We start from the raw sequence: 72089 nt of genomic DNA on the forward strand, positions 1-72089 counted from the left end.
CTGAAACAGTTTATGGACTAAAACCGAAAGATCTATATGCCTTTGGAAATACTAACTAGTATATATTTCAGATAAGAATCTTGGAATGTGAGTGATGACAGGATGCATGGTGTGTGTTCTTCACAATAGTTTTTGAGTGATAAAGACGTACATTTTATCATGAGAATCATTAGTTAAAGATTAACCAACGTAAAAAATGTCAGAAATTGCAGAACCTCATTTATATTCAATGTGAGGTTAGGTGAATCTGAAAGCTGATAGACCAACAACCAAAGTCAAAGCTGATGGCAAATCAGAAATCGAAGCCACTAGCACAGCCAAAGTTTCTACAAAATTCAGGCTTTGCTTCTCTTAGATGATCGACTTGCTTCAATTAAATATGATTGATATGTTGTTCGATTTGTTACTTGTCTTGATCTTGAAAATTCTGTGTCTCAGTGAACAAATCAAATTCTCATGTTAGAATTCTCCATCACAAACCATAAAGAAGACTCCTTTCTGATCTAAGGAAACCGGAACAGGTCTACTATGGAAAATGTAGGTAGAAAGAAAGAAAAATCCAACATGCATTTGACTAGTTCAAGGTCAGACATGCTCAGGCATGTGCAAAGAAGTAGAAATCCTGACATTGAAATTTTCAGGCATGCTAAGAAGACTTTCGAGCCCAACTGCACAGTATATATTGCCATGCTGCTGCCATGAAATATCATGAACAGTTCCGTATACTAATAACTCTTTCAAACAAGGATCAGAAAAACTTACCATGAAGTTGAACCTTGTTCGTGCCTGCCGCACCCTCCTGATTGCAGTTGCCATCCTCCTTTGTCAGTTCTACTCATCTGAAGCTCACAGAGGTGAGGTTTCTTTCTCCACTAAGGTCACCTCAAATGTTACTCTTCTAGCTCCAAAATGATCCTGACACAAGAAAAGGAGTTCTATGAGATTGACAGAAGTGAGGATTAGGATCAAATGGAGGAGGGATGGGAATCATGCTCTCAGACCAGGAAAGTATCGACCAACTTATTAACAGAGCTTTTTCTTGTGCTTGCAGGATTGTTAGTACATGAATTAAGAGCACCATACCGATCTCCACCGCCGCCACCAATTCGGAGACCACCAATCATACCGTACTACAGTTCTACCCGTAAGTTTCGCTAGATTTCATATCATGATTCATGGCCTTATAATATACCATATTTAGAGTGGATGTGGGATTCATGGCCTTCACTAGCTAAATTAGTTGCCATCTCGATCCTAATTTAGTGGCTCCTCAATTATAAGTAGGATATTGTTGTTTACAGGACGATCAGTATATGAAGAAAGAGCACCATACAAATCTCCACCGCCACCACCTCTTCTGGCACAACCAAGTAAACCCTAAAATTAATGGAGGTAAGCTTCTTCTCTATGAGATAGTCTTGAGATAATGACTCATCACCATCTAATACGCTAATTAAAAACGTGAAGGTGCAACTCAATCCCAAGTCCTAATTACTAGCAAAGTAAGTAGACACCTCATTCATACTATCGCCTTCAATAATTTTTTTGGTTTCGTTCTCACCTTCAACGGAAGTTTTAGGTTGACAATTTAAACCCTTAGTCATAATTTGATGAAAGCAAATATGATCATAAGATCTTACTGTTAATAACAAGAAGTGCATAAGGATACTTGATAATGCTATCGAATATCGAAACTTCTACCAATTAAGATAGTCTTCAATACCGATTCGGATAGTTCGATCCGAAGCATTAAAAAAAAAATATTCAAGAACCTTCTTTGCCCCCGAAACAATTCGGATAGTTCGATAGATATGCTTCCTCTTCTTCTTCCTCTTGAAACATCAGTACACACCGATGTATTATACATCGTGTGTTGGGACACAAGTCCAACATGCAAAGCAGTGTTCATTGCTAAAATATGCATAAGAATAATTGATAATGCTATCAAACATCAAAACTTCTACCAATTAAAATTGCTGGTATCTTCACTTGATTTTTAAAAAACATATGAATGAGTGATAAAGGCAACAGTCAAGAATTATGCTCTTTGTACCCATAAATCTTCCTAAAATCTTTTTTTTTTCTTTTCTGATGGCTTTACCCTTAATCCATATACGTCAAAGTTTAGGGTGTTCCTATGATGATATCCTTCAATCAATCTTTACTTCTAGAGTCATCTGAAACTATTCTTGGTAGTTTTGCTAGACACAAGCGTTGTGACAAATCAGATTAGAAAACAAAAAACACTTGGAAGAACAGAAACTGAAACCAAATAGTTTACAACATAAGGAAATTAATGATTCAACTTTAGTTACCCTAATTCTCACTGCAAAGTTTTGATCCACTATGATCACTGTAACACTTGGTACACAACAAATTGCATTTGATCAGCCAACTAACAGGCAAGACAATTGCTCTTAAAATTTATAACGGTGGTGCAATAGTCCATACAATCTCTATTTTTGTGCATCTGCTTCATTCAACTTTCTTTTCCTTTTCTTTCAGCAACAGGATGAATCACATTCAGCAAAGAACCTCCCAGATTACAGGGTAAGATAAAATGGCATGATATGAGGAGTCAAGCATACAGACGGGAAAGAAAAGATCCATCCATTACCAACAAATGCTATTAAAGAGAACTCTGTTTCTTTTCCTGATAAATTGTAATCAGTTAACCATGTTGCAATAAAGTTACACATTCCTATAACTTTTGAGAGGATGATTTTTAAAATATCAGACAACATAATTTACCTAATCCACATTCAATGAGGCTAGCTTTGTTGATTAAGAAATCATGCATCAAGGCCTTGAATATTTTAGGATCTATTGATCCTGCAAGATGATTTCCAAGTCAGAGACACAACAGCAAAAATTGGTCCAGACATAAGATATAGAGAGATGATTTCTAGTCATAAGATCGACTCAACTGTTAAGGATGAATGGCATCAGTCCATGGAACTCTCTATAAGTGCCTGAACATGAAAGAGTCATGGTTTGCACAAACTCACGCACAAGAAAGAAGCATGTAAGTTCATCTCAAGAGAAATGGGTACCCAAGGTTTTAGTGACCTAGCAAAATTTGATGACTAAATGCTTCAGCAAGTTATACACCCTTGTCGTGAAACTAGTTACTGGAAACAATAAATTTCAATATATTTGCGGTTCAACTGTTCAAATGCACTGCAATGCAGTTTACTAAAAGCCAATATGGAAAAACAGTTTCTCGATGTGAAAAAGTACCAGGGCATTAGAACTGGATGAACAACACAGAACAGCAAAACAGTATGGGAATATCTTAAAATATCAACTACTACATATCCTAAATAAGGATCCTGGTGTAAGAAGAAGAGGCTCACACACAATAATCTTTAAACCAAATGCGAAATCGATAATCCAAAGTATGAGAATACTAGTCATGGTTACAACATTTGACATGATCTACAGATGGAAAACAGATTCCCTGTCCAAAAAGTTACCTTTGATCTTCTTTGTATTCTTCTGAGAGCTTGTATTAATTATCCTAAATACGGATTAAGGCCAAGTAAGCAGACATCAGAGCAAAACAAGTTCAGAATATAGTCAGCTTATACACAAAGTACTTCATTCTAATCACATATATGACTTTGATACTAAAACAAACTAATCCTTATCCAACAAAAGAGTTAATTGCAAGTCTAAATGCAAGAAGACTATATGTAGATTAGCATGTATAGCTTCCAGTCAATTTAAGATCAACCAGCCACATCACCACTTGCAGATACCATCTTTCATGGCACTTACATATATATCCTGTTTGGAAACAGTATTCCCTCCAAATTTGATATTACATATCCCTCCAAAAGTTTAGATTTTTATATATATCCCTCCAAAAACTCAAAATCTTTTATTTCTGTCATCCCCGATAACATCAACCCAATAAACTCAAGTTAATTACTACTAATCATTGTTATCACTAAATTTGAATAATTCTGATTACCTAAAATGCCCTTTGTTACTCTAGTTCAATTAGATGATTCCTTATATTCACTAACATTTTTTAATGAGATATTAATGTCAATTTGAGTTTCAACCTTCATTATACTAATGCTCAACTGACAGATTAACTACAATGACATACATACAAGTTTTCGAGCTTTGCTTAAGTTAAGATAAGGAACCATGACAACCACCAACCTTGGAGAAAGATATATGTATGCAATTTTCTCTAAAAAAATTTAGGGATGCATAATGAAATAAATTAAGGAACTTCCATGATAAAGCTAAAGAAAATGAACTGTACAGTAGAATACACCAAAAGACCTGCAATCACCATCCTCTCAGTACATCCAGGGCTAAACCACATACACAATACAGCCATTACCAACTAAATGGAAAACCAAGACTTGCATGGCTGCAACTATCAGCAACAAGAGACTCGAAGAATAATAGCTTACAGAACTAGAGCATGGAGCACGGAAGCATCTCCCAGATGACCATATGAAATGAGAAGCACAACCAGAGAACATAAGCAATTTTGGTCCACTATATAATCTACAAAACTTCTATTCGATCTCCAGCCATCAATCATCAAGTTGTGTTTTGCATAGGCCTGGCATCACATAATCAAAGGCAATCATGAAGCACATGAGCTCGTAAAATGATGCCGGGTATTATCCCCATTGCCTAAACGAAATAATCCTGTCGAACCACAGCAACAAATTCCCCAGACAACAAATCATCGTCCTTGAGCTTTCCCAGATCACCATTTCCTTGGATGTGCCAATATATTTTAGGAGAGAGTGGTGCATATAAATCTGCAAGGTTGCATAACAAACTTATATGATGATAATGAACTAAGAAAAAAATGTATTATGATTATACAGATTTCCGTCATCCCAATCAGCATACAAATAAATGAGCATATATAACAAAAACTACAAAAGCTCAATGTTTCTCTTTATGCAGGGAAAATGTTTGTGACCAGTTATACTGGGAAAGCTTGTGGTTCTCATATCTCAACAATGTTTAGCACCAGAATCATGAGTATATCAAAAACACAGATAATTATACATGACATAAAGAATATGATATATGTAAATGAAGAAAACAAAGAAAGTACAAGTCAGATGGGCTTCTCTCGCTGTCACAATGCTTAACTCATTTGATCAATTGGATTATAGTGATAACCTCCCCAAAGTTTCAGAATATCCACTTATGGCAAATATCCAAGTTATTGAAAATACTAATAGATAGAATTCAACAATCACCTAGAACATTTTTATGTTATATTTAACAGGAAGTACTGTGAATATAAAGACTCCCAAAAATGAGACAGAAACTTCACATATAATTGAGTATAATATATATCCTGATATTCCATTCAAGTTTGAATCCTACGACTGTTTACTTCCCATGAAATTAACAGTGAAAAGAAAATTTTCTCACAGGCTGAAGTCACAATCATTGACGCCTATAGTGATCTTAGATGGCTTTGATTTACCTGAAGAGGAAGGTGGATCTGGTTCTCTTGTAGAATGTAACACTGTAGTCCCAGAAATTACTGTAATAAGCCCACAAATCTCTGATGCAATATTACTAGCACTCTGCCCAGACCAATCCTGTGCATGTACAAAGAAATTACCTCTAGACAAATATCAACATAAGAATAGAAAACTGAACATTGTTAATCATTTCTGTATTCAGTACCTTGAACATAATGGCACTTGCTAATATTGTAAGAATTGTGAACATGGCATAGTAGACGGGAGAAACAACTGCAGTATTGAAAGTATCCAATGCCTGGAGAGGGAAAAAAAATAAAAACAGACAATAAGTAACATTCAGGGTCTTGAATTTGTTTTGGAAAGCCATTAAGTCAGGTAAGAGATAAAATAAAAAAAATTCTTGGTTAGCTCTTCATTAACCTTAAAATCATTAATCCATGTGTAGCTAATTTGGATACAGAATGATAGGTTAAACTTAGCAAACTGGCATACATGTAATCGTGAAACATGATAAGAAAGTGATTTTCAATGTGCAGTAACCGAATAATTTGTCTCCAACAATGATTTTAATGATAAGACCTGTCACCAAAATAATGATCTATTACTTCTGCTTCCAAACATTCTTTGTAATTTTAGAAGATTAACTATTTGGCACAAGCATTTCAAAAATGCCAACCTGCCAGGAGACGAGTCATTGACCATATCTTGCCCTGGACAGCAAAATCCGGGTCATTGGGAATCTTTATAGGAGCCAACAGCCCTACCTAACAAAGAAAGCGAGCGATATTCATGCTAAACGTTCTCCCCAAGCAAATGAACAGGCAGGCTTTCTATTATGGTTTGGCCAAGGCTAAGAATGGGCCAGGCACTTTCATAAACAATAGAAGATTATTAGCAAAGTTTACTAGTATATTTTATTGTATTATCAGCATAGCAATACTATATATAATTACAAAGTCTAAATAAGTATATTTCAGATAAAATTTTGGGGGGAAATAGTAGCCCTATAAAAGAAGGATCTTGAAAGGCTTTAAGCATGCTTAAATATTATTTCTATTTTTTTCAACAACAAAGTTAGATCAGTATAGTCTCATAGCACTTGGCAGGCTTTTCCTCTATCTCGAATCAGAGAGGCGCTTATTAATGGCAATACTCTAACAATTAGCCTGATGCAGTTTAGGAATGGGCATTGTACGCCTCTGTGCACATGAAGTTGGCTATTTTATTAGAACTTTCAGTAATACAACCCTACAAACCATCCAAATAGCTTCTATTATTCTACAGGTCAAACCACACTGCTTATATACAGTAGCAGATTATGCCACCCACAAAGGTTGAACCAAAATCTTGGCCCACCTAAATCGACTGGAACACAATTTTCTGATGCAAACTTAGCATGTTACAAGCCACAGTAATAAATCATTTAACTGGAAGTTTGAACCAACAACAGTTAATCTCCTTGCACTTCCATAAGAAGATAACAATCTAGCAAGTCAGCATACAACTAAAGTGTACTTCTCAGTGGAAAAGAAGTAATTGGAGATAGATAGTAAGCGGCACAATCCTTAAATAAAAGAGAAGACTTTGTTGCAATTTGATGATTATAAGTTCTTTGTCCCTAATAAAAGAGAAGAGAAGACCAGATCTCTATTGATGCAGAACTAATTAGTTTATCCTTTATTTAAATAAATTTAATTAGTTTAGTGATAATTTGCATATGTAATAAGTTGTCATATATCAGTATCTACTCAATGACAAGGAAAAAGGAAGCAAATGAAGAAAAGATGGAAGACATTAAATTTGTTTTTTTTTTAAGATCACAAATCTTGATTGAAGATTCATCTCTACAAAGATGAAAATCTATCAATCAAGAATACCATCAAGAGAGGAAGATTATTGCTCAAATCAAATTAGAAATATTACCTTCTTCAAAGGAAAAAGAATATCATACATCTGATTTGATGTGATTGTAATTTTTTTTATTTCTGTAATTTTCTTTTTATTCTTGTACTTGAGGCTATAAAAAGGGGCAAGAACATTGACATGCATGAATGAGAAATGGATTAATGAATTAAGTTCTTTCCCACCTTGTGTGTGGATGGTGCGAGGTCACAATTATGTTTTTGATGGTATGATCCCACCGTCTACATGCGAGACGTGTAGAGGTGCGAGGCCTTCATCGTAAGAGTTAGCTCCTAGAGCCAGAGCGAGTCTGGTAGTTATTCAAGTTTTTTCTATTATATTTCAATTATTATATTTCTCTTCTTTCTTTCTATTCTCCATTTTTGCTCATCCTACATCATTTATATTCCTCAAAGGCCATATCTAGAGAATGTTCATATAAAATCACACATCATAAACTTTATTTAACCCGATTGCTACAAGAGCCAGAGAAAAGATCATAACCACAATACTGAACAAATCTACATAAAGTTATTCTGAAGCTCAACTTCACATTTGTCATTTAAATGGAACTGACACTGATCTTCCTATTTCTGGAGACAAATCCCACTTCTCTATTTCTGCATCTCCTAGATTAGCTAGGTTTTATTTATGAAATGTGCCAATTACAGCTATCCCAGTTGCATGCAGCTTCCACTAACAAATACTGTAAGGAAACAAAATAAAATTTTCAATCAAATATACTTGTACAATTGTATTTAAAAGACAAACCTTTACTTGTTAAAAGCTATGTTATCAATTTCACAAAAGCTAGTCTTGAAGCCATTGCTGAAGCTATGTTATCAACATCACAAACAATAAACTATAGTGAACAAATATAATATTCCAGGAACCATGAGCATGAAAGACTCATGTAATAGATCAAAGAATTAAACATACAAGTATGCTGTATCAAGAAGCCCAAAAAGGAATTCTCACATAGTTGAAGATAACTATAAATACCAGAAAGAGGAAAAGATAGAAACCTACCTTGATTGCACACTATTGTTATTTATTTCGTTAGCAAACACAAAACATGTTCAACAATTATGGGAATTGGGATGCAACAAGTTTTCTAACATTAATTATTCAGAACCCAAGCAAAACTCATATTAAACAACTGTAGCTTTGAACTCCTAGAAACCTACCTTGATCACACGCTATTGTGATTTACGTCATCGGCAAACCAAACATGTTCAAAGATCATGGCAACTGAGATGCAACAAAGTTTCTAAAGTAAGTTATAAAGCAAAACTCATATAAAACTAGTATAGTTTTAAACTCTAAGAAAAAAACATCACATGATTGCAAAAGAACCAATATGCTATAACACACACACACACATAAAATGGTAACTAATATGTTAGAAAAATAATTATGCATCTAATTGTGAATATTGCAGGATAGTGTGAAGTTGTAGCATCTCTCTGGGATATCCAGAAACAGGCAGCACCATAAGACACCTATGGAACTGCACTGCAGTTCAAGTTTGCTCAAGTCACGAACCTTGTTCAAGTAGTTCAATTGAATTATGATGCAGGATATTGCCACCATCACAAATACCCATGTCTGGAAGTAACCAGCTTGATTGATGCCCTCCAATGTAAGCTTGATTGCAATTCCTACGGCCTTAATACTCATCACCTGAACAGTTGATAAATATAAGAGATATCAAGAGCAGATAATTAAGGGAAACAAACACACCATCATCACAACATCATTACCGTCAAAGATCCAATTGCAGAGCATATGCCCAAGTACACCAATATGTTTGTCTGCCCAAACCGTGGAGAACAATGCAACATAAGCACCAGAGATACTGCAACTGCTGAAGCCGCATACAAAAGAAAGGCTGACAAACGCACATCAAGCAATAAATAACACGCATCAGAAACAAGATGATCAAGCAAGTTGATTAACTGAACAAAATCATGAATGAAAATGAATACGCCTCAAAAGCACTAGATGAACTCAAGAATAAGCCATCATAGAATACCTGGCTGTGTCGCTAGATCCCATATCTGTTCAACAGAGCTCGGGGTCCTCTCCTCTGGCGCATGGAGCACTATAACTGTTGAACCCACCATGCAAAGCACACAGCCCAACACACCCATCCTCTGCAATCTCTCTTTGAGAATAAAATGGGCCAAAATGGCACTGCATTCACCATTTCGCAGGATTAAAACCAGTTAAGAAGACAAAATTTTTACTATTATATAAAATCTGCATCCAGCGAACTTTCAGGTGCACACCTCTTACCTAACAATGATACTCAAAGCACCCAGCGGAGTGACAAGAACAGCTGGGGCAAACATGTAGGCCACAAAATTCGCAATTTCACCAACAATCACTGCAACAAATTCAACTTTCCTTCAGGATTCAAAAGACAAAAGAAATAGGAAATGAATCGACCAAAAAGGGGCTTACTTGTGACCATCCCGATCCACCACAGAGGCTCCAGTAAATATCCGTACCCACCTATGCCTGGAGAACCAAACAAAGCAAGCTATTCTCTTTGAACACAATTTGAGATTAGGGCTAGGGCAAGGAGGAGAGAAGGGGAGGGCGAAGGGGTGACGTACCGGCGCGGGAGCCGCAGGCGCCGGCGCGCTTGAGGCCCTTTTTCTTGATGATGAAGCTGGCTCCGATGAAGGCGCTGGAGGCGACAGCGAGGAGGAAGCCCTTGAGGTTGTCGGCGAAGAGGTGGGCGGACCGCGCGTCGGCCGGAGCTTGCTCCATCGGTCGGGCGGCGTCCTGCCGCTGCTCATCTACCAGCCCGCGGGCCTCATTCGAAGGCCTCGTGAAAGGCGAGAGGGAGGGAGGATGGAGGGGCGAAGAATAAGAATAAACATATACAATAAAGGAAAGTGCGAAGCTTTGTCTACAAATGGGACGGGCGGAGGTGAGAGAAGGTAAAACACATCATATTTCTCCTCAGAAATAGGATGATAGCAGTAAAAATAACAAAAAAGAACAATTTTTAATGCGGATTGGCCCTGAAACGAGGCCCCAATAACCAGTTATAACGAGCCACAGCCTCTTTGAACAACGGCTTCACCCGAAGACTGGGACCGAACTGTGTCTTCGTCTTCCTCCACCGCCACATATTAATTGCAGTATGTTTCAAACAGATACCTCTCGATTACAAGCGACCTAAAAAATGTTGGATCGGGTTGGCAACAAGCAATTATACGATACAAAACTCCAAAAGCCATCGACTTGTCTAAGGTCAGGAGCTTACTAGTCAAATTAACAAACAGCTTACGGGACGAGCTGGTGGTCCATAGTCCACGAAAGGAGGGCGCGGGCAGCGCGTCCCACGCTGTTGGGGACGGCGGGCAGGTGCAAGTTGTGTTCAGATCCCAAGCAGAAACGGATTGGAACGGGGGATGAAAAGGGCAAACCAACAGGAAGCAGGAGGGGCTGCGTCGCTCTCCGACTTTTAAATTGGCTGTCGGGGCATGGCAGGCATCTCGACACGCAGCAGCTTCGCATCTCTCTATCTGCTTCGCAAATCGGAACCGTTCGATGGATGCTTTGACGCGTCTGGTCTTGTCAGAACAAGAAGAATACGAATTGAAGTGTGCCTTCTCAGGCAGCAAGAACAATCCACGACCCATCTTTGACCCTTCATTCCATCTGGAACTATGCTTCCGCGGAACGAAAACGAAAGTTGATTGTGTTTTGCGCTTTCACCGATCCGTCTTCTCCCGAGCTGGATCATATTTCGAAAAGGTTGATCTTTGGGAAATAGATATCACAATGACGTTGTGCGGTTTAGGTAAGATTAATTCGTGAATACGATCGTACTAACATTAGTGCATCGGATCGCATGAGAATTCTAAGGTTAAACGTGTGTGATAAGAATTATACTGAAAAAGATGCATTGGGAAATTGGGGGAAAAAAAAAAGAAAAAGTGCTTTCTTAGTGTAGAAGAAAAGAGTGGATCTCTTACCATTTCTTCTAGTTTGTGACCATGTAATTTGTTTCAAATGATTCCTTTCATCATTTAATTGTGAGGCCCACATGAGCGAATGGGTTAGCCACTTGTTCCTCTCTATCCTATTCATTTAAAATAAAATAAATTTTTTTATTAGTTATAAAATAAGTTTTAAAAATAGGATGATTAAAAAAAAAAAAAAAATTCTAATTAGCATCTCATTTTTTATTTATTCTCGTAGAGCATTCTTATTTTTTAAAGGATAAAATTATATATGGCCTTTGCTACGCTACACTCACACGCTCTCATCATTGTCATCATTTTTGCTCATGCGCTCTTGCTTTTATCGTTATCCGTGAGAGTATATGATTGAGGACGACAACAAGACTGCACTAGTAATATATGGCAAAAGATGTTACCTGCAAATATATAGAAAAAAATACTAATTGAGGAAAAAAATAGAAACTTTTTTAAAGAATTTTTTTAAAATATCCACCACAAATTTGCATTGCAATTTCGAAATAATCCAATTTGAAATCACAACTGACTTCAAATCATATATATATATATATATATATATATATATATATATATATATATATATATATATATATGGTATTATTTAAAGACATGTTGCATGTGTAATTACTGTGGCAAATGTGTATAAAAGATGAGATTTGAAGAGTTATATGACAATTTTCTACGGGCAATCGAACTTGATCGGGTTACACAATGTACTAATTAGGGGTATCATATCAACATAATACAATAATAATAACAATAAAGTCTAAAGTTTTAACTATTTGGAATCAATCACATGCATAGATCCATATTTATGAGATTTAATATAGTTTTATATTGATTGTTAGTGTAAAGGTTATCTGTAAACCTAAAAATAAGTAATGGATTAGATGCGGTTGGATCAGAGCTCAATCCAATGTCGCATGGACGCCTTGAGGATGACCGGAAGTAACAGATGAGGCACAGAAGTCTTCGTTCCCAAGACGATGTCTCATCCTCCGAGCTTCGCCATGGCCACCACATCACAAACAAAGCCATCATCCACTTGCAGGTCAAAATAGCGCGTACGAACAAGAAGAGTCCAAGACAGTATATTCTCCGGAGTGGGCTGCCCTGCCCTCTCCATCACATGGTGGAGCCGGCGGCCGAACAAGATATCGGAAAGCCCCCCATATCCACTTCGCGCCGCCTCCACCTCTCCTTTCTGTGGAGGCCAAACGGCGGTCCAGATTGGGCTGTGTGGGTGGGTGGTCACAAAACCCCTAATCTATCTTCCTTTATTCTTTTTCCTTCCAAACCCCTCCTTTTTATTTTCTTTATGGATAATGATGACAATAATAATAATAATAATAATAATATGACGAATTTTTCATAAAAATATTTTTTTCTTTTTTTTTCCTCAAGAGAATGGCCCCCTATTCGATTTTTCTCCATTTAACAGAAATAATCATGTGGCAATTTTTTTCATTTAAATCCTCTTTTGAATATGATCTACAAATTATGAAGCATTTTAATACTATTAAAAAAATAGATATTATCTCGGTTAAGACATCTAGCAATAATATACTTTTAAAGTAGCATTTAAATCATCTCATGTTTAATACATTTGTGAAAATTATATACCATATTTAATGTAATATTTTTTTATTTTTTGAAATTAAGATGTTCTACTATACACTAAAAAAATATAGATTCTCTTAAGAGAAAAAGAATTATTTTATGAATTCAATATATAATATTAAACAATAATAATACAGCCTTTTTATTTTCTTTATTAATACACAATGAAAAATGATTATAAGGCAAATTTTTTAATTTTTTCTTTAAAGCGTCCCTTATTTTAAATATCTTATAGAATGCCTCTATTTTTTTATTTATAAAAATATCTGTAAAATTAGAGGTATTTTGACATCATTAAAAGAATGGGACACTCCGTGAGAATTTAAAAAAATCGAGGGTTATAATAAAAATTAGTCAATAGTGATAAATAATGATAAAAATAATGATAATTTGACCATGGCAAGTAATGCCACCACTTAAAGCAGATGCAGCCTCCACACTCCATGTTTGGTGGGCACAGATTCTTGGAAAGATTTATTTAGGTTTTGTTTTGACTAACTCGGCAACGCCTCCGGCCGGAGGCGGTGTAGGCCGCTGACCCAAAACGGAAATAAAATTTTGCAGGTTTGTTTCCCTTTCTTAACTTCATGACTACAATTCTTTCCAAATTTAGAATAATCAAACGGTTTCTTTGGGGAATGCCTTGGAATTATATTCTCATAACACCTGAAAGATATGTTAACCTCCATTCTGGATCTCATGTTGTATATTGTGGCTATGGATTCGTAAGGTGCGGCTTTTAATGCTCTCGAGATATAGGAGATACCGTTGTGTGGATTCGATACATCGGTTCGTACACGCATCCCTAAAATGCACTCTTGATAGATTACTCGTCAATTTTACCTATTCGAGTCGGATGTTATCGGAATCTATAAAACCCCTGACCGTATCTTTCGTCGTCAACCACGCGCGCGGGTTTCGAGCGCCTCTCTGCTTTTGCCTTGCCTTCCCTCCTCTAATGGCTGCTGCCACATACCGCGCCACCGCTCGCCATCCATCCTCCTCCCCTGTGTCCTCTCTCTGCCCCTCCAAAGCCTCCCCCTCCTCCCTCCCGTTTCCCCTTAGACCATGCCCCAATCAGCCCCTCCTCCGCTCCCACCTCCGCCTGTCCTCTTCCGCATCCGTCGCTGCTGCTTCCTCCTTCGCCGACCTGCCTTACCCTTCGTCTGACGATGTTTTCGCCTTTGACGACAAGCCCCGCGAGGAGTGCGGCGTATTCGCCATCGTCGGCGACCCAGAGGCGGCCCAGATGTGCTACCTGGGCCTGCACGCCCTCCAGCACCGCGGCCAGGAGGGCGCTGGAATCGTCTCCTCTGACGGCGCGTCGCTCCACTCCTGCACCGGCCTTGGCCTCGTCTCCGAGGTCTTCTCCCACACCTCCAAGCTCGAGCCCCTCGTCGGTTCCGCAGCCATCGGCCACAACCGCTACTCCACCGCCGGCGCAACCTCCGCCCTTGCCAACGTCCAGCCCTTCGTCGCCAGCTACCGCTTTGGCCAGCTCGCCGTCGCCCACAACGGAAACCTCGTCAACTACCACTCGCTTCGTTACGAGCTCGAGTCCAGAGGGTCCATCTTCAGCACCACCTCCGACACCGAGGTCATCCTCCACCTCATCGCCACCTCCACCACCCGCCCCCTCCTAGCCCGCATCATCGAGGCCTGCGAGTCCCTCGAGGGCGCCTACTCCCTCGTCTTGCTCACCGCGGACAAGCTCTTCGCCGTCCGCGACCCCCATGGCTTCCGCCCCCTCGTCATGGGTCGCCGCCCCAACGGCGCCATCGTCTTCGCCTCCGAAACCTGCGCCCTGGACCTTATCAGCGCCGAGTACGTGCGGGAGGTGAACCCCGGGGAGGTGGTCGTCGTCGACGGCCACGACATGTCCATCATCACCTCCTGCCTCTTGCCCAAGAAACCCCGCAAAGGTTGCGTCTTTGAGCATGTCTACTTCGCCCTCCCCAACTCCGTCGTCTTTGGTCACCCGGTCCACGCTTCGCGCTACAACTTCGGTGCAGCGCTTGCCCGCGAGTCCCCTGCACCAGGCGCCGACATCGTGATTCCGGTCCCGGACTCCGGATTCTTCGCTGCGCTTGGCTTCGCCGAGGCCTCCGGCTTGCCCTTCCGGCAGGGCCTTATTCGCTCCCACTACGTAGGCCGCTCCTTCATCGAGCCAAATCAGGAAGAGCGCAACCTCGCCGTCAAGCTCAAGCTCGCACCGGTCTATGGCATCCTCGAAGGCAAGAGCGTCGTCGTCATCGACGACTCAATTGTGCGGGGAACCACCTCGTCCAAGATCGTCCAACTCATCAAGAACACCGGAAAAGCTCGGGAGGTCCATATGAGGATCGCCAGCCCACCCATCATCAGCTCCTGCTACTATGGCGTCGACACACCGAGGGCCGAGGAGCTGATCTCCAATCGTTTGGACGTCGAGGGTGTGAGACGAGCAATAGGGAGTGATTCCCTCGCCTTTCTCTCGCTCGAGAGCTTAAGGGTAGCATTTGGGAAGGAAGGCCACATGTTCTGCGATGCGTGCTTCACTCGCAGATATCCAGTGCTTCCAAGGGAGCACGAGGCTACGAACGTGGCAGAAGAGTGAGGCTTTCCGCTTCTCTGTTGAGATACCGATTCTATCCGAAGTCATACATCCAAGAAGCTCAAAAGATTTTGATTTACTTACATTTTCTTTTGGTTTTAGTTTTCTTCTTCTACTCTTTCTATCTGTTCAATTCGAATATGATATATTGGCATTATAGTTCGAAGGGAATGGAACAATTCTTTAATGCTACTTTCAAATCATCAAAGTAATTTAGTGGATTGAAGAGGAATGCTACTAGTCAAACAATTCTTTCCTCTGTTTTCTTTAATGCTTTACATGTGAGATCAGCTGAGTTTTGACTTGGTTTCAACACTGCAACTTTCTTTTAGGGGTTTGCTATGTTTGCTGAAGCTTAGTTATTCTGTTGATGACATTAGGCTTCCCAATTGTTATGCAGAACAAGGTGGATTACAGGATGTCAAATACTTGACAAGGTCTGCTTGTGTTGCAGTCTAGCTGGCCAACTACTCTGTTCATTTTTAAGATCATATACTGTAGGTTGTGTCTTCCACAATGGAACCTTATGGTGTTTTAGAACTCGTATATGAGTCGGTCCATATCTTTTATCATTTTAAATGCATGGTGTTTTAGAACTTGTTTTCAGGCTTTGATTCTGATTCTATATTACCAATTTTCATCCAAGATATATGGCGAGCGTGACATTCAAGTGCTTTGTTTTCGTCTTTTGTGGAATGGAGTGTGCAGGATTTGTAGTCGTAATCTAATGGGGAAATGGTTGGCGTTATTAATTGGAAGTGGCGTTAATGGAGAAAAGCATCTCTTTTCTGATGAATTTATTTGAAACTTTTGCTTGTAGGAGTCTTCGTTAATATTTAAAAATGTCAAAACCCTATCTAATCTATCAACTCGAATTTTTTATGAAATGGAAGTGGCGTAAAACTAAGAGGTGTTGTTGCTGATTAGGGCTCTCTTCATGCCATATGCTATATACAAGGGAGTAAGACTCCCTTCTGGTTTCTTGTATGGGTCTAAGTAAAGAACATGAGATGATATTAGCAAAAAGTGTGTTTTTAAAGGGTTTTCGGAGGTGTGTTGATTTGTATGTACACAAAAGATTTTTGTGTTAGGAGGTATTGTGATTAAGCAACAATATGGGTCATCTCAAGGGAAATATTTAATTTGTTGATAGAACTTAGTATATAGTTTGGAACTGATCAATAAGATGAGTCAATTGCGTTCTTTTTTTTTTTTTGGAATGTATACATCAGATCGACACTGTAATATGCAATTTCAGGTATGAATTATGAAATGAATTCTACACCAACCTGCTCGAACATGTCAACTGCCTCTATTGATTATATCCATTTTTCTAACTTTTCGGATGTATGCTTGTCAACTTTAACAATATCTTGACCGAAATCAATGCAATTTTTTCCTATTTTACTTTGAAAAATTATTTAAACTTGTTTGCTTATAAATGTCAAATAGAAATCAAGCTGGACCTACTTATAGAGCTAATTTATATGGGCTGGGAATCACATTTTGAGTTCTGTAGAGCTGATATTAACACAATGTGTATCTACTCCGCTGAACTTCAAGAATGAGGTTAATTAATAAAAAGAAACCTAATATGATAGAGGAGAAATAATTGATAATACAACAGTTTTATGATATCTCATCAAGTAGTTGGAGAGATGGGAGATCATAATGGTCAACATCCAAAAATCGATCCGAACTCTTCATCTCGGCCAAGTGCTTTTGCAGCTGCTCCGTCAGCCTCGGATGGCAGTCTTCGAAATGTAGATTCCTGAGGGACGTCGGCAGCCCCTTCTCAGGTAGCGCCTGAATCTCCGGACATCCAATTATTGCTAGAATCCGGAGGGAGGGAAGGGCATGCAACTCTCTCGGTAGCGATTGTAGATTCAAGCAATTGAAGAATTCTAGCCATCCGAGAGCTGTGAGGCTTCCCAACAACTGCTCCTCCTCATCAGACATCGTCTCTCGAGGAAAGTTTGAGATTGTGAGAATACGAACGGATGGAAGTGTCCTTCTTAAGAGCGATAGTTTGAACAGGGCTGTGTCGTCGATGCATAATTCAGTTACCGACGAACCCTCCACTTGCTCATTCCCTTCGTTCAGCAACAACTCGTCTTTTGATCTCAGCTCACCACATTTCCAAAATTTCAGATATCGAAGTCGTTTCAGGTGAAGCAGCAACGTCGCTGGCAGAGACTCTATGCACCGGCAGTCGCCTATTTCCAATCGAGTGAGTGAGGTCAGGTTGTGCAGGCAGCCCGGTAGCAATTTTCCCAGATTCCCACAGTCAGACAGCACTAGTTCCTTGATTGTGGGTGGAAGGAGGATGTCATTGTCCCCATCTCGCGTCATGCTCAAGAGCTTCGGGCAACTGCGGATTGACAACTTCTTAAGGGAGGTGAGTTCTTTAAACTCCTTCACCGGCAGCAACACGAGTTCCGCGCATTCCAATATCGCAATGTCACCGATATTTGGGAAGTTGTGCGATAGCAACCCTTCTTCCAGATTTCTTAGATTTGGACATTTATATATTACCAATGATGAAAGAGAAGCAGTTATACAACCGCCGCCTCCATGGATTCCTTCCCATAACCCTGGCAGTTCTGTCAATCCGACATCATCTATTTCTAATGTTTCAAGTGGAGGAGGGAGGGGAGGCAACCTCTTAAGCCTCGGGCATCTTTCAATTTCAAGTTTTCTCAAGCAGGGAAACAGCTGTCGGCCATCAGCCCAAGACCACTCTTCCCATTCTCGCATGTTCCTGAACGTGAGCTCCTCCAAGCTAGGAAAACACTTGCTTTCGTCTCTAGAACCGAAGAATCCATCGCCCACCTTCTTCACTGTTGGCATTCCCTCGATGCGAAGAACCTTGAGATACGGCAGTCGTCCAAGACAAGGGAGTCTCTCACATTCTGGGATGTCCATCAGCTCGACCCTTTCAAGACTAAATTCTGTAAAACATGCAGTCATACTGTTGCTACTTCCGTCGATTCCTTCCCATAACCCTGGCAGTTCTGTCAATCCGACTTCATGTAAATTTAATGTTTGAAGTGGAGGAGGGAGGGGAGGCATCCTCTTAAGCCTCGGGCATCGTACAATTTTAAGTTCTCGCAAGCAGGGAAACAGCTGTCGGCCATCAGCCCAAGACCACTCTTCCCATTCTAGCATGTTCCTGAACGTGAGCTCCTCCAAGCTAGGAAAACACTTGCCTTGGTCTCTAGAACCAAAGAATCCATCGCCCACCTTCTTCACTGTTGGCATTCCCTCGATGCGAAGAACCTTGAGACTCGGCAATTGTCCAAGACAAGGGAGTCCATATTCTGGAACAGTCATACTGCTACTTCCATCGATTTCTTCCCATAATCTTGGAACTTCTATCGACTCGACTCGACATAATGACAGTGATTCAAGTGAAGGAGGGAGGGGAGGCAACCTCTTAAGCCTCTGGCACTGTACAATTTCAAATTTTCGCAAGCAGGGAAACAGCTGTCGGTCATCAGCCCAAGACCACTCTTCCCATTCTGGCATGTTCCTGAACGTGAGCTCCTCCAAGCTAGGAAAACACTTGCTTTCGTCTCTAGAACTAAAGAATCCATCGCCCACCTTCTTCACTGTTGGCATTCCCTCGATGCGAAGAACCTTGAGACTCGGCAATTGTCCAAGACAAGGGAGTCCATATTCTGGAACAGTCATACTGCTACTTCCATCGATTTCTTCCCATAATCTTGGAACTTCTATCGACTCGACTCGACATAATGACAGTGATTCAAGTGAAGGAGGGAGGGGAGGCAACCTCTTAAGCCTCTGGCACTGTACAATTTCAAATTTTCGCAAGCAGGGAAACAGCTGTCGGTCATCAGCCCAAGACCACTCTTCCCATTCTAGCATGTTCCTGAACGTGAGCTCCTCCAAGCTAGGAAAACACTTGCTTTCGTCTCTAGAACCGAAGAATCCATCGCCCACCTTCTTCACTGTTGGCATTCCCTCGATGCGAAGAACCTTGAGACTCGGCAATTGTCCAAGATAAGGGAGTTCCTCACAATCTGGGATGTCCACCAGCTTGATCTCTTCAAGACTATATATTTTCAATTCTGAAACGATCATACTGCTGCTACTTCCATCGATTTCTTCCCACAATCTTGGAACTTCTGTCAACCCGACTTGACATAATGACAGTGATTTAAGTGAAGGAGGGAGGGGAGGCATCCTCTTACCTCGGGCATTTTTCAATTTGAAGTTTTTGTTGGGCTGATGGCCCATATTCAGCCCATGTGGGCTTTATCAGCCCACAGCCCACACCCTCTCTTAACCTAACCCTAATTAAGATTAGGGGGGTGTGGTGGCTGCGTTTTAGAGACAGATTAAGACTATAAAAAGGCAGCAACGAGGCAGATCTTTGAAGCCACGGGATTCCAAAGAGAAGAAGGAGATCAAGGCAGAAAAGGAAGAGAAAGAAAGGGAAGAAGACAAGGACAACGCAGAGAGACTGTTCACAATCATCTAGCAGTGTTCTCATCTCAGGTTAGATCAAATCTACAGTAGACTCTTGCTGTGATTACTTGGGGAGGTATTAGATATTGTGGGCAGTGACGTGATCCTTGTATCCCAGTTATTCTCTTGTGGTTGTTGCTAGGGTTTTGGACAAGAGATTGAGATTTGTATATTCATTATTCTCATAGTGGATTATCTCTAGTTTGCCCCGTGGTTTTTACCCTTCACATTGAAGGGGTTTTCCACGTATATCTTGGTGTTCTGTTTGATTGTGTTCCATTTTATTCCGCTGCGTATTTTGGTCTTCTAGTATTTGTTCCTATACAAAGGTTATTCCTCTTTTTATCCCCATCAACTGGTATTAGAGCGGGGTTTTGGTGATTTAATTTTTGTATTTGAACATGGAGGCCAGTAATATTTCTCGCATGATTAGTTTGAATGGAAATAATTGGATGATATGGAAACCAAGAATGGAAGATCTCAGTATTGCAAAGATTTGTATGGACCTTTGCAGGGGGATAGTGCAAAACCTACAACTATGACAGATGATGAGTGGAAGAGGTTAGATCGAAAAACAATTGGGTTTATTAGACAGTGGCTTGATGATAGTGTATTTCACCATGTTTCTACTGAAATTTCTGCATATTCTCTTTGGAAAAAATTGGAAAGTCTCTATGAAAGAAAAACAGCTGGCAACAAAGCTTTTTTGATCAGAAAACTTGTGAACCTAAAATATAGAGAAGGTGCTTCTATTGCTGAGCATTTGAATGAAATGCAGAGTATTACTAACCAGTTATCCTCTATGAAAATGTCTCTTGATAATGAGTTGCAGGCATTGTTACTTCTCAGTTCATTACCAGAAAGTTGGGAGACACTGGTGGTTTCCCTCAGTAATTCTGCGCCAGATGGTATTGTCACTATGAGTCAAGTAACAAGCAGTTTGTTGAATGAGGAGTTGAGAAGAAAGAGTTCAGCAACATCTCAGAATGATTCACAGTCACTTATCTCAGAGAACAGAGGAAGGTCAAAGTCCAGAAGCAGTTCACGTATGGGTAGGAGCAAGTCAAGATCAAGAAAAGATATTGTTTGCTATAACTGTGGTGAGAAAGGACATTACAAGAACCAATGTAAGCAACCTAAGAAGAACAAGAAAAATGGAAAAGAAGTGGAGTCTACAGAATCAAAGGATAATACTACAGCTACAGTGCAAGGTGGTGATTATTTGATTTTGTCTCCTTCTGATGATATTTTTTCTTGTGTGTGTCAGGATCTTGAGTGGGTGATTGACACAGGTGCTTCTTATCATGCTACACCTCAGAGGGAGTTTTTTGCTACATATAGGTCTGGAAACTTTGGTGTTGTCAAGATGGGCAACTATGGCACAGCAGACATCATTGGCATGGGTGATATCCATTTAAAGACTAACCTTGGCTGCAAGTTGGTACTTAAGGATGTGAGACATGTGGTTGACTTGAGGCTGAATTTAATTTCAGTTGGAAGACTAGATGATGAAGACTATGAAAGCATATTTCACAGAGGGCAATGGAAACTCAGTAAGGGTTCTCTTGTTATAGCTAATGGAAAGAAATGTCATACTTTGTACAGGTTGCAGGCTAAAGCTTATGGTGAGCAGTTAAATGCTACAGAGAAAGACTTCAGTATGGAGTTGTGGCATAGGCGATTGGGACACATGAGCGAGAAGGGGCTGCAAACTCTTTCCAAGAGAGAGGTATTACCAGATCTCAGAGGTATACATCTGAACCCTTGTATTGATTGTTTAGCTGGTAAACAACATAGAGTTTCATTTGCTAGTGCTGCTTTGTCTAGAAAAATGCATGCCTTAGACCGTGTTTATACAGATGTATGTGGTCCTTTGAGGACAAAAACTCCTGGCGGATCTATTGATGTTCTTGGTATAAGTGGTGCACTTTATTTTGTCACTTTTATAGATGATTTTTCTAGGAAAGTTTGGGCCTATGCTTTGAAGACCAAAGATCAGGTTATTAATGTCTTTAAAGAGTTTCATGCCAGGGTTGAAAGGGAGACAGAAAGGAAATTGAAATGCATAAGATCAGATAATGGTGGTGAGTATATAGGATTGTTTAATAACTATTGCAGGTCACATGGAATCCAACATGAGATGACAGTTCCTGGTACACCTCAGCATAATGCAATTGCAGAGAGGATGAACCGCACCATCATGGAAAAGATCAGATGTATGCTTTCACAGGCCAAGCTACCCAAAAGGTTTTGGGATGAGGCTTTGAGGACTGCAGTTGATGTGATCAACTTATCACCATGTACAGCCCTAGATGGTGATGTTGCAGAGCATGTATGGTCAGGGAAAGATGTTTCCTACAGGCATTTGAAAGTGTTTGGTTGTCGTGCATTTGCACATGTTCCAGATAATGAGAGGTCCAAGCTGGATGGTAAGTCTAAAGAATGTATTTTTCTTGGTTACTCACATGATCAGTTTGGTTACAGGCTTTGGGATCCAGAAAAGCAGAAGGTGTTCAGGAGCAGAGATGTGATCTTCTTTGAGGATCAAACCTTTGAGGATTTGAAGAAGAAGGCACCAGCCAAGACTTCTGCAGAAGGATTAGCAGATTGTGACCCAGTTACTCCTCCAGTATATCAGGGTGATGGGGGAGATATGCAGGAAGATGGTGTAGAACCTGATATTGATCTATCTGTAGGACGTGTTGAGCAAGAAGAAGTAGGAGAGCAAGTTCCCGCAGAACCTCAGTTGAGAAGATCTTCTAGACAACGTCAACCTTCCAGAAGATACTCTACAGATGAGTATGTGATGCTTACTGATGCAGGTGAACCAGAGAGTTACCAGGAAGCAGTTGAGAGTGAGCAGAAAGAGAAGTGGTTAGCTGCTATGCAGGAAGAGATGGATGCTCTTCAGAAGAACCACACTTATGATTTGGTGCTGCTACCAAATGGAATGAAGGCCTTGAAGAACAAGTGGGTTTTTAGGTTGAAAACTCAAGAATATTGTTCTCAACCAAAGTACAAAGCTAGATTGGTTGTGAAAGGCTTTGGTCAAAAGAAAGGTATTGACTTTGAAGAGATATTTTCTCCTGTTGTTAAAATGTCTTCTATTCGTGTTGCTCTTGGTATTGCTGCTAGCCAGGACTTGGAGGTTGAGCAGTTAGATGTGAAGATAGCTTTCCTTCATGGTGATTTGGAGGAGGAAATTTATATGGAGCAACCAGAAGGCTTCAAAGTCAAAGGTAAAGATAATTTTGTCTGCAAGTTGAAGAAGAGCTTGTATGGGCTAAAGCAAGCTCCAAGACAGTGGTACAGAAAGTTTGATTCATTTATGACAGAAAATGGATACAAAAGAATGACTTCAGATCATTGTGTGTACATCAAATGGTTTGGTGAGGATTTTATTATTCTCTTACTTTATGTTGATGACATGCTTATTCTTGGGAAAGATATGTCTAAAATTGACAGGTTGAAGAAGGAAATGAGTGAGTCTTTTGCAATGAAGGACATGGGGCTAGCAAAGCAAATACTAGGCATGCAGATTTCTCGTGACAGGAAAAACAAGAAGATTTGGTTGTCACTGGAGAAATACATCGAGAAGGTATTGGAAAGATTCAGTATGAGCAATGCTAAGCCAGTTGGTTCTCCTCTTGCAGGTCACTTCAAGTTGTGCTCAGAACAGAGTCCGTCAAGTGATGAGGAGAAGGAGAAAATGCAAAAGGTTCCTTATGCTTCAGCAGTTGGAAGTTTAATGTATGCAATGGTATGTACGAGGCCAGACATCGCATATGCAGTGGGTGTTACTAGCAGATTTCTTGCAAATCCAGGCAAAGAGCACTGGGCAGCGGTGAAGTGGATTTTTAGATATCTCAGAGGGAGCTCTAAGGTTTGTTTAAGCTTTGGAGGTGGACCACCTGTGTTGACAGGTTACACAGATGCAGATATGGCCAGAGATATAGATACGAGGAAGTCTACTTCAGGTTATGTACTTACTTTTGCAGGGGGAGCTGTGTCATGGCAATCCAGGTTACAAAGGTGTATTGCTCTCTCCACCACAGAAGCAGAATATATTGCTGCTACAGAGGTATGCAAAGAAATGTTATGGATGAAAGAATTCTTACAAGAATTAGGACTGAAACAGGAAAATTATGTGGTGCATTGTGACAGCCAGAGTGCCATCCATTTGTGTAAGAACCCAATGTTTCATTCCAAGTCAAAGCATATAGATGTCAGATACCACTGGAGTCGAAATGTATTTGAAGAGAAGCAGTTGCAGCTTCAGAAAATTCATACAGATGACAACGGAGCAGACATGTTAACGAAGACCTTACCAAAAGAAAGACAGGAGATATGCCGACAGTTGGTCGGCATGGCTTCACATTGAGGAGTCATGGGACAGCCTTCCTTATGGGCTGAAGGGGGAGGTTGTTGGGCTGATGGCCCATATTCAGCCCATGTGGGCTTTATCAGCCCACAGCCCACACCCTCTCTTAACCTAACCCTAATTAAGATTAGGGGGGTGTGGTGGCTGCGTTTTAGAGGCAGATTAAGGCTATAAAAAGGCAGCAACGAGGCAGATCTTTGAAGCCACGGGATTCCAAAGAGAAGAAGGAGATCAAGGCAGAAAAGGAAGAGAAAGAAAGGGAAGAAGACAAGGACAACGCAGAGAGACTGTTCACAATCATCTAGCAGTGTTCTCATCTCAGGTTAGATCAAATCTACAGTAGACTCTTGCTGTGATTACTTGGGGAGGTATTAGATATTGTGGGCAGTGACGTGATCCTTGTATCCCAGTTATTCTCTTGTGGTTGTTGCTAGGGTTTTGGGCAAGAGATTGAGATTTGTATATTCATTATTCTCATAGTGGATTATCTCTAGTTTGCCCCGTGGTTTTTACCCTTCACATTGAAGGGGTTTTCCACGTATATCTTGGTGTTCTGTTTGATTGTGTTTCCATTTTATTCCGCTGCGTATTTTGGTCTTCTAGTATTTGTTCCTATACAAAGGTTATTCCTCTTTTTATCCCCATCAGTTTTCGCAAGCAGGGAAACAGCTCTCGACCATCTGCCCAAGACCACTCTTCCCATTTTGGCATGCCGTTGAACCTGAGCTCCTCCAAGCAAGGAAAACACTTGCCTTGATCTCTATAACCAAAGAACCCGTGGCCCACCTTCGTCATTGTTGACATTTGATCGATGCGAAGAACCTTAAGACACGGCAATTGTCCAAGACTCGGGAGTTCCTCCAATGCCACCATGTTCTCCAGCACTAGCACTTCCAGATTAGGCAAGAACTTGCTCTCTGTACTTAATCCATGACTTATTTGTTTCACTGCAGGCATTCCCTTCACGTAAAGTTTCTTGAGATTCGGTAGCTGTCCAATACATGAAATATCCTCCCATGCTTTGCAATTTTTCAAACCAAGAGTTATCAGTGTACCCTCTGATCGTCAAACGTTTGAGAGCCTGATGTGGTTGGAGACCTTCCAGTACCTCCTTCGACATAATTAATTCATTGCCGTCATCCGATGTCCATTCTAAGACTAGTTCATCAAGGTACTGTTTGTTGTTCAGATTAGCCATGCCTGCTTTTTGTTTACTCTCAACGTTCTCGAGGTTGGTAATTCGAAGTTGTCCATGAAGTTGTTTCAGACCGCCTAATTGGGCAACCTCGTGTCCCTAATCCTTGAGTACTTTAAATGAACACAGTCCTTGAAGAGAAGTCAGCTTCCCAACATCATTTATCTCGGAAATTATTTTGTCTTCTTCATTAAGATGCATCAAGTTGATCAACTTGCTCATGCCGTGCGGTAAACTCTGCAGGTCGCATTCAGACAGATCCAGTACTCGCAAATTATAAAGATCACATAATGACTCCGGCAGCCACTTAATGTAACGGTTGTAGGATATGTCAAGGTAGCGGAGGTGTATCAAGCCACCAATTTTCTCAGGCAACTCCCGCAAGCCACAGTTCTGCAATATCAACACTCGAATGTTTTTTAATTTTTCAAACTGAATGAACAAAGGGCTCTCGACTCGAAAGTCAAACCAAAAACTTTTGGAATTGATCTCGAGGGTCCGCAATTTATCATAACAGGAGAGCTCCATTAACTTAGTTCCATCGGTTAATGTTGCTGATAGATGACGAGTCGTATTAGGGATCTCTTTCGACTCATCATCATCGATCCTGCAAAACTCTCCCTTTGAAATAAACTGAGCAAGATCGTGTATCAAATCATGCATCACATATGTCGATCCCCAAGGAGCTTCCTGAAAGAAAGACCTGTTCACTAACTCATGGAAGTAGTCACTTCCTACAGCCTCCAACGTCATATTGTCTTTCATATTGTCTTGATCAACGTAGCCTTCTGCCATCCAAAGTTGGACCAAGTGCTCTCCATCAAACCGATTATCTTTGGGGAAAAGGGAACAAAAAACAAAGCACCGCTTAAGGTGTGGGGGAAGACATTGATAGCTCAATTGTAGGACTGGCAGGACACCATTTTCGTCATGCTGTAGTTGCCATATTTCACTCCCTGCGATGTTTCTCCAGTGCTTCTCATTCATCTGCGCTTTCAACAACCCGCCTACCGTCCTTGCCGCAAGTGGCAACCCCTTCAACCTGCCAGCGATCTTCTTTGCTATGGCTTCTAGCTGTGGAAATTCACCGGCGTCTTCGGAACCAAATGCACATTTTTTGAAAAATTCCCAATAGCTGGCTTCATCCAGACCTCCTAGAGGGATCGGTTTGCCAACCATTTCTGCAATCTTTTTAGAGCGAGTTGTAACCAAAATCTTGCTTCCTTGTTCTCCGTACCTCAATGATGCACAAAATCTTTCCCATTTCAGGCCGTCCTCGTTCCACACATCGTCGAGGACAAGCAGGAACCTTTTTGAGGTCAGCTTCTTCTTAACAACCACTTGAAGTGTATCAAGGTTGCTGAGATCACACTTTTCCTCGGTTATGGATTCTACGATGTCTTTGGTAAGCCTCTCCACGTTGAAGTTATCCGATACACAGAGCCAGACCTTAGGATGAAAATAGTCCTTCACCCTCTCGTGGTTGTAGGCTTGCTGAGCAAGAGTAGTCTTTCCGACCCCTCCGATCCCAACAATAGTTACGGTAGAGATGCTACTGTTGCTGGATCCGGATCCATCGGCAGATTTCATCAACTGTTCCAGAAGGTGATTCAGCTGTTCGTCTCGTCCGAATACTAGAGTTTCTATCGGAAAGGAAGTGGTGGTTCGAGGCACTACTGACGTTATCATCTGTTTCCCTTCAGCATCTAATGTATTAATGAGAACCTCGATGCAAGTATTGATTTCATCTAACTTTTTCCGATTTTCCCTCACTCTATTTACATAATCTTCTCTACCGACGAAGCGACTGGTAAATTTAGGAACCGAAATTCTCATCTTTTTCCAACGAGAGAGACCGGGAGCAGAAGATGATTGGTTACTTGCCTCATCACCCTGAGCTCCTTGTTGCTCGATCGGTTTCTTCAGAACCCAGAACTGGATCTCGTCAAGCAAGTCCTCAGTGTCATAAGCAGTGTCCTTCAGTTCCATCACCAATTCCTTCAATTGCTTTTTCGTGTCTTCATCTTTAATCCACATGTTCTCGACTCCGCCGATGATGTTCTTAGTCTTGGTAAGAGTAGTCTTCAGCTTGAGGAGGTCAGTTCCGTCTCCGGGATTAGCTCCGACTCCGAACACCTCCGAAACACTTTCGATCACATAGTCGGTGATCTTACCTATCAAGCTCCCGATGAAAGCCTCTCCGAGCGATCCCAAGCCTGGTAGTATCCACGACGACATCGCAGTGCAGGGCTGATCCTTCTTTCTCCAAGCACAAAGGTTAGAGGATTCTCAGAGTAGAAGGATATTTGCAGCTACAACGACTTCTCCTCAAGAAGCAGCCCTCAAAAGTGCGGTTGGCAGCATCAAGTATTGGAGGCTGCACGTGCTACGCACCAAACTTCTTCACTAGTCTGATCTAAGCCAATTCTCCACCACTTGGCTTTCTGGGAGTGTTTGTTTATTCCACCGGCTGTAGTTGGCCTTTCGACGATGCGAAAGCCAATCCCACCAATTTAGCCATCTCACCATCGAGAATCAGATGCCTGATATGATAACAACTTTTGTCTCCTCGTGAAATCTGATGAGAGTTTTTTCCGGTCGTCGACAGAAGAATTAGTTTTATTTTCTGAAATGAAACTCAACTTTAGGACAAGAAACACATAAATAAATAAATTTCTTAGATGGAAAGTATTTTTTTTATTTAAAAGTATGCAAATACTATGCTATATGAAAGAATTAAATTCTTAGCCAAATGTATTTGACAAGATTGTTTGAATTGAAAGAAAAAATTTTAATTGAATTAGTTCTGTGACTCCAATTTTTTTCGGTGTCATCTATGTGCTTAGTCCTTTGGACATTATCTCACAACATAAAATGATATTAATATTTTATAATTTAATTTTAGATAATTAATTTTATCATGCATTGCTTTTAAGCTTCAACGATAAACTTCAATGTCTTGGAATAGGAATATTCGATTTTGTCGATTTCTTGAATGATATCCTCTTACTCTTAGTTGTGTTCGTCTACTTGCTATTGTGTTTTCGTGCTTTACTTATTTCTTGAATGATTTTGTCGATTTACTTGTTTTGGCATTTTAATTTCTTTTAATGCTTCTAATTATATCTCATCATTAACTCTTTAATCACACGTCCAAGTTTGCACACGCACTTACGGGTAAAGAGAATGTAAATATTCTGTAATTATTTTCGACGCTAATAAGATAAACATATTTTCTGAAGTCAATTGTTATGTGCCTGTGATTTTTTTTTTTTATAGTAAATCGTTCTTTTGTTACGCAGGTGAAACATTTGTTATGTGCTAAAAAAAGAAAGATGTGCTACGAGATATATATAGAAAAACTAATCTTTGTGTCACTTAAATGCAAAGTATGGTGGCGGCATAGAAGAGTGTGTAGCATCAAATTCTATTAATATAGTAAGTGGCACATGACAAAGTAGAATTATTATACATTGCATAATTGTTCCCAAAGCTTGAGAATCCTGATGAGTCAGACCAAAAACTCAAAATATTACTGATGTGAGATGTCTACTAGTAGTCCTTTGGATTGTGATCAGATGCCGACGATGGAAGCATACTCGTGCTGTCGAGCAACTCGAGGAAACATGATTAGTTTTCCTATAATTAAAATAACTCACCACGATTCGCCCGGATGCACTCTCGTCTGTTTCTACTATTGAAGTTGATGCAGAATATTGCGGTCATGTGGAAACATGACGTGGACCCTTGTGTTCACCATGATCAAAGCCCACGTGACTCAACGAGTCATGATCACCTAATATTATTAAAGTTATTTCAATATTTTGTACATTATGATTTAGTTTCAAATTTCTATAGATTACTAATATCATAAAAAATTATCATATCCCAAATAGACGGAGATGTTATATATATATATATATATATATATATATATATATAAGTTTGCATACAAACCGCATACTTTAAAGGAGCATAAATTATGACCAAATAGAGTGGGAAATAAGAGAATATAATGCAAGGTAGTCTAGACCTAGGTAAGTCAAGATTTAGTTGAATTAGGTTAGATTCAATCATCCTTGGGTACTAGCTAGATCAGTGTTTTCTTTATTGGTAATTCCTGTGCTTCTTGGGGGAATTGGTTTATATACATTTTTATGTAGTAAAACATTTTGAAATACCTTTTTTTTTTTACTTAGATTCACGTAAGGGTTTTTTATTATTAAGAAACATATCTAGTCTAGTTGAATTAATTTGAAAATCAAAGTTGATAGGATTCAAATGAGAGAAGAAGTAGAACAAGAAACACATAAATTTATTAGATGAAAAGTCTTTTCTTTTGTTTTATCTAAAAGTATGCAAATATTATGCTATATGGAAAAATTAAAACCCTAGTCAAATGTATTTAAAAAGATCGTTTGAGCCTTAACATCCTGTTTCTTAGCTTATTAAAGGATAAGCTTTAATTGAATTAGTTCATCTTATGTGACTTGAATCTTACAAATGGTATTTAGTACCATTATGTGCTGCATTATCCTAGAAGATAAGATGATATTAACGTTTTATAATTTAATTTTGGATAATTAATTTTATTATGCATTGATTTCAAGTTTAACAACAAACTTTAATGTCTTGGTAAAGGAATGTTCAGTTTTCTTGATTTCTTGGATGATCTCCTCTTACTCTTTGTTGTGTTCCTCTACCTTGTCATTGTATGATGTGCCTTATTTCTTCGACGCCATAGAGGTGTTTGAACTAGTCATCTATGGATGGCCATAAGAAGTAGAAGTTTCTACCCAAACTTTTTTTAATTTAGGATCAAAAACTGAAACTTGTTCTGGCATTTTAATTTCTTTGAGTGCTTCTAATTATTTAGCATCATTAACTCTTTTAAGTTTGATTACACGTTCCACACGCACTTACACGGGTAAAGAGAATGCAAATATCCTGCAATTATTCTCGACACCAATAAGTTAAACACATCTTGTAAACATATTTTCTGAAATCAATTGTTATGTTAATGTGATTTTTTTCTTTTAGTAAACAGTTCTTTTATCATACAAGCAAAATATTTGTTATGTACTAAAAAAGATAGAAGTGATGGGCTACGAGATATGTATAGGAAAACTTTGTGCAACCTAAATGCAAAGTATGGTGGAATAGAAGAGTGTGTTGAACCAGATTCCATTAATGTATTAACTGGCATATGACAAAGTAGAATTATACCTTGCATAATTGTTCCTAAAGCTTGAGCATCATGAAGAGTGAGAGCAAAAGCTTGAGCTCGTTTTCGTAGTTATCCTCCGAGCTATTGCTGATGCTGAGATCTCTACGGGTAGTCCTTTAGACTGTGTGATCAGGATGCTGACAAAGAAACCACACTCGTCTTGTCAAGCAACTCTAGGAAACGTGATTAGTTTTCCTATAATTAAAATATCTCACCACCCGGACGCACCCATCTTTTTCTACTATTGATGTTGTGGTGGTGATTGTGGATGATGACGAGCCTTCTTTGGAGGTTCCCTACCATGAAAAATAGATCTCTTCTTTTATGATATGTTGATCAATGCTAGCGTAAGTCGATAACTAAAGGATGGCCACTCGTTTTGCACTGAAGAGGTGTCGGCTTTCGGTTCTTTAGCTTCCAAATATTCTCAAAATGCCCATGCCATGTTGTCGTTCCTCTACAAGCCTGGGGTAACCACAGTGCATAATATTGTGGTCACGTGGAAACATGACGTGGACCCTCATGTTCACCATTGAAATTCTTTAGTCTTCTGCTTTTAAGCTGCATCAAGTTGATCAACTTGCACATGCCATGCGGAAAACTCTGTAATTTATGGCCCCACAGATTCAGTATACAAATTGTATAGACCACATAATGATAACTCCGACAACCCATGATTTAGACAAAACTCATTTGATAGCTATCAAAAGAAAAAGATGCACTCATCTTTTTCTACTATTGATGTTGTGGTGGTGAAAAGTAAATCTCTTCTTTTATGATCTGTTGACCAATGCTAGCGCAAATCGATAACTAAAGGATGGCCACTTGTTTTGCAATAAAGAGGCATAGGCTTTCGGTTCTTTAGCATCCAAATATTCTCAAAATGTCCACGCCATGTTGTCGTTCCTCTACAAGCTTGGGGTAAGCACGATGCAGAATATTGTGGTCATGTGGAAACATGACGTGGACCATCGTGTTTACCATGGAAATTCTTTAGTCTTCTGCTTTAAGCTGGATCAAGTTGATCAACTTGCTCATGCCATGTGGGAAACTCTATAGTTTACGGTCCCGCTGATTCAGTACTCGCAAATTATAAAGACCACATAATGACTTCGACAGTCTCCAAATCTAATTTGACGATTGTACGATACGTCAAGGTAGCGAAGGTGTATCAAGTCACCAATTGTCTCAGGCAACTCCCGCAAGTCACAGCTCCGTAATATCAACACTCGAATACTTTTTAATCTTTCAAACAGGACAATAGGTAACAAAAAAACCCTTCACTCTAAACCCATAACAATTTTTTTTATCGAGAGTCTGTAATTTGAGAACTCCATTAACTTAAAAGAGACTCTATCATCATCGATTCTGCAAAGCTCCCCCTATAAAATAAACTAAGCAAGATCGTGTATATGGTCATCCGAAGCCCATCTCAAAGGAGCTTGATGAAAGAAAGACCTGTTCACTAACTCAAGGAAATAATCGCTTCTTATCATCCGAAGTCGGATCAAGTCCCGTTCATCTAACCGACTATCTTTGGAGAACAGGGAAACAAAATACAAAGCACCATTAAGGTGTGCAGAAAGACATTGATAGCTCAGGTGTCCGACTAAGAGAACACCCTCTTCGTTTTGCGATAGTTATCAGATTTCACTCTATGTGATGCTTGTCCAGTGCTTCTCATTCACCAGCACCTTCAATAACATGTGAAAGAAAGGGAAGATGATATGCAAGTATAATCTTCTCTCAAATATTAATAATAAGGTAATAATCAAATTAAATAAAAAAATTAAACTTCTAAAAAAACACTTACATATCTTGAATAATTCTTAGAGTTGACTTGAATGCTTGAGGCTTAAATTAATTGATCTAAAAATACCACCTATTTATAGATGTAAAATATAAGAGTCAATAACTTTATCTAATCTTATTTAAAAAAAAGATATCAATTAAAAAAATTTAAATATATTTTTACTTTTTTAAAAAAATTAAGAATTTTTGATTGCTACAAATCTATCTAATCTTATTTAAAAAGATAAAATATTAATTTATAATCTTTCAAAATATATTTTAACTTCTTAATACTACCCGTTAAAGTATATTTTGGAAGATAACTCTAGGCTTTGATTCTGATTCTATATCATCATTTTTCATCAAAGATAGATAGCGAGAGACACATTAAGTTCTTTATTTTCGTCTTTTGTGGAATGGAGTGTAAGATTTCAAGTTGTAATCTAATGGGGAAATAGTTGACGTTATTAATTGGTTAATTAATATGGTTATCGAGCTCATTCTTTTATATACAAGAAAAAGCATCTCTTTTCTGTTGAATTTATTGAAACTATTGCATTTAGGAATTGTTGATATTTCAAAATGTCAAAACCCTATTTAATCTGTCAACTCAATTTTTTTATAAAATGGAAGTGGCGTAAAACTAAAGAGGTGTTCGCTGCTGATTTGGGCTCTCTTCATGCCATATGCTATATGCAAGAGAGAAAGGCTCCCTTCTGGTTTCTTGTATGGGTTTAAGTAAAGAACATGAGATGATATTAGCAAAAAGTGTGTTTTTGAAGGGTCTTCTGAGTTGTCTTGATTGGTACGTACATAAAAAAAAACTTGTGTTATGAGGTATTGTGATTAGACAACAATATGGGTCATCTCAAGGGCAATATTTAATTTGTTGATAGAACTTAGTATATAGTTTGGAACTGAACAATAAGATGAGTCAATTGCTTTTTTTTTTTTTGGAATATATACATTAGATCGACATTGTAATATGCAATTTCGTCTATGAAATGGATTCTACACCAACCTGCTCAAACATGTCAACTGTCTCTATTAATTAGATTCATTTCTCTAAATTTTCGGGTGTAGGCCCGTCAACTTTAACATTACCTTGATCAAAATCAATGCAAAATTTTTCTCTTTTGCCTTGAAAATTATTTAAACTTGGTTGCTTATAAATGTCAAATAGAAATCAAGCTGGACCTAATTATAGAGCTAATTTATATGAGCTGGGAATCACATTTTGAGTTTTCTAGATCTGATAGTAACACAGTGTGTATCTACTCCACTGAACTTTAAGAACGAGTTAATTAATAATAGCATTAAGGAGAAAGAGCCCTGAATCACTGTCCACCAAAATCTTTTGCGATTGTCGAAATGATATTTTTATCTCATTGATGTATCTTGCTGTATTACAGAAGTCATGAAGGAAAGATATATCTACTTGATATTTGTTTATCATGGATACTATTAAATAAATCACAATAAAGGTTTACAGTGGCAGTGTTGTAGGAAATTTAGTTAATCGTTGTGCTCCAATGTGAACTCAAGCATACAAGAGAAGAGAAGTATTCACAAAGATACCGGTCTCAGTTTGTGAAACAAATGTGAAGTTCATAGATCACTCCTATAGCTAACAGATGGGGAAGTGTTGATTTCTGAACCTGACAATTTCAAGATTGATTTTATATTATGTTCATTGACATGATATATTATGTTCATTGAAAAGTTCTATGATACAGTGCTATAGTATCAACTTCATAATCAATTACATGCTTAGAGATAGCTTAAAATCATGTTGCGTGTTCTGAAATGTACCACATTAATAAAGATTTTGATTCTTAAGAATAAAAGACAAATTCTCATGAGGGCCTACTTAAGTTTTATGACAATAATTCTATAATTAGAATAATAATGGTTTCCCTAATTAAAGCATTTATTGGACAAAAGATAGACATGAAAACTTAAAATTGACGAACATACCATACCAAAATATCTAACTTTCAACAATTTCTACTTCCTGTCTTAAAAATAAAATAAAAATCTAAAATGTTATATATGAACTTGAACATGAGTTCTATCACTTGTTGTGCATGATACATTAATCAATCGAATGTCTCGAAAACATAATTTTATATATTATTGTAAAATAATTTTATTTATAAAAAAAATAATTTGACAATCAAAATGGAAAGCTATAACGCCCTAGCTAGGAGAAAGCTTGCAGCGGTCCAACCTCACAAAGTTATAAATTTTCCTACAGAAATATAAGATAAAAAAAATATAAACAAATAATTTTCATATAACATTTATTACATATTTCAATATATAATCAATCCACTCACAATACATACAGAAAATTCAATAACTCCTTAAAAGTTCATAACATTCAACTCCAAATAGCACATATAAAAAGTAATCTAAATGTACAATACTGTTAAACGTACAATCCTCTTAAAGAGTCCTTCAAACGATATCCAGAGCTACTCCTTTTATCTGAAAATTAAAAAATATATATATGAGCAAAGAAAACATTGTAACTCTTATACAGACAAAATTTATCATAATTTAAGTATTTTTTAAAACATAAGAATCTTTTAAACATTCAATGCAAGCGTTCTAAAATATACATAAATATCAATTTTTTATACACATAATTTACAAAACTTAAACTTTATATGTATTTTAAATGCTAAATAGAATGCTTATCATACTTTTTCGTAAAAGCAACATATATTTACATATATTTTCATAATAAAAGCGTAATACAACTAAAATCACATATCAGATTCATTAAAAAATCATTATAGTATAAAGAATTACCATTAACTAGCCATAAAAAAACATAAATATAGTGAAATAAATTATACCTTTGACAATTAAACACTTACTAAGCCTTGTATTTAGTTTTATGTTCTTGGATAAAAAAATCTAGCTATCATCCGAGTGGTCTCACAGACTAGGAAGGAAAACCATCCGGAAACAACGAAAACCCAATGGTTGGATGTGATGTACCTTCACGTATCTCCAATGGATCAACAGCCAAAAATCAACCCGAGCTCTTCATCTCGGCCAAGTGCTTTTCCAGCTGCTCCCTCAGCATCCGATGGCAGTCACTGAAAATTAGATTCCTGAGGGACGTCGGCAGCCCCTTCTAAAGTGGCGCCTGAATCTTCGGACATCTAATTATTGTTAAAAGCCGGAGGGAGGAAAGGGCATGCAACTCTCTCGGTAGCGATTGTAGATTCTCGCAATTGAAGAATTCTAGGCATCTGAGAGCTGTGAGGCTTCGCAACAACTGCTCCTCATCACCAGACATCGTCGCTCGAGGAAAGTTTGAGATTGTGAGAGCACGGACGGATGGAAGTGTCCTTCTTAAGAGGGATAGTTTGAACAGGGCTGTGTCGTCGATGCATAATTTAGGAACCGTCAAACCCGCCACTTGCTTGTTCCCTTCATTCAGCAACAGCTCGGGACATAGTTTGATCGTCAATTCTCGGAGGGATTCGAGAACTCGCAACCCGTCTACTGATCTCAACTCACCACATTTCCAAATGCTCAGAGATTCAAGTCGTTTCAGGTGAAGCAGAGACGTTGCTGGAAGAGACTCTATGTATCGGCAGTCGCCTATTTCCAATCGAGTGAGTGAGGTCAAGTTATGCAGGCAGCCCGGTAGCAATTTTCCCAGATTCCCAGTCAGACAGCAGTAGTTCCTTGATTGAGGGTGGGAGGAGGATGTTATTGTCCCCATCTCGCGTCAGGCTCAAGAGCTTCGGGCAACTGCGGATTGACAATTTCGCAAGGGAGGTGAGTTCTTTAAACTCCTTCACCGGCAGCCGCACGAGTTCCGCACATTCCAATATGGCAATATCACCGATATTTGGGAAGCTGTGCGATAGCAACCCTTCTTCCAGATTTCTTAGATTCCGACATCGACTTATTTCCAATGATGAACGAGAAGCTGTTATACAACTGCCGCCTCCATGGATTCCTTCCCCTAACCCAGCAACTTCTGTCAATCCGACTTCATCTAATCTTAATGTTTCAAGCGGAGCGATGGGAGGCATCCTCTTAAGCCTTGGGCACTGTACAATTTCAAGTTCTCGCAAGCAGGGAAACAGCTGTCGGGCCATCAGCCCAAGACGACTCTTCCCATTGTGGCTTGTCGTTAAACGAGCTCTTCCGTATTAGGAAAACAGTCTCTAGTGATAGAAAGAGATAAGAAAAGTAATAACTGTAGAAGCTTGATTGTATTCGTATGTCCCTCTTCTATTTATATACGGAGATAAGATTTTCCTCAACGGATTAGAGGATGATGTCAATCTTAAAGTAATATAAAAAGGTAGCGAGTGAGGGCTAAATAATCAACCGAATGGACATGAGAAACTCATAGTTGACGGCGGACAACTTGATCTCGCATAAAATGGAAGTCGATAGCAATATGTTTCATGCGGGAGTGGAACACCGGATTAGCGCACAGATAGGTAGCTCCGATATTGGCACAATATATTGTAGGAGTAGAGTTGATGTTGAGTTCTTTGAGCAGATTTGCGACCCAATTGAGTTCTGCAGTGGTAATGGCGATGACACGGTATTCAGCTTCAGTTGTAGACCGTGCGACTATCTTTTAATTCTTAGAACTCCAACTTATTGGATTAGCGCTAAGGAAGATAATATACCCCGATGTGGATGTTCAATCATCAAAACTGCCTGCCCAATCAGCATCGGTAAAGGCATGAAGCTGAAGTGAAGAGTATTTATGAAGAAAGATACCATGATTGAGAGTCCCCTTAAGATATCGTAGGACTCGTTTGACCGCAGACCAATGCATAGTAGACGACCTCTACATAAACTGTGATAATTTGTTAACTGCAAATGAGATGTCTGGATGAGTGAGAGCTAAGTACTGGGAACCAACGACTTATCGGTATTGAATGGGTTTCGTAGCAGGACTTCCATTAGATAATTTGAGAGAGCCACTAGTAGATAGAAGAGTTGTAACCACATTTATGTCCTGCATGTTTGTTTTGGATAATAAATCTTGAATGTATTTTCTTTGTGACAGAAAGAGACCAGAAGATGTGAATGTAGCCTCTATACCCAGAAAGTAGTTCAGGGGTCCTAGATCTTTGAGCGAGAATCGATCTACCAACTGTTTGATGAATGCTTAGATTTCTACAGGGTTATTGCATGTGACAATAATGTCATCCACATAAACCAGAATATATATTGTGTTGCTATGGTGGTGTCTAAAAAATAACGAGGAATCAGATTTGGAGTTGAGAAAGTCAACTAAAGTCAGAAAAGAGCTAAGTTTAGTGTACCAAGCTCTTGAAGCCTGACGAAATCCATAAATAGCTTTTCGAAGTTTACAGACATGCCTTGGAAACTGAGGATGAGTGAAACTAGGAGGTTGTTGCATAAAATATCTTCAGTTAGAGTCCCTTGTAAAAATGCATTATTAATGTCCAATTGACGTAATTATCAACCCTTAGTGGTGACAAGACTCAGGATAAGTCTGATTGTAGTGGGCTTAACAACAGAACTAAATGTCTCAGTGAAATCAACTCTAGGTCTTTGATAAAATCCTTTGGCAACGAGGCATGCCTTATATCGGGCAATAGAGCCATCGGGGTTTCACTTAATTCGAAAAACCCACTTATACCCAATGATGTTTTGTGTATGATGAAAGGATACTACATCCCATGTTGAGTTATAGAGGAGAGCATTATATTCCTCACACATGGCAGTACGCCAATGCGGAGATTTTTGGGCTTGAGTGAATGTGGTGGGTTCAATGGTGGTGGATGAGGAATTCATGATAGCATGAAGATCAAGGACTTAACGCGGTTTGAAAATATCATTTTTAGAGCGTGTGGTCATAGGATGGTTGGAGACTACGGGACCGTGAGGCTATGTTGTTAGAAGAAGGGGTTGAGAGTCATTGACACAGGGCGGATCAGGTGGAGGTACGTCAGGGTCACTTGGCCGAGAAGGAGGTAAAGATAACGATTGTGATCTTGAACTAAGTACCCCAATAGTCGGAGAAGAGAGAAGTAGAGTAGAAATGGGCAATTACTAAACCGAATGAGTGGAATAGTATGGATCATGAGAGGAGGAACTGGACGATGTTATGGGAGGCTCATCTGGTTGGATCAGAGGTATACCCCAATGAAAAATAGTTAATGAGGTGGTCTGCATGGTAGGAGAGGTATGGTTATGAAAAGGAAAGACAGACTCAACAAAGATAACGTGACGTGATATAAAAATTTTGTGAGTGTGAAGATTATAGTAGCGGAAAGTATTATGTTCAAGAGAATAACCTATAAAAATGCAAGGGTTAGATCATGATGTTAACTTGTGAGAGGCATAGGGATGCAACTATGGATAACATATACGTCCAAATACTCTGAGTTTACGAAGGTTTGCGGGTTTGTGAAATAGTGTGTCAAAGGGAGACTGATATTATAAGACTGACATAGGCATTCTATTAATAAGGTAGATGGTAGTTTGAAAGGCTGTCGTCCAAAAGTTTGAAGGCATAGAAGCCTAATGGAGAAGTGTGAGCATAGTTTCCACTATATGCCGATGTTTGCATTCGGCGGAGCCAACAAGTTAACGAGTATGTGGGGGAGACTTGAGGTGTTGGATACCATAAGCTGAGAGATAGGACACCAGGGCTTTATATTCACTGCTACCATCAGAGTAAACTGTTTTGATGGTAGACTGAAAGTGGTTTTCGATCAACTTTCAAAAAGTGGGAAAGATGGCCAAAACGTCAGATTTATGGTGAAGAGGATATAACCATGTGTACTTAGTGAAGTGATCTACAAAAATAACATAAAATCTGAATTTATCAAAAGATAAGATAGGGGCAGGGCCCCAAACATCAGTATAAATAATTTCAAATGGTTTAGAGGTGGAAATGGAAGATGAGCCAAATGGCTTTCGATGACTTTTATTACGGAGACATGCATCACAATGCAGTATAGAACTATGCGATTTAAAAATTAGAAGAGAGAAATGAGAAAGTAATTTTTACTGAATAAGGGATGAGGGATAACCAAAACGACGATGCCACACATCAACTAGAGCCGCAACGGAAGAATGAATAATGGGCTAGGTTATTTGTGGAGCTGACGGCCATAAATGTTGCCTTTATTCGGGCCCTGAACCAAAGATGCCCCTATGCTCAAGTCCCTAACAAGAAAGGAATCAGGAAAAAAATTCAATTGAAGTATTGTTATTTTTGCAAAATTGAAAAATAGAAATGAGGTTGCGTTTAATATTAGGGGAGCATAAGACATCATCGAATGTAAATGTGGTAGTATCAGAAGTAAGCGTTATGGAACCAGTATGAGTTATAGGAAGGTTTTTACCGTCACCGATGATTATATCTTCATCGCCACTATAAGGATTGTAGAGAGACAAATTCTGAAGATCAGAGGTGATGTGATGGAAGGCTCTAGAGTTCACAATCCAGTTGAACTAGCTAGTTGTCGAAGAAGTGAGGAGATTTGCTTGATGCCAGTGTGACGGAGTAGGAAGATGGGGTCGAGACCGACAAACTTTAGCGGAGTGTCCGACTTTATCATACAGCTAGCAGATGACCCGTCGTTGTTGGCTTGATGGGGCAAGATGCTAAGGTGGACGAGTATTAGAGTTGCCACTTTGCAAGAAATTATGATTAGGGGGATAGGAGGGGTATTGCATGGGATCAAGAATACCTTTGGTGATATTTGGAGGGTACCGAGTGTTCTTTCTCTTAGACTTATAATTGACTTGAGCACGGTCCGGGCAATTTATCTGCATGCTTCAAATACATCTCATAGTCAGTCAGCTTATCATTGAGTTCTTCAAAGAAGACTAGCATGTCGCATGCCTGAATTGCAGTCGCCAATTCCTTGTAGTCGTCTCCAAGACCATTTAGGGTATGGATGATGATCTCCTCATCACATAGGGAATGACTTATCAAAGCTAAGTCATCGATGATAACTTTGATATTTTGTAGATAATCAGTGATAGTACTTCTCTCTTGTTTGGCCACCATTAGCTTGGATAGAAGACTGAGCTTGCGAGTACGTGAATGATTCGCCAAGGTTATTTATAGTTTAGACCATGCATCGGTAGCACTCACACGTGTAGAAATTAATGGAGCGACAGATCTAGCAACTGAGGCTTGAATAGCTTGAATGATGAGACGATCATGACGCAGCCACAGTTTGTGAGCCGATTTGGTACAGGACTGGGTTCTCCAGGGATATTAATCATGGCTGATGGACAATTAAAGGAGCCATCAACATAGCCGAGCAAGTTGTATCCAAATAAGAGATTAGAAAATTGTGCCCGCTAGGATGCATAGTTGCCACATTTTGATAACTTGAAAGGGATTAGCGTGGCAGCATTGATGGAGATAAGCCCTATGGGAGAAGTGCTTAGAGTTCCTGAAGAAACAGTAACATAAATATCAGTAGAGAAAAATGAAGACATCCCAGACATTTTGTGGTGGTTTAAGCGATCTTTACAGAAGATGTAAAGATATAGGAGGGAGGGAGGAGGAGAAAAGCAGATCGATGCGTTGTAGAGGAGGTTGCAGCGATGAACTGCAAAGAAGGCTGCAGTGATGCACTATAGAGGAGGCTATAGCGACACACTGCAGAGGAGGCTCCAGCGACGCACTGCAGAGGAGGCTCCAGTAATGAAGCTGTAGCGATGAGCGAGAAAGCTGTAGCGATGAACTACAAAGGAGGCTACAGCGACGCACTATAGAGAAGGCTGCAATGATGAAATCTGCAGCAAAAAATTTGCAAGAGATAGTTGGGGAAAGATTACTGCAGCAGAGAAATTACTGCGGTAGAGGGAAGCGACTGCAGATGGAAGTTACAAGAACTGCAATCGTTCATTCCTGCTGCCGCAGGAAGGCAGTGATGGCTGTGCAGCAAGGATGGCGGCAACGGCACTTCTCGCTCGAGCGAGATGCGAGAACGAGGAGGAGAGGTCGCTGGCCAGGGAGCAGTTGCAAGGACGGCGACCACCACGACAGTGTAAGCGAGGTTCTTGTGAGGGCCGGAACATGAAGCAGCGGGTTCGGACGAGAGGTAAGCAGAGTCACTGCCCTTTTCAACCGAAAAGAGGAGCAGTAGAAGACTTCGGCAGAGCTGCCTACATCTGCAAGAATGCTCTGATACTATGATAGAAAGAGATAAAAAAGATTATATTCACATGTCCCTCTTCTATTTATATAAGTTAGGAGATAAGATTTCCATCAACAGATTAGAAGATTTTCCTCAACAAAGTAAAGAGATATATTGAGAAAATCTTTATCTGCTATCATCTAGAACCAAAGGATCCAAGACAAGGGAGTCTCTTTGGATGTCCATCAGCTCGACCTTTTCAAGACTAAATTATGAAAACATGCGGTTATACTGGTGCTACTTCCATCGATTCCTTCCCATAACTCTGCCACTTCTGTCAATCCGACTTTATCTAATCTTAATGTTTCAAGTGGAGGAGGGAGGGGAGGCAACCTCTTAAGCCTCAAGCATTGTACAATTTGTAGTTTTCGCAAGCAGGGAAACAGCTCTCGGCCATCAGCCCAAGACCACTCTTCCCATGCTGGCATGTCGCTGAATACGAGTTCTTCCAAGCATGGAAAACACGTGCCTTGATCTCTACAACCAAAGAACCCGTGGCCTACCTTCGTCACTGCTGGCATTCTCTCGATGCGAAGAACCTTAAGACACGGCAGTTGTCCAAGACTCGGGAGTTCCTCCAATGCCACCATGTCCTTCAGCACTAGCTCTTCCAGATTAGGCAGGAACTTGCTCTCTGTACTTAATTCATGACTTGTTTGTTTCACTGCAGGCATTCCCTCCACGTAAAGGTTCTTGAGATTCGGTAGCTGTCCAATACATGAAAGATCCTTCCATGCTTTGCAGTTTATCAATCCAAGAGTTCCCAGGTTCGCTAACAATTGTGCCTGCAGCCAACTGGGTGATCTGACACCACTGTACCCTCTAATCATCAAACGTTTGAGAGCCTGATGTGGTTGGAGACCTTCAAGAGCCTCCTCCAACACAACTAATTCATTACCATCCAAACTGGAGCCATCATCCGGTGTCCATTCTAAAGCCAGTTCATCAAGGTACTGTTTGTTGTTCAGATTAGCCTTGCTTGCTTCTTGTTTACTCTCAACGTTCTCAAGGTTGGTAATTCGAAGTTGTCCATGAAGCCCGTTTCAGACCGCCTAATTGGGCAATCGCGTGTCCGTGATCCTTGAGTACTCTGAACGAAGACAATCGTTGAAGAGAAGTCAGCTTCCCAACATTATTTATCTTGGAAATGATTTTGTCTTCTACATTAAGATGCATCAAGTTGATCAACTTACTCATGTCATCCGGGAAACTCTGTATTTCACAATCAAATAGATTCAGTATTCGCAAATTGTAAAGACGACATAATGACTCCGACACCCTCCAAATGTAATAGTTGTGGGATATGTCAAGATAGCGGAGGTGTACGAAGTCATCAATTGTCTCAAGCAATTCTCGCAAGCCACAGTGATACAATACCAACACTCGAATGTTTTTTAATCTTTCAAATTGGACCAGTGAACAAAGAGCCCTCCGCTCTAAACCCATACCAGTAACTTTCATAATTGATGAAATGCTCGATGTCAGTAGTATATTTATCTAACTTCATCTGAATTTTCCTCACTCTAATCACATCATCTTCTCTACCGAAGAAGCGACTGACACGTTCAGAAATTTTTCTTTTTTTACTCGGAGGGAGACCAGAAGAAGAAGATGATTGGTTACTTGCCTCATACCCCTGAGCTCCTTGTTGCTTCAGAACCCGGAACTGGATCTCATCAAGCAAGTCGTCAGCGTCATAAACAGTGTCCTTCAGTTTCATCAGCAATTCCTTCAATCGCTTTTTCTCGCCTTCATCTTTAATCCACATGTTCTCGAGTCTGCCGATGATGCGCTTAGTCTCTCCAAAACCCTTCCGATCACATAGTCGCTGATTTTACCCATCAAGCTCCCGATGAAGGCCTGCCCGAGCGATCCCAAGCCTGCTAGTATCCATGACGACATCGCAGTGCAGGGCTGATCCTTCTTTCTCTAAGCACAAAGGGCAGAGGATTCTCAGAGTAGATGGATATTTGCAGCGGCAAGGACTTCTCCTCAAGACGAAGTCTTCTTCGAAAGCGCGGTAGGCAACATTAATTATTGGAGTCTCCACGTGGTCGGTACATGACGAGCGTCGTCAAACGCCACCCACGACACTCTCACACAGCACGGCCACATATCTTCCTTCTCGGAAACTGTCTCCCAACTTCTTCGTTAGACTGATCTGAACCAATTCTGCACCGCGTTCCTGAAGTGTGTATCCAACCAGCTATGGGACTTTCGAGGATGCGAGAGTATTTCCACCAAATTTTCTTCTGTCCACTTTATTCATCTCACCAAATTCCACGAAACCAATTTACTTTCGTGGAAGTTTTGTCTCCTTGTGAAATCTCTGATACGAGTTGTTTTCCGGTCATAGACAAAAGAATTAATTTTATTTACTGAAATGAAACTCGACTTATAAAAATTATCTCTTTGATATTTATTATAATTATTTATTGTGTCATACTATTTGACATCGGTGCAGAGTCAAAAATAAAATAAATATCCACTAAAATAGATGATACACTATAAATACCTTTTTTTAAGGATGTAGAAAAACGATTTACATGCAAATTATAACTTCAGAGGGATCAATATAATTTTTTAATATAAATTATTAGATACTTTTTAAAAAAATTATATTTTCTATTATTTCCTGGGAAATGTCCCATATTTTTTTCCCATATAATATTTCTTCTTTTATAAAATATAAAAATATCTTTGATATTGACCAAGCCCTACGAAGAAAATGACTAGGATTAATAGTAGTTAAACTAAACAAAAAATATATCAATTGAAGATGAACCAATTTGATGCAACCTTTCTTTCTCCGAGTTCTCTTGAGTCTGATTTCATCTTTTTCTTTATATCTTCATCTTTATCTTTTGTACACCTCCAAATGCAAGTGTCTCATTTTTCTAGAGTCCTCTTTATAGAAATTATCTATAACAAGTGTCTCATTTTTTTTTTAGTATAAATTCTTTTATAAATTACAAATACCATTGACATTAAAATAGCCTCATGAAGAAAACGGCTCAGGTAAATAATGGTTAAACTAAAAAAAAAATTCAGCTGAATCGACATGATCAATTATTCTTTATGTCCTACTGACATGAATTTTTCTTCTAAATCCTATTGAATCGACTTTATCTTTGTCTTGTCTTTTAACACTTCTCAAGGTACAAGCCTGCTCAACTAATAATTCTCTGAAAAAAACTCTCTCAAAACCCTTTTGATGAGCAGTGCCCCACAAGAAACCCTTCTAAAGCCCTCTTGATAAGAAGTCCCCCACAAAAAATTCTTTGGAAGTCATCTCAATGACTTTCCCACAGGTTTTTCATTTCATAATGTTTTTCACAATCTCAGGTTAGTCACTTTCTAATGTTTTTTGGAGCACTTTAGATAATTTTTTTTGGTCAAAACATGAATTTTCTATGAAATATTTATGTTCAATAGGTATTTCACAGTTAAAATATTTAGGATTTGATATATTCTCCAAACAATACTTAATTTGGCAAAAAGACTTTTGGGAAAAGTACATATCGAAAATCTGCATTCTAATATATCAGTCATTTGTTTGTTAAAAAAAAGTGAATGTTTTTATTAGCTTGCTTGTGGTGAAAAACAAAAATTTTGTTGTTTGCTAAGAAATGAAAAAAATTATGATTACACTAATTGCTTAGGATCTAAATGTTAGAATCTGAGTTGGTATTAAGAGGGGGGACTGTAACGATAAAGTCATATCAATTTAAAAATCTAGTATGATAAAACCGATATCCAAAAAGTAGAACTCGGTACCTGTGATGGTGTAGACTAAAAAAGGTGGGCCTCAGATCTTTTGTTTTATGATCTGTTGACCAGTAAGTCGATAACTAAAGGATGGCCACTCGTTTTGCACTAAAGAGGTGTAGGCTTTCGGTTCTTTAGCATCCAAATTTTCTCAAAATGCCCATGCCATGTTATTGTTCCTCTACAAGCTTGGGGTAACCACGGTGCAGAATATTGTGGTCATGTGGAAATATGACGTGGACCCTCATGTTCACCATGGAAATTCTTTAGTCAAGCTACATCAAGTTGATCAACTTAGCTCATGCCATGCGGGAAACTCTATAGTTTACAGCCTCGCAGATTCAGTACTCGCAAATTGTAAAGGCCACATAATGACTTCGATAGTCTTCAAATCTAATTTGACGATTGTATGATATGTCAAGGTAGCAAAGATGTATCAAGTCACCAATTGTCTCAGGCAACTCTCGCAAGTCACACCCCGTAATATCAACACTTGAATACTTTTTAATCTTTCAAACAGGACAACAAGTAACAAAGAATCCTTCACTCTAAACCCATAACAAATTCTTTTATTGAGAGTCTTAATTTGAGAACTCCATTAACTTAATTTTATCGGTTAATGTTGCTAACATATGATGAGTCCTATCATCATCGATTATGCAAAGCTCCCTCTATAAAATAAACTAAGCAAGATCGTGTATATGGTCAATGTATCATATTATGCAAAGCTTCCTCTATAAAAAGTTTTCCAATCTACAATTGTTAAAAGTTACTAACAAATTAAGATAGTATCACTACATAAAATTAATATGACTATCTTCCTATTCAAGTTTAAAGTCTTAGTTACAACATTAGCTTTTGACACTTAATTGTCATCGTTAATAGAGATATAAAATTTATCTTAAGAAATGGTATTGATATACTTTGTTGCATATATGTTGAAAACGAAGATTATTTTTTATTGTGAGATTATTATTGTCAAGAGTGAATTTGTTGTTTAGGATGAAGTCAAAACGATTTATGTGAAGTCAGAAGTCAGACTCAAATGCATGGGTGTGGATCTTATGCAAAATTATTCTTACCTCTTAGATGATAAAAGAAACTTAGTTGAAGATATTTGACATATCTTTACGTGACTTGATTTCTTTTTTATAATGTATGTAAATAGAAAAAGGAATGAGACTACTAATTGACCGACCACATATATTATATTGTATAGAAATATATATATTTTTTAGAGAGAAGAGTAGCTCTCTCAGCTAATTAATTTTTTATGCAATGTTCTATAGAGCTCTTCTTCTAATTCTACACTTTAACTAATAAATTGTACTTTTAGAACAAAGAAGTAGACTAGTTGGTGTCAGTTTGGATCTTTTATGATTAATGAACAAGTTCAAATAATTGAAAGATTGGTGGGTAGATTTCATATACTTTATGAACAAGATGCAAATCACCTAATTAAGGGTGATGCATAATCTAAAGGTCAATGTCTCTTTTTTTCTTTTTTCTTTTTTTCTTACTACTATTTTTGTATTCTAAAAAATATTTTTTACCATACAAGCGTATGCTCCATATGACTTGTACGTTATAATGCCAATGATTAATATGGTTAATACCTTATGATCATCCTTACTTCTTTTGTCTCGATGGAAGACACAACTTTAGGGGCCCATCCAAACCACAAGTAAGTAGCTTCATTTGTGGAGAAATCTGCTAAAATAAAAATAAAAATTAAGGGTTATCAGCCCCATGTGGTATGACTATAAGAGGCTGAGTTTAGATGCAAAATCCATCTCGAGGAACAAAAGGAGGTAAATGGGATTGACAAGATGCCCCTAAATCTCCATTCAAATGACCATGAGATTAGTTATGTCAGCCTGCTACCTCCTCCTCTCACAATGCAGATGATAATTTCATTATGATTTTTGACATGATATATTATGTTCATTGAAAAGTTATATTGTGTCAACTGATACAGTGCTATTGTATCAACTTCATAATTAATCAATTAGAGATAGCTTAAAATCATGTTGCATGTTCTGAAATGTACCACATTAATAAAGAATCTGATTCTTAAGAACAAAAGCCAAATTCTTATAATCTGAAATGTACCACATTAATAAAGAATTTGATTCCTAGGAACCGGTGAGATTTCCCTAACTGTTTGAGGAAATCTCTCTACTATGTTGAGGGAAATCCTCTAACCCGAGGAAAATTCTCCCTTCTAACAATCAACTTCTTCTACAACTTGTTTATCTATTTATTTTTTAACATGGTATCAGAGCAGTTCCTCCTTGGCGACAACAGTATCGCTGTGTGTTAGCCAAGCGACCATAGTAACACACCGCCATCCACTTCTTCTCTTTCTTCATCACCAGTGCTAACGAGCATCATCTTGGCTCTGCTCATCCACTTCTTCTCTTTCTTCATCGTCGGTCTTACTTTTCTTCGCCGGCCTTGCTCCCTCTCCTATTTGCTGCCTACAGCAGACACTCTCCGTCGTCGTCACGCAAGGAGGAAAACATTCTCTCACTGCCTCCTCAATAGCGGTGAACGGCGAACAGTGGTGTCTTCCTTGCTTCCCGGCCAGCAGCAGTCGCAACTGCTACATCTTCCTCTACCGCAGCAGCTTTCGTTGCCGCTTCCCTCTACACAATGGCGCCTCCTTAACGGCGGTGTCCTCCTCCTCAATAGCTACGAACGGCGAACGATAGTGTCTTCCTCGCTCAGTCTTCCTTGCTTAACGACGGCTGCCGCGTCTTCCTCCTTCACTGTCGCGGCCGCTTCCCAGCCAGCAGCAACCACAACCACAACCGCTGCATCTTCCTTCCTCTACCACAGCAGCTTTCGCTGTCGCTTTTCTCTATACATCTAATTGCTGCAGATTTCTCTCACTGCAGTTTCCTTGAGTAACACTACAGATTTTCGTGGCCATTTCCCGACGAACCGCAGTCTTGAGTACCGTTGCAGTTTTCGCAACCATCTTCCGGCGAACTGCAGCCTCTACAATCCGCTGCAGCAAGCAGCAATCCACAGCAGCGAACCACAGTCTTCATCTAATTGCTGCAGATTTCTCTCACTGCAGTTTCCTTGAGTAACACTGCAGATTTTCGCGGCCATTTCCTGACGAACCGCAGTCTTGAGTACCGTTGCAGTTTTCGCAGCCATTTTTCGACAAACTGCAGCCTCTACAATCCGCTGCAGCAAGCAGCAATCCACAGCAGCGAACCACAGTCTTGAGTATCGCTGCAGTTTTTGCGACCATCTTTCGGCGAACTGCAGCCTCTACAATCTGCTGCAGCAAGCAGCAGTCCACAGCAGCTGCCGACAACTTTGGGCACTGTTGTAGATTGCCCAATCTGCTGCAGCAATCTATAGCAGCAGCCCCCTCCCTCATTCTCCACCTCTTCTAAAAAAAAAAAAAACGAAGAAAAAAAAAATGTCTTCGTTCACTTCTTCTGATGTTTCAGTTCCTGTAGGGACTCCCACTTCTTGTTCTTCTATAGGGCTTATCTCCATCATTGTTGCCACGCTGATACCCTTTAAGTTATCAAAGGGTGGCAACTATGCGTCCTAGCGAGCTCAATTTTCTAATCTTTTATTTGGATACGACTTGCTAGGTTACATTGATGGCTCTTTCAGATGTCCTCCGGCCATGCTCAACATCCCCGGCGATCCCAGTCCAGTTCCCAATCCAGCTCACAAACTGTGGCTACGTTAAGATCGTCTCATCCTCCAAGCTATTCAAGCTTCATTTGCTGGATCCGTTGCTCCCTTGATATCTTCATGTGTGACAGCTGCTGATGCATGGTCTACACTGCAAACCACCCTGGCAAATCATTCGCGTATTCGCAAGCTCAGTCTTCTATCCAAGCTTATGGTGACAAAACAAGAGGGAAGTAGTATCTCTGATTATCTACAACATATCAAGGTTATCATTGATGACTTGGCCTTGAAAGGTCATTCCTTATGTGACGAAGAGGTTGTCATTCATACCCTCAATGGTCTCGACACCGACTACAAGGAATTGGCTGCTGCAATTCGGGCACGCGACTCGCCAGTCTCTTTTGAAGATCTCTATGATAAGCTGACTGACTACGAGATGTACTTGAAGCGTGTGGACAAACTACCTGGATCAATTGTCACTGCTCAAGTCAGTCATAAGTCTAAACGGAAGAGCACTCGGTACTCGCCGAACATCAACCAAGGTTTGGCTAATGCGCCTCTTGATTCTATGAGCTCTATGCAACACCCCTCCTATCCTCCTAGTCATCACTTCTCGCAAAGTGGCAACTCCAGCCATCATCCGTCTTGGCGTCCTGCCCTACCGAGCCATCAAAGATGGGTCGTTTGCCAACTGTGTGACAAAGTCGGCCACTCCGCTAAAGTTTGTCGGTCTCGTCCCCGCCTCTCTGCTCCGTCACACTGGCCTCAGGCAAATCTCCTAACTTCTCCGACACCTAGTCAGTCCAACTGGATTGTCGACTCTGGTGCCTCTCATCACATCACCGCTGATCTTCAGAATTTGTCTCTTCACAATCCCTATGGCGGCGATGAAGATATCATCATCGGTGATGGTAAAGGACTTCCTATAACTTATACTGGTTCCACAACGCTTAATTCTGACTCTAATACATTTACCCTCGATGATGTTTTATGTGCCCCTCATATTAAACGCGACCTCATTTATGTTTCTCAATTTTGCAAACATAACAATACTTCCATTGAATTCTTTCCTGATTCATTTCTTGTTAAGGACTTGAGCACGGGGGCATCATTGGTCCAAGGCCCGAATAAAGACAACATTTACGAATGGCCGTCAACCTCTCGAATAACCCAGCCCACTGTTCATTCTTCTGTTGCGGCTCCAATTGATGTGTGGCATCGTCGGCTTGGTCATCCCTCGTCCTTTATTCAGCTGAAATTATTATCTCATCACTCTCTTCCTCTTTTTAAGTCCACTAATTCTATGATGCATTGTGATGCTTGTCTTAGTAATAAGAGTCATCGGCAGCCTTTTGGCTCATCTTCTATTTCCTCTTCTAAACCTTTTGAAACATCAGCTACTCCAATCTTATCTTTTGATAAGTTCCGATTTTATGTTATTTTTGTAGATCACTTCTCTAAGTACACATGGATATATCCTCTTTCCCATAAATATGATGTTTCTGGCATTTTTTCCACTTTCCAGAAGTTGGTCGAAAACTATTTTCAGTCTACCATTAAAACAGTCTACTCTGATGGTGGTGGTGAATATCAAGCCCTGACATCCTATCTCTCAGCTTGTGGCATTCAACACCTCAAGTCTCCCCCACATACTCCTCAACTAGTTGGTTCTACCGAACGCAAACATCGGCATATAGTAGAAACTGGACTCACACTTCTACATCAGGCTTCCATGCCTTCAACTTTTTGGACAACAGCCTTTCAAACTGCTGTCTACCTAATTAATCGAATGCCTACACCAGTTCTACAATACCGGTCCCCCTTTGACACACTATTTCACAAACCCCCTAACCTTCGTAAACTCCGAGTGTTCGGTTGTTTGTGTTATCCTTGGTTACGTCCCTATGCCTCTCATAAGTTAACATCCCGATCTACTCCTTGTGTCTTTATTGGTTACTCACTTGAACATAATGCTTTCCGCTGCTATAATCTCCACACTCACAAAATCTTCATATCACGTCACGTTGTCTTTGTTGAGTCTAACTTTCCGTTCCAAACCCTTCCATATCCTGCCATACAGACCACTTCACTATCTCACTGGGGTATACCTTCGGTCCAATCGGACGAGCCTCCCATGACTTCGTCTACTTCCTCCCCTCCTGATCCACACTATATCACTCCAGTTCAACACTTGCCCGTTCCTACTCCACTCCACTCTTCCCCAATTGATGGGGCAATATGTTCCGAAACACAACCATCCTCTTTATCTCCTTCTTGCCCAAGTGCCCCTGACGTGTCTCCACTTGACCCGACTTATGCCACAGATCCTTGCCCAACATCACCTCCCAATCCTGTCGTCTCTAATCATCCTATGACCACTCGCTCTAAGCATGGTATTTTTAAACCTCGTCAGGTACTTAACCTACAAGCTATCATGAATTCCTCATCCCCCAACATTGAACCCACCACCTTCACTCAAGCCCAAAAATCTCCACATTGGCGTACTGTCATGAGTGAGGAATATAATGCCTTCCTCCATAATTCAACGTGGGATCTCATTCCTTTCCATCCTTCACAAAACATCATCGGGTGTAAGTGGGTCTTTAGAATTAAGCGGAACCCAGATGGCTCTGTTGCCCGATATAAGGCACGCCTGGTCGCCAAAGGGTTTCATCAACGATCTGGGGTTGATTTCACTGAGACGTTTAGTCCTGTTGTTAAACCCACTACAATCCGGCTCATCTTGAGTCTGGCTACCACTAAAGGCTAGCAATTACGACAATTGGATGTTAATAATGCCTTTCTACAGGGATCTCTATCCGAAGATGTTTTTATGCAACAACCCCCCGGTTTTACTCATCCTCAGTATTCACAGCATGTTTGCAAACTTCGGAAAGCCATTTATGGACTTCGTCAGGCTCTGAGAGCTTGGTACACTGAACTTAGCTCATTTTTTACTTCTGTCGGCTTTCTTAACTCCAAATCTGGCACTTTGTTGTTTCTGCGACATTATCATGGAAACACAATGTATATTCTAGTATATGTGGATGATATTATTGTCATAGGCAACAATCCCATCAGCATCCAAGCGTTCATCAAACAGCTGGCAGCTCGATTCTCGCTTAAGGATCTCGGACCCTTGAGCTACTTTCTGAGCGTCGAAGCTACCTTCACATCTTCCGGTCTCATTTTATCACAACGCAAGTACATTCAAGATTTGTTATTAAAGACAAACATGCAGGATGCAAATGCAGTTTCAACCCCCATCTCTACTAGTGGTTCTCTCAAATTATCGGATGGAAGTCCTGCTACATAACCCACTCAATACCGCCAAGTTGTTGGCTCTTTACAATACTTAGCTCTCACGCGTCCAGACATCTCATTTGCTGTCAACAAATTATCACAGTTTATGCATCAACCATCTACTCTACACTGGTCTGCAGTCAAGAGACTTCTACGACATCTTAAAGGGACCATAAATCATGGACTCTTTTTTCGTAAACACTCTCCACTTTGTCTTCATGCCTTTGCCGATGCTGATTGGGTAGGTAACCTTGATGATAGAACATCCACATCAGGGTATATTATCTTCCTTGGTGCTCATCCAATCAGCTGGAGTTCTAAGAAGCAAAAGACAGTCGCTCGGTCTACAACTGAAGCTGAATACCATGCCATTGCAGCTACCACTGCAGAACTCAATTGGATCACGAATCTACTCCAGGAACTCAACATCGATTCCACCCCTACAATATATTGTGATAACATTGGAGCTACCTATCTGTGCGCTAATCCGGTATTCCACTCCCGCATGAAACATATTGCTATCGATTTCCACTTTGTACGCGATCAAGTTGTCTGCCGTCAACTTCGTGTTTCTCATGTTCATACGGCTGATCAATTGGCCGACTCATTTACGAAGCCTCTAGCTCGTAAACTTTTTGCATTACATCAGTCCAAGATTGGCTTCCTTGATCGGAGCACCATCTTGCGGGGGCATGATAAGTAGATGAGATTTCCCTAACTGTTTGAGGAAATCTCTCTACTCTGTTGAGGAAAATCCTCTAACCTGTTGAAAAATTCTCCCTTCTAACCTGTATAAAAGGAAGGAGGATATGTTAATAACAATCAACTTCTTCTACAACTTGTTTATCTATTTATTTTTTAACAGGAACAAAAGACATTCTTATGGGGACCTACTTAATGTTTATGGCAATAATTCTGTAATTAAAATAATTATATTATCAACCAAAGAATCTTCATTTGGTACATGGGAAAATTCATTGTTCTTGCTTCTGATTACTATGATGTTTTTACTTGCCTGACACGTTTTTTTTAATGTTTGTTGAAGATCCTAATACCTATTTTTTCACGGTAAATGCAATAAAAAGTTACAAAAGCAAGAAGAATTTATCAATTCATATGTTTCCTTAGTATTATAAGTTTATGTAGATTTTTGGTCAACACATTACTTTATTACTTTAAGTTTATGCGCCTACTCTTATCATGCTAATATGTGTTCATAATTGGTACTAAACATTATGAGTGATTTGTTTTATGTTTATCTTTTTCTTTTTAGAAATTTATAAAATAATCTTTTCATCATCTGTCAGCGGATGAAGTGCAAAGTAGTGAATGACATTTAAATTCTAAAGGATAAAGGAAATATTTTGAACGATATATATAGTTAAATTGTTAACTCTTATGACACTTGAAATATGTCAAAACATCTAACTTTCAATAATTCTTGCTTATTATTTTAAAAATAAAAATAAATATATAGAAAGACGTATATGATGCTCACAAATAAACTTTGACGTCGGTTCTATCACTTGTGCATAATACGCTCATCAATCATATGTCTCTGTTCTCAACAAAGACAGTTTCTACATATTGCTGTAAAACAATTATATTTAGTAGAAAGCTTGCATTGGTCGAACGTAACAAAGTAATAAATTATTCTACAGAAATATAAGGTAAAAAATATAAACAAATAAATTTCATATAACATTTATTACATATTTCAATCTATAATCAATCCACTCACAACACATACAACAAATTCAATAACTCCTTAAAAGTTCATAATATTCAAGTCGAAATATCACATCAAATTCAATAACTTCTTAAAAGTTCATAATATTGATGTCTAAATAGCACATATACAAAGTAATCTAAATGTACAATACTGTTACTCGGACAATTCTTCTTCTTCTTCTTCTTCTTCTTCTTCTTCTTCTTCTTCTTCTTCTTCATATCTAGAGCTACTCCTTTTATCTGAAAATTAAAAAAAAAAAAATATGAGCAAAGAAAACATTGTAACTCATATATAGACAAAATTTACCATAGTTAAGTTTTTTTTAAAATAAGAATTTTTTAAACATTCAATGCATGCGTTCTAAAATATACATAAATATCAATTTTTTATACATATATAATTTACAAAACTTAAACTTTATATGTATTTTAAATGCTAAATAAAATGCTTATCATACTTTTTCTTAAAAGTAACATATATTTAAATATATTTTCATAATAAAAGCGTAATACAAGTAAAATCATTATAATATAAAGAATTGTCAATAACTAGTCATAAAAAACATAAATATAGTGAAATAAATTGTGCCTTTTACAATTAAACCCTTACTAAGTCTTGTATTTAGTTTTTTGTTCTTGGATAAAAAATCTAGCTATTACAGAGTGGTCTCAGAGACCACTCTGTAGGAGCCAATGGTATCGATGCGGAGAAGCAATGGTTGGATGTGATGTACCTTCATGTATCTCCAATTGGTCAACAGGCAAAAATCGACCCGAGCTCTTCATCTCGTCCAAATGCTTTTTCAGCTGCTCACTCAGCATCGGATGGCAGCCAATGAAAATTAGATTCCTGAGGGACGTCGGCAGCCCCTTCTCAGGTAGCGACTGAATCTCCGGACATCCAAATATTGCTAAAAGCCGGAGGGAGGGAAGGGCATGCAACTCTGTCGGTAGCGATTGTAGATTCTTGCAATCCAAGAATTCTAGCGATCTGAGAGCTGTGAGGCTTCGCAACAACTGCTCCTCCTCACCAGACATCGTCGCTCGAGGAAAGTTTGAGATTTTGAGAGCACGGACGGATGGAAGTGTCCTTCGTAAGAGCGATAGTTTGAACAGGGCTGTGTCGTCGATGCATAATTGACTCACCGACGAACCCTCCACTTGCTTATTCCCTTCATTCAGCAACAACTCGTCTTTTGATCTCAACTCACCACATTTCCAAATCTTCAGATATTCAAGTCGTTTCAGGTGAACCAGCGACGTTTCAGGAAGAGATTCTATGGACGGGCAGTCGCCTATTTCCAATCGAGTGAGTGAGGTCAAGTTGTGCAGGCAGCCCAGTAGCAATTTTCCCAGATTCCCACAGTCAGACAGCACTAGTTCCTCGATCGAGGGTGGGAGGCAGATGTTATTGTCCCCATCTCGCGTCTTGCTCAAGAGCTTCGGGCAACTGCGGATTGACAACTTCTCAAGGGAGGTGAGTTCTTTAAACTCCTTCACCGGCAGCAACACGAGTTCCGCGCATTCCAATATCGCAATGTCACCGATATTTGGGAAGCTGTGCGATAGCAACCCTTCTTGCAGATTTCTTAGATTTGGACATTGATTTATTTCCAATGATGAACGAGAAGCAGTTACACAACTGCCGCCTCCATGGATTCCTTCCCGTAACCCTGCAACTTCTGTCAATCCGACTTCACATAGTCTTAATGTTTTGAGTGGAGGGAGGTGAGGCAACCTCTTAAGCCTCGGGCACCGTACAATTTCAAGTTCTCGCAAGCAGGGAAACAGCTGTCGGCCATCAGCCCAAGACCACTCTTCCCATTGTGGCATGTCCCTGATCGTGAGCTCCTTCAAGCTAGGAAAACACTTGCTTTGGTCTCTAGAACCAAAGAATTCATTGCCCACCTTTTTCACTGCTGGCATTCTATCGATGCGAAGAACCTTGAGACTCAGCAGTTGTCCAAGACAAGGGAGTTCCTCACATTCTGGGATGTCCTCCAGCTCAACCACTAGAAGACTATATATCTTCAATTCTGAAATAGTGATACCGATGCTACTTCCATCGATTTCTTCCCATAATCTTGGAACTTCTGTCAACCCGACTTGACATAATGACAGTGACTCAAGTGAAGGAGGGAGGGAAGGCATCCTTTTAAGCCTTGGCATCTTTTAATTTCAAGTTTTCGCAAGCAGGGAAACAGCTGTCGACCATCAGCCCAAGACCACTCTTTCCATTCTGGCATGTCCCTGAACGTGAGCTCCTCCAAGCTAGGAAAATACTTACGTTGGTCTCTAGAATCAAAGAATCCATAGCCCACCTTCGTCACAGCTGGCATTCTTTCGATGCGAAGAATCTTCAGACTCGGCAGTTGATCAAGACAAGGGAGTCCCTCACATTTTGGGATGTCCTCCATCTCGACCTTTTCAAGACTATATATTTTCAATTCTGAAACGGTCATACTGCTGCTACTTTCATCGATTTCTTCCCATAATCTTGGAACTTCTGTCAACCCGACTTGACATAATGACAGTGATTTAAGTGAAGGAGGGAGGGGAGGCATCCTCTTAAGCCTCGGGCATTGTACAATTTTAAGATTTTGCAAGTACGGAAACAGCTGTCGGCCATCAGCCCAAGACCACTCTTCCCATTCTGGCATGTCCCTGAACGTGAGCTCCTCCAAGCTAGGAAAACACTTGCCTTGGTCTCTAGAACCGAAGGATCCACAGCCCGCCTTCTTCACTGCTGGCATTCTCCCGATGCGAAGAACCTTAGGCAAGAACTTGCTCTCTGTACTTAATTCATGACTTATTTGTTTCACTGCAGGCATTCCCTCCACGTAAAGGTTCTTGAGATTCGGTAGCTGTCCAATGCATGAAAGATCCTTCCATGCTTTGCAGTTTTTCAATCTAAGAGTTCCCAGATTCGTTAACGATTGTGCCTGAAGCCAACTGGGTGATCTGACACCATTATACCCTCTGATCGTCAAACTTTTGAGAGCCTGATGTGGTTGGAGACCTTCGAATACCTCCTCCAACACAACTAATTCATTGCCGTCCAAACTGGAGCCATCATCCGATGTCCATTCTAGGGCCAGTGCATCAAGGTACTGTTTGTTGTTCAAATTAGCCTTGCTTGCTTCTTGTTTACTTTCAACGTTCTCAAGGTTGGTAATTCGAAGTTCTCCATGAAGATGTGTCAGACCGTCTAATTGAGCAATCTTGTGTCCCTGATCCTTGAGTACTTTGAATGAAGACAATCCTTGAAGAGAAGTCAGCTTCCCAACATTATTTATCTTGGAAATTATTTCGTCTGCTGCATTAAGATGCATCAAGTTGATCAACTTGCTCATGCCGTACGGTAAACTCTGTAGTCCACATTCCAACAGATTCAGCACTCGCAAATTGTAAAGACCAAATAATGACTCCGGCAACCTCCAAAATAAAAGGTTATGGGATATGTCAAGGTAGCGGAGATGTATCGAGCCACCAATTGTCTCAGGCAACTCCCGCAAGCCACAGCTTTGTAATATCAACACTCGAATATTTTTTAATCTTTCAAACCGGAGGAACAAAGAGCTATCGACATACCAACGAATTTTATAATTGATCATGAGGGTCCGTAATTTTTCATAACAGTAAAACTCCGGTAACTTAGTTTCATCGATTACTGTTACTGACAGATGACGAGTCGTATTAGGGATCTCTTTCCACTCATCATCATCGATCCCGCAAAACTCCCCCTCTGAAATAAATTGAGCAAGATCATGTATGAGATCATGCATCACATATGCCGATCCCCAATGAGCTTCTTGAAAGAAAGACCTGTTCACTAAGTCGAGGAAGTAGCGGCTTCCTGTATCCTCCATCGTCATATTGTTGTCTTGAGCAACGTAGCCTTCTGCCATCCAAAGTCGGATCAAGTCTCGTTCATCAAACGGATGATCTTTGAGGAAGAGGGAACAGAAAACAAAACACCGCTTAAGGTGTGAGGGAAGACATTGATAGCTCAATTGTAGGACTGGCAGGACACCCTCTTCGTCTTGCTGTAGTTGCCAGATTTCACTCCCTGCGATGTTTCTCCAGTGCTTCTCATTCATCTGCGCCTTCAACAACCCGCCTACCGTTATCGCCGCAAGTGGCAACCCATTCAACCTGTAAACGATATTCTCTGCTATGGTTTCTAGCTGTGGATATTCACCGTCGTATTTGGAACCAAATGCACATTGCTTGAAAAATTCCCAATAGCTGGCGTCATCCAGAACATCTAGAGGGAACGGATTGCCAACCATGTCTGCAATCTTTTTAGAGCGAGTTGTAACCAAAATCTTGCTTCCTGGTTCTCCGTGCCTCAATGGTGCACAAAATCTTTTCCATTTCAGGCTGTCCTCGTTCCACACATCGTCGAGGACAAGCAGGAACCTTTTTGAGGTCAACTTCTTCTTAAGAACCTTTTGAAGTTTATCAAGGTTGCTGACATCACACTTTTTCTCGGTTATGTATTCTATGATCTCTTTGGTAAGCCTCTCCACGTTGAAGTTGTCGGATACACAGAGCCAGACCTTATGATGAAAATAGTCCTTCACCCTCTCGTGGTTGTAGGCTTGCTGAGCAAGAGTAGTCTTTCCGACCCCGCCGATCCCAACAATAGTCAAGGTAGAGATGCTACTGTTGCTGGATCCGGATCCATCGGCAGATTTCATCAACTGTTCCAGAAGTTGATTCAGCTGTTCGTCTCGTCCGAATACTTGAGTTTCTATCGGAAAGGAAGTGGTGGTTCGAGGCACTACTGACGTTATCATCTGTTTCTCATCATCATCTAATTTATCAATGAAATGCTTGATCTCAGTAGTATATTTATCTAACTTCATCTGAATTTTCCTCACTCTAATCACATCATATTCTCTACCGAAGAAGCGACTGACACGTTCAGAAATTTTTCTTTTTTTACTCGAAGGGAGATCAGAAGAAGAAGATGATTGGTTACTTGCCTCATGCCCCTGAGCTCCTTGTTGCTCGATCTGTTGCTTCAGAACCCTGAACTGGATCTCATCAAGCAAGTCGTCAGCGTCATAAACAGTGTCCTTCAGTTTCATCAGCAATTCCTTCAATCGCTTTTTCGTGCCTTCATCTTTAATCCACCTGTTCTCGACTGTGCCGATGATGCGCTCAGTCTCTGAAAGAGTGTTCCTCAGCTTGTGGAGGTCAGCGACTCCGGGATCCTCCGAAACTCTTTCGATCAAACAGTTGGTGATCTTACCTATCAAGCTCTCGATGCAGGACGATCCGAACGATCCCAAGCCTGCTAGTATCCATGACGACATCGCAGTGCAGGGCTGATCCTTCTTTCTCCAAGCACAAAGGTTAGAGGATTCTCAAAGTAGATGGATATTTTCAGCTGCAACGACTTCTCCTCCTCGAGAAGAAGCCTTCGAAAGGGCGGTTGGCGGCATCAATTATTGGAGTCTGCACGTGCTACGCACATGAGGAGGGTGCAGCATCAATTATTGGAACCAATTTTCCACCACTTTGGTTTTTTGGGAGCGTGAGTTCGACCGGTTGTAGGACTTTCGAGGATGAGAAAGCAATTCCACCAAATTCTCTTCTGTCCACTTTAGCCATCTCACTATCAAGAATCAGATGCATGATATGGTAACAAGTTTTATCTATAAGAGTCGTTTTCCGGTCGTAGACACAATAATTATTTTTATTTGTTGAAATTAAACTCAACTTATAGAAAATTATCTATTTGATGTATGTTATGATAATTTAATATGTCCTACTATTTGGCGTTCGAGTCGAAAATAAAATAAATATCCACTAAAATATATGGTACACTATGAATGAATACTTTTTTAGGATGTAATAAAACTATTTACATGTAAATTACTTTTTCTAATATAATTTTTCTAATATAAATTATTAGATTATTTCTCTTAAAAAATTTATTTTTCATTATCTCATACCAAGTGTATCATATTTGTCTTTTCCCATATACTATCTATTCTTTTATAAAATATGAAAATACCTTTTATATTGACCTAGCCCAATAAATAAAATGGTTGGGTCAATAGTAGTTAAAGCGAAAAACAAAAATCAGTTCAAAGTAAATCGATTATTTTTTTTTTCTCTCTCTCTCTTCTCTTGATGAATCAATTTGTTGATATCTCTCTTTCTCCTAACCTTATTAAGTCAATTTTATTTTTTTCTTTATATCTTAAATTCTATCTTTCGTGTATCTCTAGGTGGGAACCTTGAGAAGACTCCATAAGGAATTGTTTTGAAGTACTCTTTACAAATAGTATATATAAAATATTTATTACAAGAATTTAATATGTGATATTATTTGATATTTTTGTAGAGTTGAAAATAAAATAAATGATTACTAAAATAGATGATATACTCTAAATGCTTTTTAGGGTGTAGAAAAATGATTTACATGCAAGTTTAAATTTCGAATGGATGAATATAAATTTTTTTAATATAAATTATTGGATGAGTTCTCTAAAAAAAACTATTTTCCCTTAATAAAGTATCTCATGCTTTCTTTTTCTCATATAATACTTTTTTTTTATAAAATATAAATACCCTTGACATTAACATAACCTTACGAAGAAAATGGCTTACGAAAATGGTCATTAAACTAGAAAAAAAAATCAATTTAAAGTGAATCGATTTGATATGATCTCTCGATAAAAATTCTTTTCTTAATCCTATTGAGTCAATTTTATCTTTGTCTTTATATCTTTATCTGTCTTCGATATATCTCTAAATACATACTTGAAAGGAATTCTCTAAATACAACAATAATCGCTGATCTGATCCTTCGCTCTCCTGATTAAGACGTGTTCGAGAGATCCCAAGCCTGCTAATATCCACGACGACATCGTAGTGCAGGGTTGATCATTCTTTCTCGAAGCACAAAGGTTAGAGGATTCTCAGAGTAGATGGATATTTTCAGCTGCAAGGACTTATCCTCCTCAAGAAGAAGCCTTCGAAAGGGCGATTAACGGCATAAATTATTGGAGTCTGCACGTGCTACGCACATGAGGAGGGTGCAGCATCAATTATTGGAACCAATTTTCCACCACTTTCGTTTTCTGGGAGCGTGAGTTCGACCAGTTGTAGGACTTTCGAGGATGAGAAAGCAATTCCATCGAATTTTCTTCTGTCCGCTTAAGCCATCTCATTATCAAGAATCAGATGCATGATATGGTAACAAAGTTTTGCCTATAAGAGTCATTTTCCGGTCGTAGATACAATAATTATTTTTATTTGCTGAAATTAAATTCAACTTATAGAAAATTATCTATTTGACGTTTATTATGATAATTTAATGTGTCTTCTTACTATTTGGTATAGGTGCAGAGTCGAAAATAAAATAAATATCCATTAAAATAGATGGTACACTCCGAATGAATACCTTTTTAAGATGTAATAAAACGATTTGCATGTATATTACACCAAGTGTATCATATTTCTCTTAAAAAAATTATTTTTCATTATCTCATACCAAGTGTATCATATTTCTTTTTACCCATGTATTATCTATTCTTTTATAAAATATAAAAATACCTTTGATATTGACCTAGTCCTATAAAGAAAATGGTTGGGTCAATAGTGGTTAAAACAAAAAACCAAAAATAAGTTCAAATGGATTCTTTTTTTTCTCTCTCTCTTCTCTTGTTGATGAATCAATTTGTCGATATCTCTCTTAATCCAAACCTTATTAAGTCAATTTTATCTTTTTCTTTATATCTTAATTTTCGTCTTCTCTATATCTCTAGGTGCAAACTCTACTAGAAGACCCCACAAGGAATCCTTTTGAAGTCCACTTTACAAAAACTATCTATAAAATATTTATTATAATAATTTAATATATGATACTATTTGGTGTTTCTATAGAGTTGAAAATAAAATAAATGATTACTAAAATAGATGATACACTCTAAATACTTTTTAGGATGTAGAAAAATGATTTACAAGCAAGTTTAAACTTCGGAGGGATGAATTTATTTTTTTAATATAAATTATTGGATAAGTTATCTAAAAAACCTATTTTCTCTTATCTCAATGAATTGTCTCATGTTCTTTTTTTCTTATATAATACTTTTTTTTTTATAAAATACAAATACCCTTGATATTAACATAGCCTTACGAAGAAAATGACTTAAGGTAAAGAGTCGTTAAACTAGAAAAAGAATCAATTTAAAGTGAAACGGTTTGATGCGATCTCTCGTTCTCGCTGCCCTACCAATAAGAATTCTTAATCTTATTGGATCAATTTTATTTTTGTCTTTATATCTTTGTATCTCTAGGTAAAGGAACTCTCTTGAGGCTCTCTGGATGAGATGTACCTCCACAAGAAATTCTCTAGGTTTTCATGTTGATTCCTATCATCTCGTATTGATCACTTTCTAATGCTTTTTGAAGTACTTTAGATAATATTTTTATCAAAAAACGCTAGATGAATTTTAAAAAAAATAGGGTCTCAACTACACTGATTTTCCACATGGTTATACTGATTTTGATCCTCTGTTTAAAATCAAGAAAATCCTATTTAAAATTAGAGTAAATCAAGCCTTTTTTAATTAACTCACCCTCCAATCACCTTTAAACTTTGAGAATCAGTTAAGTGAATTTTGATCCATTTTTTCTTTTTTATTTATTCAAAATGTGAATTTACAGTTATTTGATCCCACGTAAGGTTGAAATTGTTTTTTTTTGGGGTCAAATAATGCTTTGTTTACTCTTTTTCCCTCAAAAACCTTGATGATTATTTTTTTTATTTTTGGTCAAATAATTGTACTTTGCATTGATATCCAAGAAATCTTGATGATTTTTTAAAAAAATTTGAGTTACAATGATTTTTTTTTTACAGAGTTAATATTATTTCTGGTCCTTTATTAGAAAGCAATATAACCCTATTCAAAATAGTATAACTCATATATCATAAAAAATATTTTTTTTCATGTTAGAAAGCAATATAAACACGTCTTGTAAACAACATTTTTCTGAAATCAATTGTTATGTTCATGTTTTGTATTTTTTTTATATAGTAAATAGTATAGGCAAAATATTTGTTATGTGCTCAAAACGCGAGATATAGAAAAACTTTGTGCAACTTAAATGCAAAGTATGGTGGAATAGAAAAGTGTGTCGAGTTATAATACATTGCATAATTGTTTCGGAAGCTTGAGCATCGTGATGAGTCCGAGCAAAAGCTCAAGCTTGTTTTCCTCGTTATCCTCTCATTTTTACTGATATGAGATCTCTACGATTAATCCTTTAGATTGTGATCAGAATGCTGACAATGGAAACGTATTCGTCCTGTCGAGCAACTCGAGAAAACATGATTAGTTTTCCTACAATTAAAATATCTCATCTCATCTTTTTCTACTATTGATGTTGTGGTGGTGGTTGGATGGTTGTAAGCCTTCTTTGCATGTCCCCCCTACCATGAAAAGGAGAACTCGCTCCTTGTGATGGTGTAGACTTAAATGTGAGCCTCAGATCTTTTCTTTTATGATCTGTTTGACCAATTCTTCGTAAGTTGATAACTCAAGGATGGCCACTCGTTTTGCAATAAAGAGACATAAGATTTCGGTTCTATAGCATTAGGTGCATCCAAATATTCTCAAAATGTCGATACCAAGCTGTCGTTCCTCTGCAAACCACGGTGCAGAATATTGTGGTCATATGGAAACATGGCGTCGACACTAATGTTCACCATGATCAAAGCCCACGTCCGACTCAACGAGTACTAGTCACTATCACCTAATATTATTAAAGTTATTTCAATATTTTGTACATTATGATTTAGTTTCAAATTTCTATACATTGCTAAATACCATAAAAAAAATTATCATATCCTAAAAAGCTTTCCGATTTACAATTATTAAAAGTTACTAACAAATTAAGATAGTATCACTACATAAAATTAATACCACTATCTTCGGATTCAAGTTTAAAGTCTTAGTGACAATACTAGTTTTTTAGACTTATTATCATCGACAATGAAGATATAAAATTTATTTTAAAAAATGATATTAGTGTACCTTGGTGCATGTATGTTGAAAAAGAAGAGTGTTTTTTATCGTGAGATTATTATTGTCAACAGTGATTTATCGGTTGTTGTTTAAGACGAAAAGTCAGACTCCAATGTATGCGTGTGCATGTTATGCAAAATTATTCTTACCTCTTGGATGATAAGAAATTTAGAAGATATTTGATATATCCTTATATGTCTTGATTTTTTTTTTATAATGTATGTATATAGAAAAAGGAACGAGACTACTAATTGACCGACCACATATGTTATATTATATAGAAATATATATTATTTAGAGAGAAGAGTAGTTCTCTCAGCTAATTAATTTTTTATGCAATGTTCTATAGAGCTCTTTTGCTAACTCTCCATTTTAACTAATAAATTGTAGTTTTAGAACAAAGAAGTGGACTATTTGGTGTCAGTTTGGTTCTTGGCATTTTATGATTAGTGAACAAGTTCAAATAATTGAAAGATTGGTGGGTAGATCTCATATACTTTATGGACAAGATGCAAATCACCTAATTAAGGGTGATTTAGTACATGTAGCTCGTGCCAATGCATAATCTAAGGGTCAATGTTTTTTTTTTTTTGCTTCTTTCTGTTATTTTTGTATTCTAAAAAATATTTTCTACCATACAAGCATATGCTCCATGACTTGTAAGTTATAATTAATATGGTAAGTACTTTATGATCATCCTTACTTCTTTTTTGCGTCAAACCACAAGTAAGTCGCTTTATTTGTAGAGATGTCTGCTAAAACAAAAAAGAGTTGCCAGCCCCATGTGGTATGACTTTAAGAGGTGAGTTTAGATGCAAAATCCATCTCAAGAAACAAAAAAGAGGTAAATGAGATTGACAAGATGCTCCTAAATCTCCATAAAATGACCATGAGATAAGTTACGTCAGCATGCTACCTCCTCTCACAATGCAGATGATAATTTCATTATGATTTTTGACATGATATATTATGTTCATTGAAAAGTTCTATTGTGTCAACTGAAACAGTGTTATAGTATCAACTTCATAATCAATTGATCAATTACATGCTTAGAGATAGCTTAAAATCATGTTGCGTGTTCTGAAATGTACCACATTAATAAAGAATCTGATTCCTAAGAACAAAAGACAAATTCTTATGAAAACCTACTTAAGTTTTATGACAATTATTCTATAATTAGAATAATAATGGTTTCCTTAGTTAAAGCATTTATTGGACAAAAGATAGATACAGAAACTTAAAATTGACGACAGACCATACCAAAACATCTAATTTTCAATAATTTCTACATCCTGTCTTAAAAATAAAATAAATATTTATAATGATATATATGAACTTCAACATGAGTTCTATCACTTGTGCATGATACATTAATCAATCGAATGTCTCAATATATATATATATATATATATATATATATATATATATATATATATATATATATATATATATATATATATATATATATATATATATATATATATATATATATATATATATTTGCCTATAGAAATATAAGATAAAAAAATATAAACAAATAATTTTCATATAAAATTTATTACATATTTCAATATATAATCAATCCACTCACAACACATACAAAAAATTCGATAACTCCTTAAAAATTCATAACATTCAAATCCAAATAGCACATAAAAGTTCATAGCATTCAGATCCAAATAGCACATATAAAAAGTAATCTAAATGTACAATACTGTTAAAGGTACAATCCTCTTAAATAGTTCTTCAAATGATATCCAGAACTACTCCTTTTATCTGAAAATTAAAAAAAATTATATGAGCAAAGAAAACATTGTAACTCTCATACAGACAAAATTTATCATAATTAAGTATTTTTTTAAAACATAAGAATTTTGTAAACATTCAATGCATGCGTTCTAAAATATACATAAATATCAATTTTTCATACACATATAATTTACAAAACTTAAACTTTATATGTATTTTAAATGCTAAATAAAATGCTTCTCATACTTTTTCTTAAAAGCAACATATATTTACATATATTTTCACAATAAAAGCGTAATACAACTAAAATCATATATCAGATCATAAATCATTATAGTATAAAGAATTGCCAATAACTAGTCATAAAAAACATAAATGTAGTGAAATAAATTGTGCCTTTTACAATTAAACCCTTACTAAGTCTTGTATTTAGTTATATGTTCTTGGATAAAAATCTAGCTATTACCGAGTGGTCTCACAGACTAGGAAGGAAAACCATCCGAAAACAACGAAAAACCAATGGTATCGATAAGGAGAAGCAATGGTTGGATGTGATGTACCTTTACGTATCGCCAATTGGTCAACAGCCAAAAATCGACCCGAGCTCTTAATCTCGGCCAAGTGTTTTTGCAGTTGCTCCGTCAGCCTCGCTTGGCAGCCTCGGAAATGTAGATTCTTGAGGGACATCGGCAGCCCCTTCTCCGGTAGCGCCTGAATCTCCGGACATCCAATTATTGATAGAAGCCGGAGGGAGGGAAGGGCATGCAACTCTGTCGGCAGCGATTGTAGATTCTTGCAATCCTTGAATTCTAGCACTCTGAGAGCTGTGAGGCTTCGCAACAACTGCTCCTCCTCATCAGACATCGTCGCTCGATGAAAGTTTGAGATTGTGAGAGCACGGACGGATGGAAGTGTCCTTCTTAAGAGCGAAAGTTTGAACAGGGCTGTATCGTCGATGCATAATTCGGTTACCGATGAACCCTCCACTCGCTCATTCCCTTCATTCAGCAACAACTCGTCTTTCGATCTCAGCTCACCACATTTCCAAATCTTCAGATATTCAAGTCGTTTCAGGTGAAGCAGCGACGTTGCTGGAAGAGACTCTATGCACCGGCAGTCGCCTATTTCCAATCGAGTGAGTGAGGTCAAGTTGTGCAGGCAGCCCAGTAGCAATTTTCCCAGATTCCCACAGTCAGACAGAACTAGTTCCTTGATTGAGGGTGGAAGGAGGATGTCATTGTCCCCATCTCGCGTCATGCTCAAGAGCTTCGGGCAACTGCGGATTGACAATTTCGCAAGGGAGGTGAGTTCTTTAAACTCCTTCACCGGCAGCCACACGAGTTCCGCACATTCCGCTATCTCAATGTCACTGATATTTGGTAAGCTGTGCGATAGCAACCCTTCTTCCAGATTTCTTAGATTTGGACATTTACGTATTGTCAATGTTGAAAGAGAAGCAGTTATGCAACTGCCGCCTCCATGGATTCCTTCCCATAACCCTGGCAGTTCTGTCAATCCGACTTCATGTAAATTTAATGTTTGAAGTGGAGGAGGGAGGGGAGGCATCCTCTTAAGCCTCGGGCATCTTTCAATTTGAAGTTTTCGCAAGCAGGGAAACAGCTGTCGGCCATCAGCCCAAGACCACTCTTCCCATTGTGGCATGTCCCTGAACGTGAGCTCCTCCAAGCTAGGAAAACACTTGCTTTCGTCTCTAGAACCAAAAAATCCATCACCCACCTTCTTCACTGCTGGCATTCCCTCGATGTGAAGAACCTTGAGACCCGGCAGTTGACCAAGACAAGGGAGTTCCTCACATTCTGGGATGTCCACCAGATTTATCACTTCAAGACTATATATTTTCAATTCTGAAACGATCATACTGCTGCTACTTCCATCGATTTCTTCCCACAATCTTGGAACTTCTGTCAACCCGACTTCACATAATGATAGTGACTCAACTGAAGTAGGGAGGGGAGGCATCCTCTTAAGCCTCGGGCAACTTCCAATTTCAAGATTTCGCAAGCAGGGAAACAACTGTCGATCATCAGCCCAAGTCCACTCTTCCCATTCTGGCATGTACCAGAACTTGAGCTCCTCCAAGCTAGGAAAACACTTGCCTTGGTCTCTGGAACCAAAGAATCCATCGCCCAACTTCTTCACTGCTGGCATTTTCTGGATGCGGAGAACCTTGAGACACGGCAGTTGTCCAAGACTCGGGAGTTCCTCCAATGCCACAATTTTCTCCAGCACTAGCTCTTCCAGATTAGGCAAGAACTTGCTCTCTGTACTTAATTCATGACTTATTTGTTTCACTGCTGGCATTCCCTCCACGTAAAGGTTCTTCAGATTCGGTAGCTGTCCAATACATGAAAGATCCTTCCATGCTTTGCAGTTTATCAATCTAAGAGTTCTCAGATTCGCTAACAATTGTGCCTGCAGCCAACTGGGTGATCTGACACCATTGTACCCTCTGATCGTCAAACGTTTGAGAGCCTGATGTGGTTGGAGACCTTCGAGTACCTCCTCCGACACAACTAATTCATTGCCGTCCAAACTAGAGCCTGATGTCCATTCTAAGACTAGTTCATCAAGGTACTCTTTGTTGTTCAGATTAGCCTTGCTTGCTTCTTGTTTACTCTCAACGTTCTCGAGGTTGGTAATTCGAAGTGGTCCATGAAGTTGTTGCAGACTGCCTAATTGGGCAACCTCGTGTCCCTGATCCTTGAGTACTTTGAATGAAGACAATCCTTGAAGAGAAGTCAGCTTCCCAACATTATTTATCTTGGAAATTATTTCGTCTGCTGCGTTAAGATGCATCAAGTTGATCAACTTGCTCATGCCGTGCGGGAAACTCTGTAGTTCACAGCCCTGCAGAAACAGTACTCGCAAATTGTAAAGACCACATAGTGACTCCGACAGTCTACAAATCTGACAGTTGTAGGATATGTCAAGGTAGCGGAGGTGTATCAATTCACCAATTGTCTCAGGCAACTCCCGCAAGCCACACCCGTGCAATTTCAACACTCGAATGTTTTTTAATTTTTCAAACTGAATGAACAAAGGGCTCTCGACTCGAAAGCCAAACCAAAAATTCTTGGAATTAATCATGAGGGTCCGTAATTTATCATAACAAGAGAGCTCCATTAACTTAGTTCCATCGGTTAATGTTGCTGATAGATGACGAGTCGTATTAGGGATCTCTTTCGACTCATCATTGATCCTGCAAAACTCTCCCTCTGAAATAAATTGAGCAAGATCGTGTATGAGGTCATGCATCACATATTGTGATCCCCAAGGAGCTTCCTGAAAGAAAGACCTATTCACTAATTCAAGGAAGTAGCGGCTTCCTGTATCCTCCGTCGTCATATTGTTGTCTTGAGCAACGTAGCCTTCTGCCATCCAAAGCCAGCTCAATTCCCGTTTATTAAACGGATAATCTTTGGGGAACATGGAACAAAAAACAAAACATCGCTTAAGGTGTGAGGGAAGACATTGATAGCTCAGTTGTAGGACTGGCAGGACACCCTCTTCGTTTTGCGGTAGTTGCCATATTTCATTCCCTGCGATGATTCTCCAGGCCTCCTCATTCATCTCCGCCTTCAACAACCCGCCTACCGTCCTTGCCGCAAGTGGCAACCCCTTCAACCTGCCAACGATCTTCTTTGCTATGGCTTCTAGCTGTGGAAATTCACCGGCGTCTTCGGAACCAAATGCACATTTTTTGAACAATTTCCAATAGCTGGCTTCATCCAGACCTCCTAGATGGATCCGATTGCCAACCATTTCTGCAATCTTTTCAGAGCGAGTTGTAACCAAAATCTTGCTTCCTGGTACTCCGTACCTCAATGGTGCACAAAATCTTTCCCATTTCAGGCTGTCCTCGTTCCACACATCGTCGAGGACAAGCAGGAACCTTTTTGAGGTCAACTCCTCCTTAACAACCACTTGAAGTGTATCAAAGTTGTTTAGATCGCACTTATTCCGGGTTAAGGATTCTATGATCTCTTTGGTAAGCCTCTCCACGTTGAAGTTGTCGGATACACAGAGCCAGACCTTATGATGAAAATAGTCCTTCACCCTCTCGTGGTGGTAGGCATGCTGAGCAAGAGTAGTCTTTCCGACCCCGCCGATCCCAAAAATAGTCAAGGTAGAGATGCTACTGTTGCTGGATCCGGATCCATCGGCCGATATCATCAACTGTTCCAGAAGGTGATTCAGCTGTTTCTCTCGTCCGAATACTTGAGTTTCTATCGGAAAGGAAGTGGTGGTTCGAGGCACTACTGACGTTATCATCTGTTTGTCAGCAGCATCTAATTTACCAATGAAATGCTCGATCTCAGTATTATATTCATCTAACTTCATCTGAATTTTCCCCACTCTAATCACATCATCTTCTCTACCGAAGAAGCGACCGACACGTTCATAAAGTTTTCTTCTTTTACTCGGATGGAGACCAGAAGAAGAAGATGATTGGTTACTTGCCTCATACCCCTGAGCTCCTTGTTGCTCGATCTGTTGCTTCAGAACCCGGAACTGGATCTCATCAAGCAAGTCGTCAGCGTCATAAACAGTGTCCTTCAGTTTCATCAGCAATTCCTTCAATCGCTTTTTCGTGCCTTCATCTTTAATCCACCTGTTCTCGACTGTGCCGATGATTCCCTCAGTCCTCGAAAGAGTGTTCCTCAGCTTGCGGAGGTCAGCGACTCCGGGATCCTCCAAAACCCTTCCGATCACATAGTCGTTGATCTTACCCATCAAGCTCCCGATGAAGGCCTGCCCGAGCGATCCCAAGGTTGCTAGTATCAACGACGACATCGCAGTGCAGGGCTGATCCTTCTTTCTCCAAGCACAAAGGTTAGAGGATTCTCAGAGTAGATGGATATTTTCAGCTGCAACGACTTCTCCTCCTCGAGAAGAAGCCTTCGAAAGGGCGGTTGGCGGCATCAATTATTGGAGTCTACACGTGCTACGCACATGAGGAGGGTGCAGCATCAATTATTGGAACCAATTTTCCACCACTTTGATTTTTTGGGAGCGTGAGTTCGACCGGTTGTAGGACTTTCGAGGATGAGAAAGCAATTCCATCGAATTTTCTTCTGTCCGCTTAAGCCATCTCACTATCAAGAATCAGATGCATGATATGGTAACAAAGTTTTGCCTATAAGAGTCGTTTTCCGGTCGTAGACACAATAATTATTTTTATTTGCTGAAATTAAACTCAACTTATGGAAAATTATCTATTTGACGTTTATTATGATAATTTAATGTGTCTTCTTACTATTTGGTGTAGGTGCGAAAATAAAATAAATATTCACTAAAATAGATGATACACTCTGAATGAATACCTTTTTAGGATGTAATAAAACGATTTGCAGGTAAATTACACTAAGTATATCATATTTCTCTTAAAAAAATTATTTTTCATTATCTCATACCAAGTGTATCATATTTCTTTTTACCCATGTACTATCTATTCTTTTATAAAATATGAAAATACCTTTGATATTGACCTAGTCCTATAAAGAAAATGGTTTAGTCAATAGTGGTTAAAACAAAAACCCAAAAATCAGTTCAAAGTGAATGGATTCTTTTTTTTTCTCTCTCTTCTCTTGTTGATGAATCAATTTATCGATATCTCTCTTTCTCCGAACCTTATTAAGTCAATTTTATCTTTTTCTTTATATCTTAATCTTCGCCTTCTCTATATCTCTAGGTGCAAACCCTACGAGAAGACCCCACAAGGAATCCTTTTGAAGTCCACTTTACAAAAACAATCTATAAAATATTTATTATAATAATTTAATATATGATACTATTTGGTGTTTCTATAGAGTTGAAAATAAAATAAATGATCACTAAAATAGATGATACACTCTAAATACTTTTTAGGATGTAGAAAAATGATTTACATGCAAGTTTAAACTTCGGAGGGATGAATATATTTTTTTAAT

General features: G+C 39.0%; 6 protein-coding genes and 2 long non-coding RNA genes across 9 annotated transcripts; 2 read left to right on the forward strand and 6 right to left on the reverse strand.

Annotated features, from left to right (window-relative positions):
* The first annotated feature begins 653 nt into the window (after positions 1-653).
* LOC135606564 (uncharacterized) lies at positions 654-2723 on the forward strand. The gene is made up of 4 exons (XR_010484855.1): positions 654-854; positions 1052-1144; positions 1302-1392; positions 2506-2723. It is a non-coding gene; the product is annotated as an uncharacterized LOC135606564 (long non-coding RNA).
* A 1505-nt stretch (positions 2724-4228) lies between these two features.
* Positions 4229-10554, reverse strand: LOC135608041 (probable magnesium transporter NIPA6). The gene is made up of 9 exons (XM_065100456.1): positions 10007-10554; positions 9852-9908; positions 9684-9774; positions 9421-9581; positions 9149-9276; positions 8931-9068; positions 5686-5778; positions 5480-5597; positions 4229-4793 (listed from the first exon to the last, which is right to left on the reverse strand). The coding sequence occupies exons 1-9, from the start codon at positions 10161-10163 to the stop codon at positions 4663-4665; spliced, it is 1074 nt and encodes a 357-aa protein (XP_064956528.1). The 5' UTR covers positions 10164-10554; the 3' UTR covers positions 4229-4662.
* A 3249-nt stretch (positions 10555-13803) lies between these two features.
* Positions 13804-15799, forward strand: LOC135608040 (amidophosphoribosyltransferase, chloroplastic-like). Its single transcript, XM_065100455.1, has one exon. The coding sequence runs from the start codon at positions 13863-13865 to the stop codon at positions 15600-15602; it is 1740 nt and encodes a 579-aa protein (XP_064956527.1). The 5' UTR covers positions 13804-13862; the 3' UTR covers positions 15603-15799.
* A 1429-nt stretch (positions 15800-17228) lies between these two features.
* On the reverse strand, positions 17229-19805 carry LOC135607595 (disease resistance protein L6-like). Its single transcript, XM_065099544.1, has one exon. The coding sequence runs from the start codon at positions 19803-19805 to the stop codon at positions 17229-17231; it is 2577 nt and encodes an 858-aa protein (XP_064955616.1).
* A 4483-nt stretch (positions 19806-24288) lies between these two features.
* Positions 24289-28039, reverse strand: LOC135608045 (putative disease resistance RPP13-like protein 1). Its single transcript, XM_065100462.1, has one exon. The coding sequence runs from the start codon at positions 27902-27904 to the stop codon at positions 25766-25768; it is 2139 nt and encodes a 712-aa protein (XP_064956534.1). The 5' UTR covers positions 27905-28039; the 3' UTR covers positions 24289-25765.
* Positions 28040-41868: 13829 nt separating this feature from the next.
* On the reverse strand, positions 41869-44073 carry LOC135608046 (uncharacterized). The gene is made up of 2 exons (XR_010485392.1): positions 43066-44073; positions 41869-42962 (listed from the first exon to the last, which is right to left on the reverse strand). It is a non-coding gene; the product is annotated as an uncharacterized LOC135608046 (long non-coding RNA).
* A 10202-nt stretch (positions 44074-54275) lies between these two features.
* On the reverse strand, positions 54276-59799 carry LOC135608042 (putative disease resistance RPP13-like protein 1). 2 transcript variants are annotated; one of them, XM_065100458.1, is made up of 3 exons: positions 59601-59799; positions 55075-59516; positions 54276-54580 (listed from the first exon to the last, which is right to left on the reverse strand). In XM_065100458.1, the coding sequence occupies exons 1-2, from the start codon at positions 59662-59664 to the stop codon at positions 56437-56439; spliced, it is 3144 nt and encodes a 1047-aa protein (XP_064956530.1). In that variant the 5' UTR covers positions 59665-59799; the 3' UTR covers positions 54276-54580; positions 55075-56436. The 2 variants fall into 2 exon arrangements, with proteins under 2 accessions (XP_064956530.1, XP_064956529.1); XM_065100457.1 differs by having other exon boundaries at positions 55075-59794.
* Positions 59800-65919: 6120 nt separating this feature from the next.
* Positions 65920-71060, reverse strand: LOC135608044 (putative disease resistance RPP13-like protein 1). Its single transcript, XM_065100459.1, has 2 exons — positions 66699-71060; positions 65920-66165 (listed from the first exon to the last, which is right to left on the reverse strand). Exons 1-2 carry the CDS (start codon positions 70951-70953, stop codon positions 66107-66109), a joined length of 4314 nt encoding a protein of 1437 aa, XP_064956531.1. The 5' UTR covers positions 70954-71060; the 3' UTR covers positions 65920-66106.
* Between the last annotated feature and the right edge of the window lie 1029 nt (positions 71061-72089).

The sequence above is a fragment of the Musa acuminata genome, chromosome BXJ2-3, assembly GCF_036884655.1.
Source record: "Musa acuminata AAA Group cultivar baxijiao chromosome BXJ2-3, Cavendish_Baxijiao_AAA, whole genome shotgun sequence".
Lineage (NCBI taxonomy): Eukaryota > Viridiplantae > Streptophyta > Magnoliopsida > Zingiberales > Musaceae > Musa > Musa acuminata.

Excerpts from the sequence above, each read along its gene's own strand:
- LOC135608041 (XM_065100456.1), bottom strand. The coding sequence starts at position 10,163 with ATGGAGCAAGCTCCGGCCGACGCGCGGTCCGCCCACCTCTTCGCCGAC. Across the intron at positions 5,779-8,930 it reads AATTGAACTACTTGAACAAG|GCATTGGATACTTTCAATAC; the intron begins GTTCGTGACTTG and ends TTCCCTCTCCAG. Across the intron at positions 4,794-5,479 it reads AGATCCACCTTCCTCTTCAG|ATTTATATGCACCACTCTCT; the intron begins GTAAATCAAAGC and ends GCAACCTTGCAG.
- LOC135608040 (XM_065100455.1), top strand. The coding sequence starts at position 13,863 with ATGTTATCGGAATCTATAAAACCCCTGACCGTATCTTTCGTCGTCAAC.
- LOC135607595 (XM_065099544.1), bottom strand. The coding sequence starts at position 19,805 with ATGCCTCCCCTCCCTCCTTCACTTAAATCACTGTCATTATGTCAAGTC.
- LOC135608045 (XM_065100462.1), bottom strand. The coding sequence starts at position 27,904 with ATGTCGTCGTGGATACTACCAGGCTTGGGATCGCTCGGAGAGGCTTTC.
- LOC135608042 (XM_065100457.1), bottom strand. The coding sequence starts at position 59,664 with ATGTCGTCATGGATACTAGCAGGCTTGGGATCGTTCGGATCGTCCTGC.
- LOC135608044 (XM_065100459.1), bottom strand. The coding sequence starts at position 70,953 with ATGTCGTCGTTGATACTAGCAACCTTGGGATCGCTCGGGCAGGCCTTC. Across the intron at positions 66,166-66,698 it reads CCAATTGGCGATACGTAAAG|ATAAAAGGAGTAGTTCTGGA; the intron begins GTACATCACATC and ends TTTAATTTTCAG.